We start from the raw sequence: 72,089 nt of genomic DNA, 5'->3' as shown, positions 1-72,089 counted from the left end.
GAGGGGAGGACCGAGCCGGCCTGGAGGATAGGGGACATAGAGAGTCAAAGGATGCAGAAAGGGAGGAGAGGAGGGTTGAGGAGGCAGAATCAGGAGATAGGTTGGAGAAGGTTTGAGCAGAGGGAAGAGATGATAGGATGGAAGAGGAGAGAGTAGCGGGGGAGAGAGAGCGAAGGTTGGGACGGCGCGATACCATCCGAGTAGGGGCAGTGTGGGAAGTGTTGGATGAGAGCGAGAGGGAAAAGGATACAAGGTAGTGGTCGGAGACTTGGAGGGGAGTTGCAATGAGATTAGTGGAAGAACAGCATCTAGTAAAGATGAGGTCAAGCGTATTGCCTGACTTGTGAGTAGGGGGGGAAGGTGAGAGGGTGAGGTCAAAAGAGGAGAGGAGTGGAAAGAAGGAGGCAGAGAGGAATGAGTCAAAGGTAGACGTGGGGAGGTTAAAATCACCCAGAACTGTGAGAGGTGAGTCATCCTCAGGAAAGGAACTTATCAGGGCGTCAAGCTCATTGATGAACTCTCCAAGGGAACCTGGAGGGCGATAAATGATAAGGATGTTAAGCTTGAAAGGGCTGGTAACTGTGACAGCATGGAATTCAAAGGAGGCGATAGACAGATGGGTCAGGGGAGAAAGAGAGAATGTCCACTTGGGAGAGATGAGGATCCCAGTGCCACCACCCCGCTGACCAGAAGCTCTCGGGGTGTGCGAGAACACGTGGGCAGACGAGGAGAGAGCAGTAGGAGTAGCAGTGTTATCAGTGGTAATCCATGTTTCCGTCAGTGCCAAGAAGTCGAGGGACTGGAGGGAAGCATAGGCTGAGATGAACTCTGCCTTGTTGGCCGCAGATCGGCAGTTCCAGAGGCTGCCTGAGACCTGGAACTCCACGTGGGTCGTGCGCGCTGGGACCACCAGGTTAGAGTAGCAGCGGCCACGCGGTGTGAAGCGTTTGTATGGTCTGTGCAGAGAGGAGAGAACAGAGATAGACAGACACATAGTTGACAGGCTACAGAAGAGGCTACGCTAATGCAAAGGAGATTGGAATGACAAGTGGACTACACGTCTCGAATGTTCAGAAAGTTAAGCTTACGTTGCAAAAAATCTTATTGACTAAAATGATATAGTACTGCTGGCTGGTGAAATAGGCTAGATAGCAGTGGCTGCGTTGTTGACTTTGTTTGAAAGTGTAGCTGGCTAGGTAACCTCTAACTGGCTAGGTAACCTCGACAATTACTCTAGACTACACAATTATCTTGGATACAAAGACGGCTATGTAGCCAGCTAAGATCAAACAAATCAAACTGTTGTACTGTAATGAAATGAAATGTAATACTACCTGTAATACTACCTGTGGAGCAAAGCGGAATGCAACTACTCGCTCCAAACCAAACCGGAAGTGCGTATCGTAGAGGGAGAGGCAATAGAAGTGTTGTTTCTTGTATTATTGTCTTTTGTGTCTTTAGAGGACTGCTTCACCTTAATGTCCCCTTTCCCTTTTCTTCTGTCCTTATTTTGTCCCACTTTGTCCCTTCTTTGTCCCTTCTTCTCTTCTGCCAACTAGACACTCCTTGTTAGCTAGCTAGCTTCTTTCAGGAATGTCCCTAGCAACTGCCTAGCAACAGGTAAACAACTTAGCTAGCTAAGAAAACGGTATAATTTTATGAAAAATTGTTACTTTTTCAAAAGCCTTTCTTCTTTGTTTGCTGCTTGTTTGGTCTCCTATTCAGTTTGCAGTTTTCTTTTGATTTTTTTCGATGTACTTTACTCTAAAAAAACATTTAAATTTCAATATTTGTAGGAGCTCATCTTTTCAGCTGCTGCTGCTTAATTTGGAACTCCGGAACAAAGAGGGAGTTTAGTTTGGAGTGCCATTAGCTGTCTGTTGCTGCCTCTGAGAGTGTACGCAGTGAGAGGGAGAAATGTGCTCTGACTTAGGGCCTTGGTCTGATTGTTACCACCATGTGGGGTTTTTGCAAAGTTAATTCAAATCTGCCAGTGAATATTTGTCCATCCTATCTAGATTATAGTAGTTTAGTTTGTTTGAATATTTATAACCAGGTTAACAACAAAAAACAACAACATTGCTATGCGACTGTCGATTGTCATTAAATCTAGTGTTATTGTTATGCAAAAAAGTGTCCTACCACAGTATGTACCAAGTATGATCAATTTCCATAATCTCACATAAACGCCATGTCAAATTTATGTTGAGAGTGAATGACATTCTGTTGGAATATATGATTGCTAGTCTACGACTTCCCTTCCGTTGATTACTTTTTGCAAATCCAATCAGTTTTCCATGTTATTTTAATGTCATCACATTTTTGGGATTTTTATGACATTGAAACAATGTTGATTCTTGTAGTAGATTGCTACATAAAGATTAGCCTCCTTCAACAAATTCACATCCCTCCTAATGCAAATAGAGGATAAAGTATAAATAGGTTGTTAGGTAGGTTAAAGAGGGCCCTTCGAGCTTAATCAACGAAGCTCTTGTCTTGAGGATCAGTGAGTGGCCCCTAATGGCCACACATGCTCTAACTTAAAAGGGCTGTCTCCTGAAAAAGATTAGCAACTCTGTTTGTACCCAAGTTTCAATATGTTTCTAGAATTATTCTCCCATCAAGAGAGAGAGGGTTCTATTTGTAGACCAACCATGCAGACACTTTTGTGACACTTTCTCTCCTTCCTTTCCCAGAATTTAGAATCCAATTCCAATAGAACTCTGTTACAGTAAATGGGAGTAAAATGCAATTTTATGTACTTAAGATGCTGTGTTTTCTATTCACACATAAAGCGAGAACAAAAGTCCTTCAATAAACAGTGAATATTGATATTGATTAATTGATGTGCATTTTCATTTATCAGCTAATTTATCAATATGATTTTATCAATGAAACACAGCCAGGAATAGAATAAAAACACCTTTCAAAACCATAAGTATGAAAAGGAAAGAGCAGCTTCCAACTTGAGGAATAACTAATGGGAATTTTTAGATATCCCTCTGGAATGCAGAGAGCTGCTTGCTATTCGTGTGGATGCCTTTGATACTGTGGCCCCTTCCATATCTCCTCTACGTACCCTGTGATCTGTGCTCATCTTCACTGATTTATACAAATACTGTATATGTGCGTTATCTTTGCCATTGTTGTACTGACATAAAATATCAATAGCATTAGTGCTATTTTGACTGGACTGTTAAGACTAAAAAGACATTTTACAGTACCATTTTCTGGTTTTGTTTGACAACATCTCTGTATTATCAGAAGAGAGAATGTTCTCTATAAACTAAATGTAAATGAAGAGAATAACTGATTCTGACGAAACTTTTCTCTTGTATCATCAAATGAATGCATATTTCTGACTAAATAGTAAAAGTCTCAGACTTTGTACTGAGGCCTACAAGGTTATCTTTGCAAAAACATCCTAAAAGATGGTCCATGGTGAACATGTCAATTATTTGTCTTAGGATTGGTCTATGTGTAAAGTCCATCTTCCAATCGATTGGAGAAAGATGTTAGCACATTCAGTGTTTTCTGTTTGATGGAGAGCCCTGATCTGTTCAGCCACAAAATTGTATTTGCTCAGTGATCTTGAACAAGTTCAAAAGTTGAAGAAGCACCTCAAATGGCACTGATGTGGTCAGTCCACACACACCAAACCATGTTCATATTGATTTGTTCCCGTTTTACCCATTTACCGTGTACTCCAGTACACAATCACAACACAAGACACGGACATCAGCCTGCTCAAACACACAGATTAACTTTAAAATGATGGAGAGTATTTGCTGCTTCTCAAAGGGAATTTTTACTGCTGCTATATTTCACTATAAATGTCAATTAATATGTTATCAACATATAGTATGCTCACAACTGAATTGTGATAACACAACACGTAAAGAATTGGTCCAATATTTCATGAGCTGAAATAAAAGATCATAGACTTTTTTTACACACAAACAAAAAGCGCATTTCTCTCAAATTTTGTGTACAAATTTGTTTACATCCCTGTTAGTGAGCATTTCTCCTTTGCCAAGATATTCCCGCCAGCTGACAGGTGCGGCATATCAAGAAGCTGATTAAACAGCATGATCATTACACAGGTGCACCTTGTGCCGGGGACAAATAAAGGCCACTCTACAATGTGCAGTTTTGTCACACAACATAATGCTACAGATGTCTCAAGTTTTGAGGGAGCATGGAATTGGCATGCTGACTGCAGGATTGTCCACCAGAGCTGTTGACAGAAAATGTAATGTTAATTTCTCTGCCATAAGCCGCTTCCAACGTTGTTTTAGAGAATTTGGCAGTACGTCCAACCGACCTCATAACCGTAGACCACATGTAGCCACGCCAGCCAGGACCTCCACATCCAGCTTCTTCACCTGCAGGATCGTCTGAGACCAGCCACCCGGACAGCTGATGAAACATTCTGACTGACTGGGCCTGGCTCCTATGCCCTCCCAGGCCCACCCATGGCTGCGCCCCTGCCAATTCATGTGAAATCCATAGATTAGGGCTGAATGAATTTATTTCAATTGACTGATTTCCTTATATGAACTGCTGAGTAAAATTATTGAAATTGTTGCATGTTGCGTTTATATTTTTGTTCAGTATATATAATAATGTTTTATATAATATTTTTTTACAAGTGTGCTGACAAGTGACTAAATGTTTCCAGCTGCATCAGAAACTAATAAAGTGTTGACTTCAACTTCTTGATCAATTCATTGTGATAGTCATGAAATGTATTGTCACACCCTGGCCTTTGTTATATATATTTTCTTGATTAGTTTAGTTAGGTCAGGGTGTGACATGGGGGATGTTTGTGTGTTTTGTCTAGTTTAGGGTGTGTGTATTGTTTAGGGGTTTTTGTAGTATGTATGGGGTTGTGTTCAGTGTAGGTGTTTAGAAAAGTCTATGGTTGCCTGATTTGGTTCTCAATCAGAGACAGCTGGTTATTGTTGTCTCTGATTGGGAGCCATATTTAAGGCAGCCATAGGCTTTAGGTGTTTGTGGGTAATTGTCTATGTGTAGTGTTTGTGTCAGCACTATTTGTATTTATAGCTTCACGGTCGTCAGTTTTGTTATTTTGTTAGTTTGTGAGTAGTGTTCGTTTCGTGTTTTCTCTCTTCAAAGAATAAAAGAAGATGTATTATTCACACGATGCGCCTTGGTCCAATCTCTCACCGCAAGACGATCGTGACAGAATTACCCACCAACAAGGGATCAAGCAGCGTGTCAAGTGGCAACAGGAGCAAGGAATAAAGGATTCATGGACATGGGAGGAAATATTGGATGGTAAGGGACCTTGGGCACAACCGGGAGAATATCGCCTCCCTCGTGAAGAGCTGGAGGCAGCGAAAGCCGAGAGGAGGCGATATGAGGAGGCAGCACGGAGGCAAGGCTGGAAGCCCGCAAGTACAACCCAAAAATTTCTTGGGAGGGGGCTAAGAGGTAGTGGGCCGAGGGCAGGTAGGAGACCTGCGCCCACTTCCCAGGCTAACCGTGGAGAGCGGGAGTACGGGCAGACACCGTGTTACGCAGTAGAGCGCACGGTGTCTCCTGTACGTGTTCATAGCCCGGTGCGGGTTATTCCACCTCCCAGCACTGGTAGGGCTAGATTGGGCATTGAGCCAGGTGCCATGAAGCCGGCTCAACGCGTCTGGTCTCCAGTGCGTCTCCTCGGGCCGGCATACATGGCACCAGCCTTACGCATGGTGTCCCCGGTTCGCCTACATAGCCCGGTGCGGGTTATTCCACCTCCCCGCACTGGTCGGGCGACGGGGAGCATTCAACCAGGTAAGGTTGGGCAGGCTCGGTGCTCAAGGGAGCCAGTATGCCTGCACGGTCCGGTATTTCCGGCGCCACCTCCCCGCCCCAGTCCAGTTCCACCAGTGCCTACACCACGCACCAGGCTTCCAGTGTGTCTCCAGAGCCCTGTTCCTCCTCCACGCACTCGCCCTATGGTGCGTGTCTCCAGCCCGGTACCACCAATTCCGGCACCACGCACCAAGCCTCCTGTGCGTCTCCAGAGTCCTGTGCATCCTGTTGCTGCTCCCCGCACTAGCCCTGAGATGCGTTTCCCCAGCCCGGTACCACCAGTTCCGGCACCATGCACTAGGCCTAATGTGCGTCTCCAGGGTCCAGTATGCCCTGTTCTTTCTCCACGCACTAGCCTTCAGATGCGTGTCCCCAGCCCGGTACCACCAGTTCCGGCACCACGCACCAGGCCTACAGTGCGCCTCAGCCGGCCAGAGCTGCCCGTCTGCCAAGCACCGTCAGAGCTGCCCGTCTGCCAAGCACCGTCAGAGCTGCCCGTCTGCCAAGCACCGTCAGAGCTGCCCGTCTGCCAAGCACCGTCTGAGCTGCCCGTCTGCCAAGCACCGTCTGAGCTGCCCGTCTGCCAAGCACCGTCTGAGCTGCCCGTCTGCCAAGCACCGTCTGAGCTGCCCGTCTGTCCCGAGCCGTCAGAGCTGCCCGTCTGTCCCGAGCCGTCAGAGCTGCCCGTCTGTCCCGAGCCGTCAGAGCTGCCCGTCTGTCCCGAGCCGTCAGAGCTGCCCGTCTGTCCCGAGCCGTCAGAGCTGCCCGTCTGTTCCGAGCCGTCAGAGCTGCCCGTCTGTCCCGAGCCGTCAGAGCTGCCCGTCTGTCCCGAGCCGCTAGAGCCGTCCGCCAGACAGGATCGGCCAGAGCCGTCCGCCAGACAGGATCGGCCCGAGCCGTCCGCCAGACAGGATCGGCCCGAGCCGTCCGCCAGACAGGATCGGCCCGAGCCGTCCGCCAGACAGGATCGGCCCGAGCCGTCCGCCAGACAGGATCTGCCAGAGCCGCCAGTCAGACAGGATCAGCCAGAGCCGCCAGTCAGACAGGATCAGCCAGAGCCGCACGCCAGCCATGAGCAGCCAGAGCCGCCCGCCAGCCATGAGCAGCCAGAGCCGCCCGCCAGCCATGAGCAGCCAGAGTCTCCCGCCAGCCATGAGCAGCCAGAGTCGCCCGCCAGCCATGAGCAGCCAGAGTCGCCCGCCAGCCATGAGCAGCCAGAGTCGCCCGCCAGCCAGGATCCGCCAGAGCCAGTCAGCCAGGATCCGCCAGAGCCATCTGCCAGTCATGAGCTGCCCCTCAGTCCGGAGCTGCCCCTCAGTCCAGTGGCGCCCTATGGGATGGTATTCAGTCCGGGACTCGCCGTTCCAGAGGCGCCACCAAAGCTGGTAGTGTCTATGGTGGAGGGGGGTCCACGTCCCGCACCCGAGCCGCCACCATAGGAAGGCCCACCCGGACCCTCCCCTTCTGTGTCAGGTTTTGCGGCCGGAGTCCGCACCTTTGGGGGGGGGGGTACTGCCTTTGTTATATATATTTTCTTGATTAGTTTAGTTAGGTCAGGGTGTGACATGGGGGATGTTTGTGTGTTTTGTCTAGTTTAGGGTGTGTGTATTGTTTAGGGGGTTTTGTAGTATGTATGGGGTTGTGTTCAGTGTAGGTGTTTAGAAAAGTCTATGGTTGCCTGATTTGGTTCTCAATCAGAGACAGCTGGTTATTGTTGTCTCTGATTGGGAGCCATATTTAAGGCAGCCATAGGCTTTAGGTGTTTGTGGGTAATTGTCTATGTGTAGTGTTTGTGTCAGCACTATTTGTATTTATAGCTTCACGGTCGTCAGTTTTGTTATTTTGTTAGTTTGTGATTAGTGTTCGTTTCGTGTTTTCTCTCTTCAAAGAATAAAAGAAGATGTATTATTCACACGCTGCGCCTTGGTCCAATCTCTCACCGCAAGACGATCGTGACATGTATTTGGATAAAATAGCTTCAGTCTTACTGCTAAAACAAATGATTCAGGGAGTTGGTTTATCATACTTCAATTTGTTTGCAAGTAAACATATTTTAATTAAACAGCAGATGAGTCTGTCAATATAGTAAGTAAGTAGACATGGCTTATATTCATGAAAAATATTATTTGCTGTGGAGACAGAGATGAGTTTACACAGCAGTATGCAGGAACAGTTATGGCAATGTATGACATATATACAGTAGAAGAAAAACATACTACTGACACTTATAATAAATACTACAGTTCAACAAAAGGGAATACTTGCATATGGTGTGTTTGGGTGGTGCTGTGAGGTGTTCGGGGTCATTGATACAAATGTATATTGTTGTTTATTATCTACGCATAGTCACATTACCCCTACCTACATGTACAAATTACCTCAACTAACCTGTACCCCCGCACATTGACTCGGTACCGGTACCCCCTGTATATAGACTTATTATTGTTATTTTATTGTGTTACTTTTATTTTTTACTTTCGTTTATTTAGTAAATCTTTTCTGAACTCTATTTTCTTAAAACTGCATTGTTGGTTAAGGGCTTGTAAGTAAGCATTTCACGGTAAGGTCGTATTCGGCGCATGTGACAAATACAATTTGATTTGATTTGGTTATGGGACCTTTCATATCCTCTCTTGAGAGTCATCTTAAGTCATCTTTGTATCCAAGCGGTATTGTCTGTGAAAGAAAGATGAAAACGCTATTACACATTCATGGGCAATCGTTGTGTACTGTCTGTTTTTCTACTGTAGCAGCATGGTGTAGAATATGAGACAGCTCACAGACACACGCTAGCTAGCTAGCTAGCTACAGTGCATTCAGAAAGTATTCAGACTCCTTCCCTTTTTTCCACTTTTTGTTACGTTACAGCCTTATTCTAAAATGGATATAATAAATAAAAATTCTCATAAATCTACACACAATACCCCATAATGACAAAGTGAAAACAGGTTTTTAGAAATGTTTGCACATTTATAAAAATAACTACTGAAAAAATGTATTTACATAAGTATTCAGACCTTGTTTCCATTGACCATCCTTGAGACGTTTCTACAACTTGATTGGTCCCACAGTTGACATTGCATGTCAGAGCAAAAAACAAGCCATGAGGTAGAAGGAATTGTCTGTAGCGATTCGAGACAGGATTGTGTCGAGGTAAAGATCTGGGGAAGGGTACATCTAGATCATCTCTTGACTCTCGGGCAAGGCCCTGGTGTGGGCAATGGCAGTGTGGGAACAGCAGCCACCATCCTGCAGCTCCATATTAGCCTTCAATGCCGAGCTGCAACGAGTCTTCAACCACCCAGTCAGCGGACAAAAAGCATCAAGAGCGACTTTTCAACCTCTGCCAAGGGACCAGACCAGTGGCTGACTTAGCCATTGAGTTCCGTACCCTCACTGCCGAGAGTGGGTGGAATACTGAGGCACTGGTCACCGCTTTCCACCAGGGTCTGTCTGACTCCATCAAGGATGAACTGGCCACTCGGGAACGGGGAGTGGACCTCGAGTCCTTGATACCCTGTCCATCAGGGTTGACAACCGCATCTGAGAATGTGTGAGGCAGGGCCTTTTTGACACCACCCCCGTTTCCCGGTTTCCGGAGCTCCACAAGCCCCCTGAGCCCAGCATTGAGTAGCCCAGGCAGCTGGGACGTCTGAGCCAACAGGAATGTGACGGGCGCATTCGCGACGGCTGCTGCCTCTACTAAGGAGGTCTCGGCCATCTCTGTTCTACATACCCAGAGTTGACTGGAAATGGCAGGGCTCGTCAGGACAAGGGGAGACCTTGACGAGCTTTGTAGTTGCACCCCAGCTACCCGGTTACCGTCTGACACAACCCGCAACCACACATTGGGTTGCATTCAAGTCTTCGTGGACTCCAAGGCTGCAGATCATTTCATTGACCAAGACTTTGCCAGAGAATTAAAAATCTCCTGTGTGAAATGTCCCATCCGTCTGCAGATTCAAGCCATCGATGGATGCCCCATCGGCTCCGGCCAGTTGGAATATCAGACCAAGCCCATTCTATTGCAGGTTGAGGTGAACCACTCAAAGACCCTTGGCTTTCTTTTGATCACTGCTCCCGAGAACCCCCTTATCCTAGGGTACCCCTGGCTAGTGCTACATAACCCACTATTCTCCTGGTCCACGGGACACCTACTAGATTGGGGTAAGAACTGCCAGACCAATTGCCTAAGACCCCCCACCAAGAGCCTCGCCGTGTTCCCCAATATCCAATACTTTTCTCTCTCCCGAGTACTTCGTCCTCCGGGAGGTCTTCAGTAAGAGGCAATTCTCCACCCTCCCTCCTCATACAACTTCACCTTAGAACTCCTACCAGGCTCCATCCCTCCCTTGGGCTGTCTGTACTCCCTCTCAACCCCTGAAACAGCAGTCAGTTACATCCGGGAGTCGCTGGGGGAGGTTTAATTTCCCTGCATCGATTACAGAGGGCTGCATCCAAATGGACCCCGTAAAAGGTGAGGGCGGTCACCGACTGGCCCCGTCCCGCCTCACTCAAACAAGTCCAGCGGTTCTTCAGGTTTGCCATTTTCTACAGGTGTTTTAAACAGAACTTTGGTGCAGTGGCAGCGCCTCTCACGGCCATAACCGCAAGGCCCGGAACCGTTTTTGCTGGACCCCCGAGGCTGACGGGCATTTGGGGAGTTCAAGGGACGTTTCACCTCTGAACCCATCCTCATTCATCCTGATCCTACCTGTCCCTTCATGGTAGAGATGGGCGCCTCGGACACCGGAGCAGGGACAGTTCTTTCACAGCGGAACTATGGGGACAAGAAACTGCATCCATGTGCCTTTCTCTCCAAGTGGTTCTTACCAGCGGAATGCAACAACAATGTCGGTAACCGGGAGTTCTTGGCAGTTAAGTGGGTCCTTGAAGAGACACTGGTTGGAGGGGGCACCTCATTCTTTCGTGTTCTGGACGGACCATAAGAACTTGGTCTCCATTCAAGAAGCCACGAGGTTGAACGCTCACCAGGCTAGGTGGGCTCTGTTCTTTAACAGGTTCAACTTCACACTAACCTATCACCAATAATCCAATAATCAGAAAGCAGATGCCCTGTCCCACCAACACGATGTCTCTAATGAGGAGAGGGACTCCGGGCTCATCATCCCCAACTCCTGCATTGTGGCCCCCGTGATATGGAGTATTGAGACCACGGTCCGACAAGCCCAGACCTGAGAACCTGACCCCGGCGGGAGATCCACTAACATACTTTATGTTCCGTGATCAGTCCGTTCCAAAGTACCAAAATGGGGACACTCCTCTAAATTAACTGGGCATCAAGGGGTTTTAATTGGACACTGGCATTCCTGAGGCAGAAATTCTGGTGGCCCAAAATTATTGAGGATGTGCTCCACCTGTGCCCAAAGCAAGTCCTAATGACAGCGACCGGCTGGGTTGATCCAACCTCTGCCCATCCCCAACCAGCCCTTGTCCCACCTGTCTGTAGACTTTATCACAGGGCTACCCCCATCCCAAGGGCTTATCACTATCCTGGTGGTCGTCGATCGGTTTTCGAAGGAAGCCCATTTCATTGTCTTACCCAAGTTGCCCTCATCGAAGGAGACCACTGATCTCATGATTACTCATGTCTTTCGACTACACAGACTTCGCCAGGACATCATCTCGGATCGTGGGCCCCAGTTCGTCGCACGGTATTGGAGAGCCTTCTGCTCCCTATTTGGTGCGTTGAGTCTCTCCTTGAGGTTCCACCCACAGTCGAATGGGCAAACGGAGCGGGCCAACCAGGAGCTGGAGAAGTTCCTCCGCTGTTTCGTGTCCACCCAAGCCAGCAATTGGAGCAAGTTCCTCAATCGGGGCAGAGTACGCTCACAACACACTGCCGAACTCGTCCACTGGACTGTCGCTGTTCGAGTGTCAGTTCGGGTTCGCCCCGTTTCCTGAGTCTGAAGCGGGGGTGCCATCAGCCGAGGCGTTCATTAGACGATGTCGCCGCACCTGGAGCAGAGCGCGATCCTCCTCGCTCTGCTCATCTGACCGACACCAACACCAGGCAAGCCGGCATCAAAGGCCTATTCGGCTCCTCCGACCGGATCAATGGGTGTGGCTGGGAGACTAGTCAGGATTGAAGGAAAGATGAACGGAGAAAAGTACAGAGAGATCCTTGATGAAAACCTTCTCCGGAGCGCTCAGGACCTCAGACTGTGGCGAGCGTTACACTTCCAACAGGACAACAACCCTATGCACACAGCCAAGACAATGCAGGAGTCTCTGGGTTGGTGTCCCGCTAGCGGGACAACTTCTGATGAAACTGAAGGGCGCGTAATTCAAATAAATTCTAATAGTTATTATGGATTTTAAACATTTAGATACATATAAGTGTCTTATATCGGCTGATAGCTTAAATTCTTGTTAATCTAACTACACTGCACTATAGCAAAAACATGCCATGCGATTGTTTGAGGACGGCGCCCCACATCAAAATATTTTTCCACCGGCACAGGTTTCATACATTCACACATTAAGATTAAATATTCACTTACTTTTTGAAAATCTTCCTACTGATTTGTCATCCAAAGGGTCCCAGCTATAACATCTAGTTTAGTTTTGTTAGATAAAATCCTTTTTTATATCCCAAAAAGTTTGTTTAGTTGGCACCATCGATTTGAGTAATCCACTCGTTCAACTTGCAGAGAAAGGAACCCGAAAATCTACCCCTAAACTTTGTTTCAACAAGTCAAAATATGTTTCTATTTACTCCTCAGACACCCTAAAATGTAATCACACTATAATATTTATTTCGGAAAGAAGTATGTTCAATAGGAAACCGATTTTAGCAGGTGCGCTGCTTCGTCATGGCGCGCCAAAACACGGATTTCCAAGACTGTGTCCTCATACAAAAACTGTTATTTCTTATTCGTTTTTGAAGTAGCCTGAAACCTTGAACATAGACTGGTGAAACGCTGTGGAAGCTATTTTATGATATGACATTTCTCTTGCATTCCTAAGAGGATGGTCTCTCTCAAAAGAAATTCTGGTTGGTTTTTCTTTGGATATTCTCCTACCATATCTATTGTGTTATGTTCTCCTACATTATTTTTACATTTCTACAAACTTCAAAGTGTTTTCTTTCCATTGGTACCAATTATGTGCAATCCCTGGCTTCAGGGCCTGAGCTACAGGCAGTATACTTTGGGCACGTCATTCAGGCGGAAATTGAGAAAAAAGGGGCCTAGCCCTAAGAAGTTTTAAGTGGCCCAGCCAGAGCCCAGACTTGAACCCTATCTAACATCTCTGGAGAGACGTGAAAATAGCTGTGCAGCGACGCTCCCCATCCAACCTTACAGAGCTTGAGAGGATATGCATAGAAGAATGGGAGAAACTCCCCAAATACAGGTGTGGCAAGATTGTAGTGTCATACAAAAGAAGACTCAAGGCTGTGATCGCTGCCAAAGTTGCTTCAACAAAGTACTGAGTAAAGGGTCTGAATACTTATGCAAATGTGATATTTCAGTTTTATTTTTTTGCAATTAAAAAAACAAAACTGTTTTTGCTAAGTCATTATGGGGTATTGGGTGTAGATTGATAAGGGGAAAAAAGTTGAAACTATTTTAGAATAAGGCTGTAACGTAATAAAATGTGTAAAAAGTCAAGGGGTCTGAATACTTTCCGAATGCACTATACAACACACAGGTATAGTTGCTCCAAGACTAATATTTGCCATCAAGCCAAAGTCATTCTCTTACTCTCCTCCATCATCATCAAAACATTTCTCCAGTTTGCTCCCAATGAGAAGCACTGAGGCTAGTTAGGCTAGTTAGATAGCTATAACGTTAGACTAGAGTACATTTTAGGTATAGCAAACAGAGCTAACTAGCTAAACTTGGCTAGTTTGGCTTGTAGTGGTACTAGCAGGCCCGTTACTGCCAAATCTATCACCGAATTGTACTGTACTGAACAACATTGCCTTGTGTAAAAAGAGAGCTTATATTGCTAGCTATCTACCAACAGCGAAACAACTTACTAATTTGTAATTTACTCTTTTGAGTCCTGGTCCAGCTGGTCTAGGCTGTCGCCGCTGCTTGCTGGTGTCACAATTATTTTTCTCGCTGTCTCAACTCCTATTCAGTGTATTCCGGCTCAAATAAATAGGGCTGTATGTTCCTATGTAAAAGAGCATCTACTACAAACATGCCATGTTCAGCAGGTAATCATCATCCAGCTCTTCATCCAGCGGCAGGTACCCTAGTGGTTAGAGCATTGGGGCAGTATTCGGTTACTAATGATGATTACCTGCTGAACATGGCATGTTTGTAGTAGATGCTCTTTTACATAGGAACATACAGCCCTATTCAAACCAGGTTGCTGGATTGAATCCCTGAGCTGACAAGGTAAAAAGCTGTCGTTCTTCCCCTGTTAAAGGCAGTTTCCTGGCAGGCTGTCATTGTAAATAAGAATTTGTTCTTAACTGACTTGCCTAGTTAAATATAGGTTACATTCTTGGAAAGTGGAATCATCCGAAGAAGCCATTGTAGCTAATCATTTAGCAATCTCGGATAGTGCACGGTAACATAGCTCCTGTCAACTTGTAAACTAGTACTGCCCCAGGTATTGAAAGGCTTGCCTTCGAGGGTGGAAACAAGGAACTATGGCTCCCGTCAGGCTGTAGTTATCACGCCTGCTCCCACTCCCCATCTCTGGCGCCAGGCTACCCTTCTTTACACGCACCTGTCACCATCATTACGCGCAGCAGCGCTTATTGGTGTCACGTTCTGACCCTAGTTATTGTGTTAATCCTTTGTTTTGTTGGTCAGGACGTGAGCTGGGTGGGCATTCTATGTGTTGTGTTTCTATGTTGGGTTTAATGTGCCTGATATGGTTCTCAATTAGAGGCAGGTGTTTGACGTTCCTCTGATTGAGAACCATATTTAAGGTAGGCTGTTCTCACTGTTTGTTTGTGGGTGATTGTCGCTGTGTCTGTGTTTATTTGCACCACACGGTACTGTCTCGTCTCGTTCGTTCGTTCTTTCCTGTTCATGCGTGCTTCGTTATATGTAGTTTGCATGTTCAGGTCAGTCTACGTTGTTTGTTTGTTATTTTGTAAATATTCAAGTATAGTTCGTGTCAGTGTTCGTCGTGTCTAATAAATTCATTATGTCTACATACCTCGCTGCACATTGGTCATCTGATCCCTCTCTCCTCTCTTCGTCTGAGGAGGAGGACGAAGTAGACACTCGTTACAATTGGACACAACTGGACTCCTTCACGTTGTTGATTACCCTCTGTATATCTGTCTGTTCCTCAGTGGTGTTCCCTGTGTCTGTATAAATTGTTGTTATGTGTTCCTGTCCAGACGTTGTTCCTGTTCCGTTTCATGTCCGTCAGCTATTAAACCTTCACATCCTGTACCTGCTTCTCATCTCCTGCGTCAATCCTTACAGTAGTCTTTACAAAGCCAGGGAAAACAAGTCAACCTAGATATCCTGCAATGTCCTGGCAGATAGGAACGTTGTTGAGACAAGTCCAATGGCTTTACTGAACAAGGACAACCATATCTACTCGCTGCTAGCGTGATCACGCAATCGGCAAAACAAATGCCACAGTAATTGCTACAAAACATGACTCTATTCATTTTTAGATCAGACAGCAGGCTCAATCAACCAATGACGTCATGCTACAACCCTTGTCCCACATGATGTTGAGCGCCTGAAGACATACATCCAACCCTGGCTCATATTTGGGAGTTGATTATCTTATTCCACATAGACTTGGGTCCCAGAAACCCTAATCCACCTTCCCTATGATTGACTTTATGTCAATGTTTGACAGTCTAAATGTCAAGAAGATAAGATTTTACCATGGCTCTAGCCTAGTCTATTTGGAACTAAATCAGTATGTTATGTTTGCCAAAAACACAAGGGACATTCATCCAAAGCTGTTTTGTATACAGATCTTAATTTGAGCCAGTTTGCTACAGTTGGAAAATAGTCCTGCAGCAACAGGAAATTTGCATTTTTATGTGGATTATAATTAATGGAAATGTTTTCATTAGGGCAAATTAAGTAAAACATTTTAAAGTGGAAATTACAAACGTTAGAATACTTTTTAAACCTCGAATACACTACAAGTTAGCATTTCCTGCTGTGCAATAAACCTCTCATCAACAATGGAGTGATACAATTAAGGTCATACATCTCTAAATAAAGTAGCCTACTGTTTGGTTTTTAATGGTGGCTGATGACAAAATATCTTTCATAACTACTTTAAATGTTTCGAGAAATTCAGTAACACTTTTGGAGACCCAATCCTTTATCAAACGTGACATGTCATCCCTTTCTTCAATTTGGTGTAATTACCAAACCTTACTGGCTTCATTTCATCAGAATGCATGGACAAATTTGATTTAATCTAATTTCAAAGCTGAGTGAAATAAAAAGCTCTGTGAAGTTCAGGAAAAAGAGTGTTGAGACAGTGGTGTTTTAGAGAAAGAAAGGCATAAGCAATATTAATTAAAATAATCCATCAAATGTAGCAAACATGACAGTGCCTAACCATCCCTCTCTTTTTATGAGCTTCCATCCATAAGTTCCTGGTGAGTGATAACTGTGTTAGTCATAGAATTTAAATGATCGACTCTCCTCTCCTCTCCCTGTCCTATTTCTATTTATCTTTGCAAAGTCACATCATTACTTTGCAGCTGAGACAATACAATGCATAATGATTTTCATTGTGAGTTGTTTAAAAGCTAAACTAGTCACGTGTGGCTTAGTCTGAGGCCTCAATTGGATGAGACTGAACACCAAAACATCTGCAGCTTTCTTTGGCCCGCTCAGCCTGTCAATTGAATGTAAACTAGACGTGTTATGAATGCAAAACAGAACTCTGCTTTTTTTAAATGGCTGTCTCCTTAACAAAGCCAAAATATTAACATGGCATTTAGTATTTAATTAGGATCCCCATTAGTTGCTGCCAAAGCAGCCGCTACTCTTCCTGTGGTCCGAACAGTAACAATACATCACAACAAAACAATAGTCATAAATAGAACAATTCACACAAGACAGTGTGCACTATAAAAATGTACAATATAAAATGTACAATATTACAACAATGCAATATTACAATGTGTGGGTGTGTGTAAAGTGTGTGTGTTAGAGTGTATGCGTGTGTTAGAGATTATGTGTGTGTGTACAGTATGTGTCTCTTCACAGTCTGTGTTGTGCCGTGAGGAGTTGTTTGATGTTTTTTATCTGTTCGAGCAGACAGTTTGGTGCTTTAAACACGTCAATACCTCTCACAAAGACAAGTAGTGATGCATTCAATCTCTCCTATACTTTGAGCCAGGAGAGATTGACATGCATGTTTTTGATATAACCCCCCCATGTACATTTAAGGGCCAGCCGTGCTGCTCTGTTCTAGGCCAATTGTAATTTGCCTATGTCTTTCTTTGCCGCACTTGACCATATAACTGAGCAGCAGTCCAGGTGGGATAAAAGTAGGGCCTGTAGGACTTGTTTGGTTGATCGTGATGTCAAGAAAGCGGAGCATCGCTTGATCATGAACAGACCTCTCCCCGTCTTAGCAACCATTGCATCAGTATGTTTTGACCATGTTAATCTAGGGTTACAACAAGCAGTTTAGTTTCCTCAACTTGCTCAATTGCCACAGGTAAGAGGTAATGGCGGCCGATGAATGGCACAACAACGGGGCTCAGGAACTTGTCACAGTATCTCTGTGCATTCAAATTGTCATTGATAAAATGCAATTGTGTTCGACATAGTATGGGCAGGCATAACCTACAACCCCACTGCCACCATGGGGCACTCTGTTCACAACATTGACATCAGCAAACCGCACGCCCACACAATGCCATACACGGTTGTGAGGCTGGTTGGATGTACTGTGACATTCTCTAAAACGATGTAGGAGGCGGGTTATGGTAGATAAATTAACATTCAATCAGCTGGCAACAGCTTTGGTTGACATTCCTGTAGTCAGCATGCCAATTGCATGCTCCCTCAAAACTTGAAACATGTGGCATTGTGTTGTGTGACAAAACTGCTTTTTTACCTCTGTAATGATCATGCTGTTTATTCAGGGGTGAAAATAGATTTAATTTCTTACCGGTACGGGACACACAAGTGCGCACACAAACACAATTGTTTTAATACTACAAAAATGACAGGGTAGCCTACTCTGCTGACACTGACAAACAGATCAATAAAATCATGTTGTCTGATCCATATAATCGGCCTACGAAAAGGAGAGACACAAGTAGTATCTAACCTGGAGGAGGAAAACAAAACAAACAAAAGTGGCACTGACACAATTATAAATAAAGTGAATATGCACACTCACCGCTGTGATCTGCTGGTGCCAATAGGCCACTGTTTGCTCAATTAAGTTTTAATAACGAAAAGACAGATTGGAGTTTTTTCTGTCACGCGGAGCCGTAACGGGTGAACCGAAGAGCAGACTCAGACGAGGAGACTGGGATGAGGTAACCAAGGTATTTATTGAAACACGGGGGGAAGATTGAGTGCAGGACAGGGGAAGCTCGGGCGGGTTGCCGGAAACCAGGTGCGGGGGCTGAGGCTGGAGTGAGAGGTGTTGGGACAGGGTAAGCCGGTTCGGAGGGGAATCCAAGGGAGCGTAGAGTGGGGAATCCAGGATAGAGTAGCAGGACTGACGAGAAGTCGGACTGGAGACAGGGACCAGAGTCAGAGCGGGCAGAACTGTAGCGGAGAGGAAAACAGCGTCAGGCAAGGGAAAACAGGCACAACAGGACAACAGGAACAAATGGCTAGAAACATGGACTGAGCAGAGATTACGATCTGGCAGTGTGGAAATGGCAGGACTGAGTATTTGTAAAGGCCTTGATTATGGAACAGGTTGCAGCTGGTGGGAATCTGCTCTGACTCCAGTATACCTGTCTCTGCACACACAATCACACACACACACACACACACGCACACGCACACGCACACGTACACGCACACGCACACGCACACACACACACACACACACACACACACACACACACACACACACACACACACACACACACACACACAGAAAGAGAGGGAGAGAGCACTGGGGGAAGGGCGGCAGGTCAAGGAGACACAGGATGAGCACTAGACGGCGTGGCAGGAGCAGATGTGACACTTTTCTTTACAGCAATAGCCATTTGCTTTCCAAACACTTTTTCCACGATTGTACTTGTAATATTACAATATGCCTGGAATGGGTCGCTCTGCTTTTCACTGACAGTCGCAACAAAACAATCATATATTTGGTATTTTCAGCTCGCTCCACAAATTGTGGGACGTTCTGACTGTAGGGTATGCGATTTAAAACAATCCAGCTTTTTTTTAAAGAAGCTAATGATCCTCTGTGGCCAAATCATGCTTTCTGGTGTAGTAGCCTATTTTGAGTGATGTTTATTAACTTCTGTATAGACAGGAGTAAGCTAATAAGGCTATATAACAAATAAGGCTATTTAACAAGCACTTAACAAAGGCAGTCTTGTTGGCTACCCGCGCACATTTGTTCACTTACAAAATAATTTCAGCATCCAAACCACCCGCAATTTGATGAATGGAAAGAGAGAAAACAAAACACCAATGTTTAGTGTAATGAAATTCTGCGATTGTCATCAGGTCTACACTTGCAGCCTGAATTGATGCATCCACTGTTGTCCACACGCGCCTCGGTCTCTGCCACCAATCTCTGCTTTGTCCATGAGCATCTCGGCCACTTATCTCTGCCTTAACAACATGTAAGTGTTCACATCAAACCACAAGGCAATTTGGAGCATATCCTTTCAGTGATACCCATCCGGGATCCGGGATCCTCCTCCTCAAAAAAGCTGACTAGCATAGCCTAGCCTAACGGGACAGGGATATCATATAATATAATTTTCATGAAATCACAAGTCCAATACAGCAAATGAAAGATAAACATCTTGTGAATCCAGCCATCATTTCCGATTTTTAAAATGTTTTACAGCGAAAACACAATATGTATTTATATTAGCTAACCACAATAGCCAAAGCCTCAACCGCATATTTTCACCATGTTTCTACCGCATAGGTAGCTATCACAAAACCGACCAAATAGAGATAAAATTAGTCACTAACCAAGAAACAACTTCATCAGATGACAGTCTTATAATATGTTATACAATACATTTATGTTTTGTTCGAAAATGTGCATATTTGAGGTATAAATCATAGTTTTACATTGCAGCTACCATCAAAAATATCACCAAAGCAGCCAGAATAATTACAGAGAGCAACGTGAAATACCTAAATACTCATCATAAAACATTTATGAAAAATACATGGTGTACAGCAAATGAAAGATAAACATCTTGTGAATCCAGCCAATATTTCCAATTTTTTAAGTGTTTTACAGCGAAAACACAATATAGAATTATATTAGCTTACCACAATAGCCAAACACACAAACGCATTTATTCACCGCAAAAGGTAGCTTTCGGAAAAACCAGCAAAAGATATAAAATTAATCACTAACCTTGAACAAATTCATCAGATGACAGTCTTATAACATCATGTTATACAATACAATTATGTTTTGTTCGAAAATGTGCATATTTAGAGCTACAAATCCTGATTATACATTGTGAATACGTAGCATCGATTCACCAGAATCTCCAGAGATATTTTGGACACTCACCTAATCTGACCAAAGAACTCATCATAAACTTTACATAAAAATACTTGTTGTATGGCAAATGAAAGATACACTGGTTCTTAATGCAACCGCTGTGTTAGATTTTTTAAAATAACTTTACCATAACATACAGCTTGCGTTATTGTGAGACAGCACTCACCAAAACGGCGGAGAATAGGACTCAACAATTTACACAGAAATACGAAATAACATCATAAATGTTTTCTTACTTTTGTTGAGCTTCCATCAGAATGTTGTACAAGGAGTCCTTGGTCCAGAATAAATCGTTGTTTGGTTTTAGAATGTCCATTTCTTCTGTCGAATTCGCGCCACAATGCTAGCCAATGTTACTAACATTCCCACCCTCTCTTGGCGTAAAGAACGGAAAACTCCAAAAGTCCCAATAAACGTTGAGTAAACTGATGAAACTCGGTTGAAAAAAACTACTTTATGATGTTTTTCTAATATGTATCAAATAAAATCAGAGCCGGAGATATTCGCCGTGTAAACCGAACGCTTTTCAGAAGGCAATGTCGAGGTCCTTCTCGCGCCTTGGAAAACTGACAAAATGGCTGACCTGCCACTCCAAAAGCTCTTGTTCGACCTCAGATCAAGCTAAACACCCCATTCCACCTTCCACTGCCTGTTGACATCTAGTGGAAGGCGTATGAAGTGCATGTATATCGATAAATATAAGCCAGTTGAATAGGCAGGCCCTGACACAGAGCCCCATTTTCAGAATTTTCACTTCCTGTCTGGAAGTTTGCTGCCAAATGAGTTCTGTTTTACTCACAGATATAATTCAAACAGTTTTAGAAACTTGAGAGTGTTTTCTATCCAATAGTAATAATAATATGCATATTGTATGATCTAGAATAGAGTACGAGGCCGTTTAAATTGGGCACGATTTCTTCCAAAGTGAAAACAGCGCCCCCCTATTGACAAGAAGATATACCACCAGGTTCCCAGTCAATTCGCACATTTTTCTGGTGGTTGACATGCAGTAATGTTAAATAATAGTGTAATAACCTTTTGATTTTGGGCATGTTGTATTAGTTGTGATAGGCTCACATGTTACTGGACCATACCGCTTTACTTTCACCCCTGGATATGCCACACTTGTCAGGTGGATGGATTATCTTGGCGAAGGAGAAATGCTCACTAACAGGAATGTAAACAAATTTGTGCACAACACTTGAGAGAAATAAGCTTTTTGTGCGGATGGAACATTTCTGGGATCTTTTATTTCAGCTCATGAAACATGGGACCCAAACTTTACATGTTGTGTTTATATTTCCGTTCAGTGTATTTAGGACTAGCTTATTACTAGCCACCAGTGGTGATTTTAGCATGTACATCTTGGTGGGGCAAACACAGCCAATTTGTATAGATGCATGCCAGCAAAGCCACTACACAACATTTTATTATTTCATTATGCCTATGTGGTCCAAAATGGAAGGAAAATACAATCATGAGGATCCACTTTTATAGACAATATACCGAACGCCCCTCGCAATATTAGCTGGAATTACATGGGTCTATTACTGAACTTTTTGTTGAAAAAAACTATTTGAATGGGAAGAGACTATCACTGGCAAACATGGTTACAAACCCAACAACGTCATATAGTATCCCCTCCTCGTGAAGAAAAGCACGAGTAAATTATAATACACAAATTAAGCAAAACAAGGAAATCATTCCAACATTGCCTTCCATGACGAATAAGATACGAGTAAGATAGACCTACTGTATATAAGCAATATAACAATTGAGATGTACAAACTATCACGTAAGGGAACGATGAGCGGATAAGAGGCAAGCCGTAATTTAAGACATTAATGAGCGAGTAGTCGATATAACCATATCTTCAGCACTTTTGAAATGCACAGCGACAGAATTCAGAACATGGGCCGTTCCTATCTTCTTCTTAATAGAGGGCGCTATTTTCACTTTGGGAAAAAATAGTGCCCAAATTAAACGGCCTCGTACTCTGTTCTAGATCATATGATATGCATATTATTATTACTATTGGATAGAAAACACTCTGAAGTTTCTAAAACTGTTTGAATTATATCTGTGAGTAAAACAGAACTCATTTGGCAGGCAAAGTTCCAAACAGGAAGTGAAAATTCTGAAATGGGTCTCTCTGACAGGCCTCGCCTATTCAATTGCCTTGTATTTATGGATATGTATGCACTTCATACGCCTTCCACTAGATGTCAACAGGCAGTAGAACGTTGAAGGAGGTGTCTAGCCTGATGTGGAACCGAATGAGAGCTTTTGGAGTGACAGGTCAGCCATATTGGCAGTATTTTGCTGCGCACCTGGGTGCACCATATCGTTGTCTGCAATGCCTTAGGTAGAAACGAAGAAATGCTCCGTCTGGGACGTTATTGGATACATACGAGAAAAACATCCTAAAGATGGATTCTCAACTGAGTTTGACCAGTTTATTCGACTTTTATTATGACTTTTTGAATTTTTCGTTCCATGCGTCAAACTTTCATGGACACGTGAGCTCCACTATGCTAGCCAAAGTTGTTAATTCGACAGAAGAAATGGACATTCTAAAACAAAACAACGATTTATTGTGGAACTAGGACTCCTTGCACTGCATTCTGATGAAAGATCATCAAAGGTAAGGGAATATTTATGATGGTATTTCGTATTTTTGTGGACTCTTTGGACTCCAACATGGCGGAGAATGGCTGAGCACTGTCTCAGATTATTGTATGCTGTGCTTTTTACTAAAGTTATTTTTTTTAAATCTAACACAGCGGTTGCAATAAGAACCAGTGTATCTTTAATTATATGTCCAACATGTATTTTTGAGCAAAGTTTATGATGAGTTTTTCTGTTAGATTACGTGACTCTCTAAAATTTCTCCGGACAATTTGGAGCATTTTTGCGCCATGTTCACAATGTAAAACCAGGATTTGTAGCTATAAATATGCACATTTTCGAACAAAACATAAATGTATTGTATAACATGAGGTTATAAGACTGTCATCTGATGAAGTTGTTCAAAGGTTAGTGATTATTTTTTATCTCTATTTGTGGGTTTTGTGAAAGCTATCTTTGCTGTGAAAAAATTGCTGTGTTTTTTTGGATATGGTGGTGAGCTAACATAAATATATGTTGTGTTTTCGCTGTAAAACTTTAAAAAAAATGTTGGCTGGATTCACAAGATGTTTATCTTTCATTTGCTGTATTGGACTTGTGATTTCATGAAATGATATTATATGATATCCCTGTGGCGCAAGGCTAGTCAGCTTTTCTGATGAGGAGGATCCCGGATCCGGGAGGGTGATTAAGTAGAGGTTATAGCATTCTCCCTGTACACCAAGTCAGAAACGTAGGATACAGTTGAAGTCTGAAGTTTACATATACTTAGGTTGGAGTCATTAAAACTTGTTTTTCAACCACTCCACAAATTTCATGTTAACAAACTATAGTTTTGGCAAGTCGGTTAGGACATCTACTTTGTGCATGACACAAGTCATTTTTCCAACAATTGTTTACAGACAGATTATTTCACTTATAATTCACTGTATCACAATTCCAGTGGGTCAGAAGTTTACATACACTAAGTTGACTGTGCCTTTAAAACTTCTCTAGGATAGGGGGCAGCATTTTCACGTTTGGATGAAAAGCATACCCAAATTCAACTGCCAGCTACCCAGAAGATAAGATATGCATATTATTAGTAGATTTGGACAGACAACACTCTGAAGTTTCTAAAACTATTTGAATCATGTCTGTGAGTATAACAGAACTTATTTAGCAGGCGAAACCCCAAGAACAAACCATTCAGATTCTTTTTTTTTGAGGTCACTCTCTTTTCAATGGAGTTTCATTGGGAATCAGGATTTATAATTGACCTTCTTGCAGTTCCTACCGCTTCCACTGGATGTCAACAGTCTTTAGAAATTGGTTGAGGTTTTTTCCTTTGTGTAATGAAGAAGTACAGCCATCCAGAACGAGGGTCACTTAAAGTGTACTGTTTGTGAGAGGCGCGTGACCAGATGTCACGCCCTGACCTCCTTTTTTATGTCTCTATTTTGGTTTGGTCACATTCTTAAAATAAAGTGGTGATCCTAACTGACCTAAAACAGGGCATTTTTACTAGGATTAAATGTCAGGAATTGTGAAAAACTGAGTTTAAATGTATTTGGCTAAGGTGTATGTAAACTTCAGACTTCAACTGTAGGTGTTCCTTTTGTACAGGTGGGAAAAGGCAGCGTGGAGTGCGATTGAGATTGCATCATCTGTGGATCTGTTTGGGCAGTATGCTGTGAGACATGCCCAGCCTTTCAAAGCACTTCATGGCTACCGATGTGAGTGCTACAGGGCTGTAGTCATTTAGGCAGGTTACCTTCGCTTTCTTGGACACAGGGACTGTCATCTGAGGGCATAGCGGGATTTCTCATAAGCTCCGGATTAGGTTTCCGCTCCTTGAAAGCGGCAGCTCTAGCCTTTAGTTCGGTAAGGATGTTGCCTGCAACCCATGGCTTCTGGTTGGGATATGTACGTACTGTCACCGTGGGGACTTACTGATGAAGCTGGTGAGTGAGGTGGTAAACTCCTCAATGCCATTGGATGAATCCTGGAACATATTCTATTCTGTGCTAGCAAAACAGTCCTGTAGTGTAGCATCCGTGTCATCTGATCACTTCTGTATTGAGCGAGTCACTGGTACTTCCGCTTTAGTTTTTGCCTGTAAGCAAGAATCAAGAGGATAGAATTATGGTCAGATTTGCCAAATGGAGGGCGAGGGAGAGCTTTGTATGCGTCTCTGTGCGTGGAGTGAAGGTGGTCTAGTTTTTTTCCTCTGGTTGCACACGTGACATGCTGGTAGAAATTAGGTAAAACAGATTTAGGTTTGCCTGCATTTAAGTTCCCGGCCACTAGGAGAAATATATTTAAAAATAATAGATGAACACTCTCTTGGTAGATAGTGTGGTCTACAGCTTGTCATGAGGTACTCTACCACAGGCGAGCAATACCTCGAGACTTCCTTAATAATAGACATTGTGCACCAGCTATTAATGACAAATATTTTGTCCGCAAATAAGTATATGGCATTAATTGCATCTATAGATATCTAGTCGTTGAAATAAAAACAACATAGCCAAGGTGATTCTCTACATAAAAAAAGAGGTATAGAGCTATAATGCCAGTGAGATTAAATGCATTCAGGTCACAAATCAGGCATGAGAGAGAGAGAGGGAGGGCTGTTCAGCCTCACATGACAGTCCCATTAAAGATTAACAGAGAAGAAATGTCTAGGCCTAATGGAAGCTGGCCTGGCCTGGAGAGTTACGTCTCTTAGCACTCATGCTGCTGCTGATGTGATATGTTGGCAAGAGTTTATGTTTTTTTGGCCAGCTCATTGTGTTGCATGGTATTTAGCTGGTGGAAACTCATGTGTCTCTCCTTTTAGTTCCTGGTAGGTGTTGCAAATGCCTGGAGCTTCTATCGACTTGTAGGGAAGGGGGTTTAAAACATGTTCATTAAAGCATCACACAACATGTATGACGACAACGGTTGGCTTCTTTGTAGAATTGCTGATGCCATTGACCTGTCATGTTATCTCCAACTGTTCTGTCATTTTGGTGAAAAACCAAATGAATGACAACAAACAACAATGATTAAAACATGAGCAGCTAGGCTAAATGTTAATATAAGGTTCTTGGTTGAATACAAGTATCCTTTAATCCCTTGGGATGTTTTCAACAATGGAACTGGGTGGCTAACTTCCACAGGTACCATTTTCAGCATTGGCTGCTCATCTACGATTGTATGAGGCAAACTTAGCCACCACCATCAGATGAGATGCTAGCACACATACTTACAGATGGGGAGAGAGAGGCCTGGTACGAGTCAATTAGCAAAGGCATTGTCTTAAATGTCACCATCTGCCTAACATCTGATCTGCTAAACCAATATCAACTTAGAAATGAATCCCCTCTCTCTAAATCAGGTTTCCAGTCCTGAGAGATCTCCAGATCTCAATCACAGATTGTCCTAATTAGGTAATGCTGGGAGAGAACCAGAGTGAGTCATGTGGCATGCGTACAGTAAAGTAGGCTATTGGTACTGAAATGTAGCCAGTCTGAGAAAGATGTCAGTGACCAGTTTGTGTGATGCTACAGTAGTATTGTAGCTGAGTTGATTAAATTAGACGCAATGGGAAAGGAACACTGCGACTACCTAGCTCTCCAACCAAGTTGGATGAGTTGAGGAGCAAACTACATCGAAGAAATTCAGCAGGTCTTGGATGACCAGAAGCAGTTTTTTTAATGAACTTCCACTGTCCTCCAAGAGTTGCTGAATTTCAAATGTAATTCGATGAGCATTTCTTTTGTGGTTTACTGGAAAAGTTTATTATGGTAAAATTTGACAATTGTTAATACATCATAGTATGACATGTACTGTAGCCTGTAGTGTCCACATTTAGTTGTACAACTCCAAAAGACATCAAAAACAGCGATATTGGTTGGATGCTTGTGTTTCAACAATATTAATTCGGCATGTGTCCTATATATTTTTGGTACAAAGAAAATCACAACATAAAAAGCAAAGTAGTACATCATGAACATCAGCTATGCTCCCAAATCACTGCCACAAAGCACAGTTTCAACCACAGTATATACCATTATTTAGTCAAACAATTTTACAGAGAAAAGTTTGATGTCAAATCAGAATGATGTACCCAAATACCCAACACATCATTATCCACAAACACTTTCAAAGTCGAAGCGCAGATCAGTTGTAATTGATCCTTTGGATCCCGTCTCAACTTCTTTAATTATAAAGTTGTTTTGGAGTGATTGCTTATGTTCGCTTAGCTACTAAGTATGATATGAGTTCAGAGAGTGAAAAGCATTATCATCCAATGTTGTCAGAGAGAGAACAGAACAATTAGCAAACACATGGCTGAATGAAATATTTACTTCAGATGCTTTCTATAGTTTTGGTTCATTTCAAGGATGTTAGGTAATTCTTCATGTAAATGCTTTCTCTCTGTAAAGTATAAGCTGTACTTTGAACATGGAGAGTTAAAATGTCTGTTTTTCTAAGCCAATCTCCTTCTCTGGTGGTATGCTCATTCACCTTGTAGGCTTTTTGTGCAGAATTGATGTAAGTAAGACATATGTGTATATATATATCGCTGCGCCCATAAACATGTCTAATATGACCATTATTGATTTGTGATGGATTATGTCGATGTTGTCAGGTGTTGCTGAAATTGGCTGTAAATCTTAGAGCATCAAACCTCATCTCCATCCATTTCTTCATTCATCATCAGGTGCAGAGATACACACATACAGTCCTTGTATCAAATCATGTCTTCAGAGAGTTCCTCTTGGATACAATTCCAAAAAATGGACGGATCACATAATAAATTGTTGGCGAAATAAACAAACAACTTCTAATTGGAATAGTGAACTTTCTGTGCATCAGAAGGCTTGATAGGGGAATGGAGTAAGTACAGAGTGGCTGCCCAAGTTCCGTAAACTTTCACGAAGCAATGTTTTATTTTGGTCCTGGGCTTTCCTGCCATTTAAAGTATTTGGCCATTTTAAAATAAGGTACGAAGAATTACCTAAAGAGTTGTTCAATTCCAGTTCCTTGTTCCTGGAAAAGCAAAGTTCAATTTCACTAAAACACTCAAATATACAAAGTACAACATACTGCACTTCAGTAACAGTACAGAGAAACTATAGGAGATATCTCTCAAGAATACACAGAAATATTCAGAGAAATGTGTAATCCCTTCCAATGCAGCATATAGATACAGATGTAACCAGAAAATAAAAATAAATGTATATATTTATAGTTTATTTTGACATTGAACTCAGGATCATTAACTGAAGTTCACCTTCTCTGGAAAAGTTGGCCTTGCACTAAAATAGTAAAAAAAAGAATCCACACAGCTGCACAGTCTCTATCTGGTCTGGCCATCAGAAAGAGCTATGGCCTATAGTTGCGTTGGAAGAAATAAAAGGGCACTTTGTAAAAAACTCGGGCTGCAACATTTGTCCTCATTTTTTGAGAAGAGAGATTACAGTCAGTTATAGCTCATAGTTCATCCTCCTAGCTCCGGCCCCAGAAACAGGTCAGGTAGTGTGTTAGGAGTCACAGTCGCTGTCCTCAGCCCCGTACATGTCAGCCAGTTTCCTGAAGCGGGGCCCCCAGTCACTGAGGTAGTTGTAGTCCTGGTCCCCTTCAGAGGAAGCTGACCCCAGGGAGCTGAGAGACTCAGCCACTGAACCGGTTCCCTCGTAGGCATATGTGGCCAGAGAGTCATAAGGGGGGGCGGTGGGGTTATTGTCGTTATCCTGCACCCGTTGGTTTATGAAGTCCCGGACATCGGCGTTGTCCCGCGATGGAATGGCTGTCCGTCTGAGAGGGGGGTACAGAGTGTCCGAGGGGATGATGTCCCGCCTCTGCTTGCTCTCCTCGATGGCCTCGGGGTTACGCAGAGCCCCGATGTCGAAGGCTTGGGTGTCCTCCTCTCCGCCCCCCTCGTCGTTATAGCTGACCACGTTGTCTCGCACGTCCTCTTTAGAGATGATCAGAGGCTCCTTTTTCTTCTGCTTCTTCAGTGCCGCAAACAGAACTACGATCACTGAGAAACAGAGAGGGAGAGAGAGACAGAGAGAGGGAGGAAGGGAGAGAGCGACGGAGATAGAGACAGATAGGGAGAGAGTGACAGAAGTAGACACAGAGAGAGAGACACAGAGAGATGGAGAGAGAGAGCGAGGCAGCGTTAGCAAGAGGTTTGCTGTTCAGGGCTGGTTGATTTCATCTTATCTCGCTGCTCATGCTGCAGTGAACACAGCATTAGAACAAGGGCTGCTTCATGCAGCCCAGTACTACAGCGCAGTAACAATTTAGAAACGACTGCAGTTGAGATGCTGAAAAATGTTTTAATTTTAACATCGCAATGAGATTGCAACTAGTAACTTATAAATAACCAGGAAATGGTACCACATTAAATAAATACCTTTCCAATATATGTAGTTAATGGTGCTGAAGTAATATATTGGGGTAATCGCATGACATTATTTTTCATTAAAGTAACTCCTGGTGTATCAGGGGTTATTTTTACTGCCTGTCTACTATCCTGCCTACAATCTGAATCCCGTTGGACTTGTTGTGATCCTCCATAAATAACACGTTTACATTGCACAGCCAAGAGTGAAATAGGCTGGGGAATTTAGGGCATTCTTAGAGGTGCCTGTGTGTGTGTGCGTACTCATATGTGTACACATTCAGGTGATATACAGAGGGGTCAAATTGAACATCTAAAATATAGCAACTACACTAGAACCTGTGGAATTTCTTATTAAAGAGAGAAATTTTACATACTGTACATTAATGTGAATGATTAAATTGGAGATGGAGATGGTCAGAGCCAGACAGACGAATAAGACGGCTATAGTCAATGAGGACTCAAACAATATACTGTACTCACACAGCCAGCCAGAAAGACAAAAACAGACAGCTATACTCACTGAGGAGGATGATGACACACAGCAGGATAGCCACCAGGGCCCCGGTGCTGAGTCCAGCTGAGCTGGTCTGGGCCTCGGCGTTGCACAGCTCCATGTTGCCCTCGCGGTCGCAGGTGCACACGCGCACCGTCAGCGTCCCCGTGCTGCTCTGCATGGGGAAGTCCCCGTCTGTGATCACCACAGGAACCAGGTAGACGCTCTTGTGCAGTCGGCTGTAGCTGGAGCGCCGGGTTAGGACGCCAGCTGTGTTATCTAGAGGGAAACAACATACATTTAACACACATGTTAAAGACTGATGTAACAGCCACATTATAGTGTGTTATATGGCTATGAAGGGTGACTGATAGCACATAGACTGCAGAATTGCCTTCCAGCCTGGTTCATTGGATTCATTGGAATAACCATAAGGTGCCATAATCATGTATGCAATTAGGCATTATAATATATTTACAATAATGTCAAATCAAATTGTATTTTCACATGCTTCGTAGATCACAGGTGTAGACTAACAGTGAAATGCTTACTTACAGGTCCATTTCCAACAATGCGGAGTGAAAGATAAGATAAAACATTTAATAGAAAATATAAATAGTATAAAAAATATAAATAATCAGGTGTTGACTGTGTATGATAGAGACCCAAACATAATATCAGGTGTTGACTGTGTATGATAGACACCCAAACATAATATCAGGTGTTGACTGTGTATGATAGAGACCCAAACATAATATCAGGTGTTGACTGTGTATGATAGACACCCAAACATAATATCAGGTGTTGACTGTGTATGATAGAGACCTAAGCATAATAGCAGGTGTTGACTGTGTATGATAGAGACCCAAACATAATATCAGGTGTTGACTGTGTATGATAGAGACCTAAGCATAATATCAGGTGTTGACTGTGTATGATAGAGACCCAAACATAATATCAGGTGTTGACTGTGTATGATAGAGACCCAAACATAATATCAGGTGTTGACTGTGTATGATAGAGACCCAAACATAATATCAGGTGTTGACTGTGTATGATAGAGACCCAAACATAATATCAGGTGTTGACTGTGTATGATAGAGACCCAAACATAATATCAGGTGTTGACTGTAAATGATAGAGACCCAAATATAATATCAGGTGTTGACTGTGTATGATAGAGACCTAAGCATAATATCAGGAGTTGACTGAGTATGATAAAGACCCAATCATAATATCAGGTGTTGACTGTGTATGATAGACACCCAAACATAATATCAGGTGTTGACTGTGTATGATAGACACCCAAACATAATATCAGGTGTTGACTGTGTATGATAGAGACCCAAACATAATATCAGGTGTTGACTGTGTATGATAGACATCCAAACATAATATCAGGTGTTGACTGTGTATGATAGAGACCCAAACATAATACCAGGTGTTGACTGTATATGATAGAGACCCAAACATAATAGCAGGTGTTGACTGTGTATGATAGAGACCTAAGCATAATATCAGGGGTTGACTGTGTATGATAGAGACCTAAGCATAATATCAGGTGTTGACTGTGTATGATAGACACCCAAACATAATATCAGGTGTTGACTGTGTGTGATAGAGACCCAAACATAATATCAGGTGTTGACTGTGTATGATAGAGACCTAAGCATAATATCAGGTGTTGACTGTGTACGATAGAGACCTAAGCATAATATCAGGTGTTGACTGTGTATGATAGACACCCAAACATAATATCAGGTGTTGACTGTGTATGATAGAGACCTAAGCATAATATCAGGTGTTGACTGTGTATGATAGACACCCAAACATAATATCAGGTGTTGACTGTGTATGACAGAGACCCAAACATAATATCAGGTGTTGACTGTGTATGACAGAGACCCAAACATAATATCAGGTGTTAACTGTGTATGATAGACACCCAACGAGATCCTACAGTACAGTACTCACCTCCATTGTCTCTGACTGTGAAGTTGCCTCTGTAAGCTAACTCCGTAGCTAGACTGAAGAAGAACTTGTGTCCACCTGCAGGGTCATCTGCATCCACCGCACTCACCGTCTGGATCTTCTGTTTACAGGATAAACAAAAACGGATTCATATTTAAAAAATAATATGTGTGCTGTCAGATAGCAATTCATATAGTAAGGTATTCTTTGGTTTTCCAGGCTTGCGATATTGACGAAAATTGGAGGCTAAACTTGTGGGCTAGAGACCATGCATATAGACATAATAGATTGATATGTTTATTTAATTAATGACAAAAATAAATAACCATTTTGGAAAATCCATTGTAGATGATTGTATTGACTTCTCTCATGGGACATTGCATGGTAAACAGGAGGGCAGCAAACACAAACACAGAAGAACCAAGGATGGGCCTCTGAATTAATTATGAATAATGACAGAGGGATGAAGGAGGGATAAAAGGAGAAGGAGTAGAGGAATAGACATGTGGTGGGCACCTATTGAAACATGTCCTTGATGTGTGACAGCTACTGTCACCTGCCATGACAGATCATCTCATCAGCTGCCACAGAAAGTAGACCCTGGAGACCAATCACTTCCCCAGAGGAATACAGCACTCATCACAATGCTTTATCCTCATTTGTGGTATTCTTGGGCATATAGCCTATTGTAGAACCTCTAGTTGTCACAATGATATCGAGTAATTATAGCAATGAGAATAATGAATTCATGTCAAACACTATCTATCATGGGACCTAAGTGGAGGATCTGCGTTCCGTACCTGTCCAGCCTTGGTCTTTTCACAAACAAATGTCTCGTAGAAAGAGGCAAATGTTGGTGCGTTGTCGTTGACATCTAGAAGACGGATATAAACAGGCCCCCGACTGGTCTGCAGAGGTTTGTCTGTAAAGGAAACATACACATAAAAAACTATTATGAATAATAACAGTAATAAATAATTATATGATATTTGTGTTTTTATGTTTCAAAACAGGGCAGAATATAATAATTGAACTCCATAGCCTTTTTAGAATTGTTTGTATTGTGAATTCATGTGCATGATAAAGTTGCCTGAGAAAGACTTACTGAACTCAGTTGCGATAACAGAAATGTTGTGCCAGGCAGCTTCTTCTCGGTCGAGAGGTCTTGTGATGAATATAGACCCATTCCCAGAATGCACGTTAAAAATCCGGTCCAGATCTGTGCGACGATCAATGGAGTACCTGTACGATAGATACACAAAATTTAAGACAATGATTGAAAGCATGGAGGTTTGTCAAATATTAGAGAGGGTTTACTACAGGCTTTTAAAACAATACACTTCTATTTTCTACCACTCACCAACATCTCCTACTGTACTTGACACCCCCTTTTCACTCAATAAGTTGAATACTTTTTCAGTCCACTCATTCTCTGCCCTCTCTGTATGATAACAGCAGTTGATTCTGAATACTGCACGCCCGGAGGATCTGCCCTGAACAGACTTATATCACTCTATTTTAATACCTGTACTGATGAGGGAACAGCTCTGAACAGTGGCACCGACCAGACCAGCCCTAACAGTTTCATCATCCAGCAGATTACGCAATGATCCTGTTATTTGTTCAAACTAGATGCCCTTTCAGTGTATTTCCATGAGGAGTGGTAATTAAGGGACTTTGGACATTGAGAAGAACTCACTAAAAAGATTGTGTGTGGAGATGGTGCAGAACACACACCTTGTGCTTTGCTTATTATGGACACGACTTCTTCTAGACTCCCAAATTAATGAGATGACCTATTCAACTCTAATCATTCTACAGTTTCAAAACTACTGTAACATAACCTTTAACATCCATCAAATTACCCATGATACAAATGACTATAACCAAGCTCTCCATTACCTGTGGGTGGTAGGTAGAAATGAGTGGGCGGGCTGGAGGGAAAGCAAAGCAGTGCTCTAACTAACCTGACAGGGCTGTTGTATCCATCCGGGTCCATGGCCCTGACAGACCCTACTGCACTACCCACGGCTGCATCCTCCTTCACCTCCATCACGTAGCTGGCTCTCTCAAACAGAGGAGGCTCATCCACATCCTCTATGCCGATCCTGACTGTGGCCATGTCCTTGGTGGGTAGGTACCCCAGGAAACGAGTGTCCAAGATCTGAGTGTTCTGTACCTGGATCTCCAGTGTGTAGGATCGGGTCTTTTCATAGTCCAATGGCTGCAAGGACAGGGATACAGTGACAATAGAACATGGTAGGGGAGTCATATTCTGCACTGATGCAGTACGGTTATGTTTTGAAGTATGTACTTATCATACAATAACAGATACAGTAATAGAGTTTCTGATGGTCTGATGACCTTAGGTCTAACAAAGCAGGCACTATAGTTATGGGTGACTATACAGTAGATGTAATTTACAGGAGTAATGGCTGTTACCTTTCCAACAGTAATGATGCCTTCCTGTGAGTCTTTGTCTGTGATGACATCGAACATGTCCAATCCGTCCCCGCCGACAACGTTGTAGAACATCTCTGCATTCTTCCCAAGGTCTTTATCCACTGCTTTGATTCTGCCAACAGGAGTTCCAGCTTTCATGGATTCTGGAACGCTGAACTGATATATGCCTGGAACACGAACATAAACAGACACACGTGTAAATCAAGAATGTTCTGTATGAACCTGAGATCTACAGAACTTCACATTGGAATATCGGCAACATTCACCACGATTTCACACCACTCAAAATGGCTCCGTAATTATGTTGGTGAGAAGAAGAAAAGTGTGTTAACGAAACAGAACCAGAATGGCCTGGAACCATGAGACAGAATTGCATAAGCTTGTCAGAAACAGAAGAGATTGTTGGTCTTCCTCTGGTATGGAGACTGAGTGATTTACTGTGCCAGCTCCTCATCCACACATCTATGTTTCTGACACTAACACATTTGCCTTCAGAAAGTATTCACACCCCCTGATTTTTTCCATATTTTGTTGAGTTGAAATTTAAATTGATTTAATTGTCATTTGATTGTCAACGATCTACACAAAATACTCTGTAAAATCAAAGTAAAAAATTATTGGAAGTCAAATATTAATGAAAAGAAGAACAAAAAATTGATTTGAAAAGTATTTAACCCACTGAGTCAATACATGTTAGAATCACCTTTGGCAGCGATTGTGTATTTTTCTGGGTAAGTCTTTAAGAGCTTTTTGCAAACATGGATTGTATAATATTTGCCCATTATTCTTTTTGAAATTCTTCAAGCTCTGTCAAGTTGGTTGTTGATTATTGCTAGACAGCCATTTTCAGGTCTTGCCATATAGTGCATTCGGAAAGTATTCAGACTTATTGACTTTTTCCACATTTTGTTACGTTACAGCCTTATTCTAAAATTGATAAAACAATTTTTTCCCCTCATCAATCTACACACAATACCACATAACGACAAAGCAAAAACAGGTTTTTAGAAATTTTTGCAAAATGATTAACAATAAGAAACAGAAATACCTGATTTACATAAGTATTCAGACCCTTTGCCATGAGACTCAAAATTGAGCTCAGGTGCACCCTGTTTCCATTGATCATCCTTGAGATGTTTCTACAACTTGATTGGAGTCCACCTGTGGTAATTTCAATTGATTGGACATTATTTGGAAAGGCACACACCTGTCTTCTTAGAGCTTGCCGTCCAGCCAAACTGAGCAATCGGGGGAGAAGGGCCATGGTCAGGGAAGTGACCAAGAACCCAATGGTCACTCTGACAGAGCTCTAGAGTTCCTCTGTAGAGATGGGAGAATCTTCCAGAAGGACAACCATCTCTGCAGCACTCCACCAATCAGGCTTTTATGTTAGAGTGGCCAGAAGGAAGCCACTCCTCAGTAAAAGGCATATGACAGCCCGCTTGGAGTTTTCCAAAATAGGACCTAAAGGACTCTGACCTGGAGAAACAAGATTCTCTGGTCTGATGAAACCAAGATTGAACTCTTCGGCCTGAATGCCAAGCGTCACATCTGGAGGAAACCTGGCACCATCCCTACGGTGAAGCATGGTGTTGGCAGCATCATGCTGTGGGGATGTTTTTCAGGAGTCTAGTCTGGAAGTCTGGGAGTCTAGTCAGGATTGAGGGAAAGGTGAAAGGAGCAAAGTACACAGAGATCCTTGATGAGATGCCTGCTCCAGAGCACTCAGGACCTCAGACTGGGGTGAAGGTTCACCTGTTATGAAGTCACCATTGGCCTCATGGTGAAATCCCTGAGCATTTTCGTTCCTCTCCTTCAACTGAGTTTGGAAGGACGCCTATATCTTTGTAGTGACTGGGTGTATTGATACACCATCCAAAGTGTAATTAAGAACTTCACCATGCTCAAAAGGATATTCAATGTCTCTTTTCTTTTACCAATAGCTGCCCTTCTTTGCGAGGCATTGGAAAACCCCCCTGGTCTTTGTGGTTGAATCTGTGCTTGAAATTCACTGCTTGACTGAGGGACCTTACAGATAATTGTATGTGTGGGGTACAGAGTTTTGGTAGTCATTCAAAAAACATGTTAAACACCATTAGTGCATTTTTACTCCAGAACATAATTTGTTTTTTTTAAATGGAGAAATACTACACCAAACATCTTAGTCAGATGTAAAATTGAGCAACTAAGATCTACTCTGCAAAAGTGTCAAAATGAATGACAGATTTCTTGAGTTATCTTAGATTAATTCTATTTTGAGGAAGCGTATACTGGCTACGGCGTCTCAAAATTGACAAACAGTACTATTGACGCTTTTTTCTCGTTTTTCAAGCAAAGGTCTTTTAAGTGAGTATGCGAGCACACTGGTTCGGTTCGGCTAGCAGAGTTCAGCAAGGCGCCAGCCGAACTGTATGAGTGTATGAGTGCTGACGCCACTCATACACACAGCACAATGACACGGTTAAAAAAATTATTCTTGTTACCAACATGTTACTCACTGACACTACCACTAATACTAGGACTACTATGAATGCCATTACTAATTACTACTTCAAGCACCAGTATAATACCAGTCACAGTACTCAGTACTCACTCTGGGAGAAGCGTGGGGGGTTGTCGTTGACGTCTGTCAGGGTGATATTGACCGTGGTGGTCCCGGTTAAGCCGCCCCTCTGGCCCGCCATGTCCTTGGCCTCAATCACTACCTGGTAGTGTTCCCGCTTCTCCCGGTCCATCTCTCCAGGCCCCAGGGCTGTCCGGATTATGCCTGAGGACAAACCAGAGGAACACAATATTAATGTGTCATATAATATAATGAGATGTATTGTTAATTAGCTAGCTAAGCACGTTTCTCCTTCTCTGGTCCTGTAGGTCTGTAGGGATTGCTCATGGAGCCACCATGTCAAACAGATTTAAGTGATACGGTATAGTTTGAGAATGATCTAATATATGTAGGTGTCCTTGATTTAACTAATGTTTCAGCAAATATTATAGTTATAATTACCAATGGGAGTAATGTAACTAATGTTTATGACTGGTATAAGAGAGAAGCACCTCCTGCAAAGAAATGGTCACCACATCAGAAAATAAAACAGTTTCACATTGCTAAGACCTCATGGTAGGATTTAACAAGAAACATTTACTACTGTATGTACAGTTGAAGTTGGAAGTTTGCATATACCTTAGCCAAATACATTTAAACTCAGATTTTCACAATTCCTGACATTTAATCCTAGTAAAAATTCCCTATCTTAGGTCAGATAGGATCACCACTTTATTTTAAGAATGTGAAATGTCAGAATAATAGTAGAGAGAATGATTTATTTCAGTTTTCATTTCTTTCATCACATTCCCAGTGGGTCAGAAGTTTACATACACTCAATTAGTATTTGGTAGCATTGCCTTTAAATTGTTTAACTTGGGTCAAACGTTTCGGGTAGCCTTCCACAAGCTTCCCACAATAAGTTGGCTGAATTTTGGCCCATTCCTCCTGACAGAGCTGGTGTAACTGAGTCAGGTTTGTAGGCCTCCTTGCTCGTACACACTTTTTCAGTTGTGCCTACTCATTTTCTATGGGACTGAGGTCAGGGCTTTGTGATGGCCACTTGAATACCTTGACTTTGTCAATATAAGTCATTTTGCCAGAACTTTGGAAGTATGCTTGGGGTCATTTAAACTTCCTGACTGATGTCTTGAGATGTTGCTTCAATATATCCACATAATTTTCCTCCCTCATGATGCCATCTATTTTGTGAGGTGCACCAGTCCCTCCTGCAGCAAATCACCCACACAACATGATGCTGCCACCCCCGTGCTTCACGGTTGGGATGGTGTTCTTCGGCTTGCAAGCATCCCCCTTTTTCCTCCAAACATAACGATGGTCATTATGGCCAAACAGTTCAATTTTTGTTTCATGAAACCAGAGGACATTTCTCCAAAAAGTACGATCTTTGTCCCCATGTGCAGTTACAAACAGTAGTCTGGCTTTTTTATAGCGGTTTTGGAGCAGTGTCTTCTTCCTTGCTGAGCGGCCTTTCAGGTTATGTCGATATAGGACTCGTTTTACTGTGGATATAGATGCTTTTGTACGTGTTTCCTCCAGCACCTTCACAAGGTCCTTTGCTGTTGTTCTGGGATTGATTTGCACTTTTCGCACCAAACTACGTTCATCTCTAGGAGACAGAACGTGTCTCCTTCCTGAGCGATATGACGGCTGCGTGGTCCCATGGTGTTTATACTTGCGTACTATTGTTTGTACAGATGAACGTGGTACCTTCAGGCGTTTGGAAATTGGTCCCAAGGATGAACCAGACTTGTGGAGGTCTACAATTGTTTTCTGAGGAGGTCTTGGGTGATTTCTTTAGATTTTCCCATGATGTCAAGGAAAGAGGCACTGAGTTTGAAGGTAGGCATTGAAATACATCCACATGTACACCTCCAATTGACTCAAATTATGGCAATTAGCCTATCAGAAGCTTCTAAAGCCATGACATCATTTTCTGGAATTTTCCAAGCTGTTTAAGGCACAGTCAACTTAGTGTATGTAAACGTCTGACCCTCTGGAATTGTGATACAGTGAATTATAAGTGAAATAATCTGTCTGTAAACAATTGTTGGAAAAATTACTTGTGTCATGCACAAAGTAGATGTCCTAACTTATTTGCCAAAACTATAGTTTGTTAACAAGAACTTTGTGAAGTGGTTGAAAAACGAGTTTTAATGACTCCAACCTAAGTGGATGTAAACTTCTGACTTCAGCTGGAACCTAATTATTTTTATGAGACAGTGAAAATGGCAACTGACCCAACATCCATCCTAAACAATACTGTCTGGCCTGGCCTGGCCTGGCTTGGCTTGTTTGAATGGGTTCTATAATCTATGATATGACTGTTTTCAGATTAACCCTTAGAAACATCTATTTTTTCCAAAGTTCGTAGGATTTCATGTCCTCTGGTGTGACGGGGACATCATCGTCCATGTCACATCAGGGATAAACCATATCGCTGTTAAGCCACACAATAATCTGCCAGTTGGAGGCTTTTTTGTTTCCATTTCCCTTTTGTTTAAACACAGAACCAGCAATGGGAGATGTTCCAGAGTGCACATTAGAAATGATTAAATGTTTCAGTCTACTTTGTAAAATGCACAGGGGGCTGAGAGAATAGTAATTGCTCTGGAAGTCTGACTCTGAACATTACATTGCATTACAGTCTCTCTCTTCATTGTAATAATAATTGCTTTGAGGGATTAAACAGCATTGCTGCTGTTTCAGACAGACAGACAGACATCACACAGAAAGACAAAGGCAGGCAGGCAGGCAGGCAGACAGACGGACGGACCTGTGTCGGGTTCCACTGAGAAGTACGGGTGCCCCTGGCTGATGCTGTATCGTAGTTTAGCGCTGTTCCCGTACATGCTGTCGTCTGCGTCCGTGGCTGTCACCTGGGTGACTGAAGTACCTGAGAATGGAAGATAAAAAAGGCTTTGTTAATCGCTGATGATGAATACGAACTCACATCCACATGATCAAAACCATACATGGTAATTTACACTTTAAGTTCCCATTGACCTTGAAACCGTGCTGATCTTTTATCATCAAAGAGAGTTAAATTGATGGGTCATGACGTTGAAATGTCGAAAGTCAAATTAAAGTTAAAGAGCACATACCCATATTGGACCTCTCTGGTACACTGACAGTGTAAAGCTCCTTAGTGAATATTGGCTCGTTGTCGTTGATGTCATGGAGTTTAACAATAAACTCTGTCTCCGGCTCCAGTTTCATGCCTGTGTTCTTGTTGACCACGGTGGCTCGGAGGGTATAGAAGGCCTTATCCTCTCTGTCCAGTCTCTTATTGGCATGGAGGTCACCATTGTTTTCATCAATGGTAAATATGTCTCCAGCCCCGTCCCCACTTAGAATGTATTTCAGGGTTCCATCCCCCCTGTCCATATCGGATTGGAGCTGTCATAGAAAATCAAAAAAATAGTTAACATATTTGTCTCCTGTGAGAAATGGGGCCTTCAGAGAGATGACAGCAAGGCAAATACTGGATGTATACTGCACTATACAGTATATACAAAAGTATGTGGACACCCCTTCAAATGAGTGGATTCGGGAATTTCAGCCACACCAGTTGTTAACAGGCGTATAAAATCGAGCACACAGCAATGCAATCTCCATAGACAAACATTGGCAGTAGAATGGCCTTACTGAAGATCTCATTGACTTTCAACATGGCACCATTATAGGATTCCACAAGTCAGTTTGTCAACTTTCTGCCCTGCTAGAGGTGCTCCGGTCAACTGTAAGTGGTTATTGTGAAGTGGAAACTTCTAGGAGCAACAACAGCTCAGCCGCGAAGTGGTAGGCCACACAAGCTCACAGAACGGGACCGCCGAGTGCTGAAGCGCGTAACGCATAAAAATTGTCTGTCCTTGGTTACAACACTCACTATCGAGTTTCAAACTGCCTCTGGAAGCAACGTCAGCACGAGAACTGTTCGTTGGGAGCTTAATGAAATGGGTTTCCATGCCCGAGCAACCGTACACCACCCTAAGATCACCATGCGCAATGCCAACCGTCGGCTGGAGTGGTGTAAAGCTCGCAGCCATTGGACTCTGGAGCAATGGAAACGCATTCTCTGGAATGATGAATCACGCTTAACCATCTCACAGTCGGATGGACGAATGTGGGTTTGGCGGATGCCAGGAGAACGCTACCTCCCCGAATGCATAGTGCCAACTGTAAAGTTTGGTGGAGGAGGACTAATGGTCGGGGGCTGTTTTTCCTTGTTCGGGCTAGGCCCTTTAGTTCCAGTGAAGGGAAAAATTAATGCTACAGCATACAATGACATTCTAGACGATTCTGTGCCTCCAACTTCGTGGCAAGAGTTTGAGGAAAGCCTTTTCCTGTTTCAGAATGACAATGCCCCCCTGCACAAAGTGAGATCCATACAGAAATGTTTTGTCGAGATCGGTGTGGAAGAACTTGACTAGCCTGCAGAGAGCCCTGACCTCAACCCCATCTAACACCTTTGGGTTGAATTGAAATGCCGTCTGCAGGTCAGGCCTAGTCTCTCAACTTCAGTGTCCAACCTCACTAATGCTCTTGTGGCTGAATGGAAGCAAGTCCCTGCAGCAATGTTCCAACATCTAGTGGAAAGCCTTCCCAGAAGAGTGGAGGAAGTTATAGCAGCGAAGGGGGGACCAACTCCATATTAATGCCCATGATTTTGGAATTAGATGTTCAACAAGCAGGTGTCCATATACTTTTGGTCATGTAGTGTATCTACGATACAATAACTGCGTTAAACAGTCCATTTAGGGATTGGACTAGTATTCCAATGGGGAAATTCCTTATGGGCAATTCCTCAGTTACGCAATTGTACTGAGACCCATTGAACTCAAAGTTTAACAAACCATACAACTAACTATATGCACAAGGATTACTTTTAACAATTTACACAAACAATTTTACAAAAACACATTTACTGGATGAACTGTGCAGATGCAAAAGTTTGGGTACAGAATGTAGGTAAAATCTCCCTCCTGTTATATGTCCACGTTTCCCAAAAACTCTGTTTAATATCTGCTCTGAATTAAGATTCAAGATGTCTGCAGAAAGAATGGTGTCAGCTATGACATGACACATTAACTTTGAAAACATGCCTTTTGGTTTGTGAACTACACTAAGTGAAGTGGATTTATACCTGGCGGAACGGAATTTCATCATGGGTCCCTGATCTGTACTACACAGAAATACATAATTATAGATATTAATGTAATTCTCTTCATGGTGATGTATCCTAAATAGGTAGTCAACGGTATAAATAGGCAATATCCTACTTTTCATATTTGGGTATTATTCTACACACTGGCTATTATTTTAGTGAGCTCTGCCCCCAAACAAGACCAAATGTGGTTGGTCCGGAACGGATCAAATCTGAACCAATCATAGATGTCTATGTTTCAGAAGTTTGGACATCAAAGCACAGCACAGTAGAGCTCAGTAAAGTACAACACAGAACAGTAGAAGAGGAGAGTTCAGTACAGTAGAGTAGAGTACACTTCAGTATAGTACAGTAGAGCACATGCGAGTACTGTAGAGTACAGTAATGTAGAGTTCAGTACCGTACAGTAAAATACAGTACATTATAGTGTACTCAACTGTAGTGTGCTCTACTGTGCACTGTACTGAACTCTACTCTTCTCTACTCTTCTCTACTGTACTGAACTATACTCTACTGTTCTTTACTGTACTGTACTCTACTGTGCTATACTGCACTGTGCTGTCCAAACTTGTGAACCCAACTGTAGTTTGTGACTACTATGATTTCCCATTTCCCAAATCAATTGCAGAAATTCCGTTACCAATTTTGTGACAACATTTAGATTTTTAATTACTTAATAATTAATACACAACCTTTATATGAGTAAAAACACTGGAACTAATTGATAGGTCTACCTTTACTTGTTACTTCTGTGTACCTTTAATATCCTCCTCCTTATGAGGGAGAGTGTGGGCGTTTGGTAACAGAATATCAAGGCACAAGGCAATGTTTCTTCAACTTACAGAAGGCAGAAAAATGTATCCAACATGAAATATAAGTGTTGATATTAGTTGGTAGGGGCCTTGAGCTAATTCCAAATGTTTTAGATGGAAATGGTTGAAAAATATATAAATGCTCCTATTTTTCAAAATAAAAATAGACTCTTTCAACTTTCATTTTACCTCCAATTTGACATGCTCATGAACATCACAAGTTGGTGCTCATGGGTCCTTTTACATGGAAAGTACCTTATCTAATTTAACTGAGAGGAATGAAAATGGAATTGACCCCTGCTAGCGAAACATACTATTTACAGTTTGCATTAGATGGGCTGTGAGGTAGAGTGCGAGTGACAGGTACAGTTGAAGTTGGAAGTTTACGTACACTTAGGTTGGAGTCATTAAAACTCATTTTTCAACCACTCTACAAATTTCTTGTTAACAAACTATAGTTTTGGCAAGTCGGTTAGGCCATCTACTTTGTGCATGACACAAGTCTGTCTCCTAGAGATGAACGAAAAGTGCAAATCAATCTCAGAACAACAGCAAAGGACCTTGTGAAGATGCTGGAGGAAACAGGTACAAAAGCATCTATATCCACAGTAAAACGAGTCCTATATCGACATAACCTGAAAGGCCGCTCAGTAAGGAAGAAGCCACTGCTCCAAAACCACCATAAAAAAGCCAGACTACGGTTTTTGCACATGGGGACAAAGATCATGGGGACAAAGATCATACTTTTTGGAGAAATGTCCTCTGGTCTGATGAAACAAAAATGGAACTGTTTGGCCATAATGACCATCGTTATGTTTGGAGGAAAAAGGGGGAGGCTTGTAAGCCGAAGAACACTATCCCAACCGTGAAGCACACCATCCCAACCGTGAAGCACGGGGGGTGGCAGCATCATGTTGTGGGAGTGATTTGCTGCAGGAGGGACTGGTGCACTTCACAAAATAGATGGCATCATGAGGGAGGGAAATGATGTGGATATTTTGAAGCAACATCTCAAGACATCAGTCAGGAAGTTAAAGCTTGGTCGCAAATGGGTCTTCCAAATGGACAATGACCCCAAGCATACTTCCAAAGTTGTGGCAAAATGGCTTAAGGACAACAAAGGTATTGGCGTGGCCATCACAAAGCCCTGACCTCAATCCCATAGAAAATTTGTGGGCAGAACTGAAAAAGCATGTGGGAGCAAGAAGGCCTACAAACCTGAATCAGTTACACCAGCTCTGTCAGGAGGAATGGGCCAAAATTCACCCAACTTATTGTGGGAAGCTTGTGGAAGGCTACCCGAAACGTTTGACACAAGTTAAACAATTTAAATGCAATGCTACCAAATACTAATTGAGTGTATGTAAACTTCTGACCCACTGGGAATGTGATAAAGTGATAAAGTGGTGATCCTAACTGACCTAAGACAGGGAATTTTTACTAGGATTAAATGTCAGGAATTGTGAAAAACTGAGTTTAAATGTATTTGGCTAAAATGTATGTAAACTTCTGACTTCAAATGTAGGGGAGGTGACGGGCAGGGTACTGATGGTCTCTGAGTGGTAAGTGACTCATTCCGTCTTTCCTTAATATGGTCTTGCTTTGCTGACAACGCCTTGATTTGTAAATGGAGTAAAAAATCATACCACATGGTTTGTAAAGGTTATGGTATTTAGTACAACATACCAATTAATCTGTCAAACAGTATATCTACCTCTCCAAGTACTTTTGTCTATATAGATACACTGCTACAAACAGAGATCCACTGAATGAATCAATTAACATCAGAGTGCACTCTCAATGCCCTCTGATCACTGTCATTGAGAACACACAGTAAGCCCTTTCTAGTTAAATGTCAAAGCACAAGACAGTCTCAGAACATGCACACATGAATGAAACGGGAGTTCACAATGATCTAGGGAAAGAAAGGAGCCAGTCTTTGAAAAAGAAGAAAGCCAAGATGGTATAAAGCCTTGACATGATCAACAATGAATGATTGTAGCCTCCCACAGATGTCTCAATCATCTAAATCCAACATGTAACACATAATACCTGCAATTCCCCTTTCAGCACATATGTTCCTGCCTCATCTCATCTCTTATTCCCATGCCTCTAAGTAGCCATTATGCAACTCTGAGCAATGGGCATAGAATTGGGTTTTATCCTCTACCATGCTCAGTGTGTCCCATCTTCACGACAGCAGACTTATATGCATTTCAACAGTGCTGTTGGTGGTAAACAATGTCCACCTAAACATCTATAACACACAACAAGGCTGTTCAGTCCCACCAGAGAGGACAGAACAGCGAAAAGCACATGTGACAGATAACATCTCATTATATGCATGGCAACACAGAGGCAGGCTTGGTAGAGAAAAAAAGAGGGACCTGACAAGGTGAATTATTTTCTACAAGGCATATGGAAATAATCCACTGCACAGCGCTGCTTCACTCCCCAGGGCTCGACAGAGTAACCTAATGCAAGACTGATGGTGGTGGCTCCAGAATGCCTTTCTCTCCCTCTGTCTCTACCACCCCCCCCCCCCCCCCGCCACCCCCACCCCTCTCTCTCTTTGACCCTTTTTCTCTCAATCTTTGATTATCTCCCTGCTTCTCTGTGAAGCCGGGTCTCGCTGTGAGAGCCTGGAGGGTTACAGGGTATTACAGGGTACAGGGCTTCAGTAGCTTTCCTCTCTCCAGCCTCTAAAACATGCAATGTATGCTGTTGTGTTACATCAGAAAATCCCAATCCTGGTGGGGGGATATGATGTGGTCCCACTAGCCAGTGACATTGACATTTGATGCTCTGGGAGATTTCTCAATATTTATATTGTCATTGTGTTAAGGCCAGAATTCAACAATAGCAGAGTGGGGTTTTCCCCACACTGCTCTTTCAGAAGTGCACGGCTGCAATAAGACAAAAGGATATACCTTGCCAATGTACTGCTTGTCAATCCCAGTGTACTCCTCCTGTAGAAAGAACTGGTTCCACATCCATCCTCGTTTGAAACGCTTCAGTAGCTTCCCTCCCTTTCCTCCATCTCTGTCCTCCTCCTCCTCTCCTTCCATCTCTCCCATCTCCACCACAATCCTTCTGGTAATAGACATGGCATCCACGTAGTGGGACAGGGACGCCCATAGCAGGACCAGCAAGCAAGTCCTCATAGTGGAACTGTGGTGTTTGCACAAAACGCCAAGCCTCTATCTCCCCTGATATTTACGTCCTATAAGGGAGCTGGGCTTCACCCTCATTGTCCTATTCCTTGATGGCTGTGTTGGAACCTGTCAGGGGGAAGAGGAGGAACGATTAGAGGGACACATTTCCATCTTTTTTTTTAAAGTAATGTGTATCATGATCTGAATACAGATAAAACAAACAATACACAAAAACAGACAGACAATTGAATAATGACATGCTATCAACCTTAATTTATCTTCATTTAGATAAAAGGAAGAAGAAGACAAACGTTGGTGTTCAATTAGCCTTTAACTAAAAAAAGGCTAAAAAGGATTTGCACTTAAAACACCAATCAATCAATCAATAGTCCAAATCCACATGAACTGCTCTATTTTAGAGAGCACAAAACTTACGGAGCAATTTGCTCACTTACGGCAATACCCCTTTCCCCATCTAGGATACTCTCAGTCTCTTACAATATACAGCACATTGGTGTTATACAGCCTAATAACATGCCATGCATGTCCTGACCAGATGATGTATAAACCACACACAGACAGAAGCATCAGGCCACCACGTCATTTCCAGCAATCACCAGCTTCCCTGCTTCACACAACAAGCCATGCCTCGGCCCCTTTACTACTTATCAAGGAAATTGCCAATGTGATTGCAGTGGAAAGGGGAGGGGTAGTGCACATGTATTTTCTGCATTTCTTTCCCCACTCTACAATTTGCGATTTACAGCATCTGTGCTGACATTAAGTGCATGTGTATCTACTCATCAGCATAGAAAGCTAAGGGTCAACACTGCTTCACTGATGGTGAGAGGGACGGATGCAGGGGCCATGAATCAGTTAAAAGACATAATTACGATGGGCGAATTGACTCCTGCAATCACACCGTTGTTTTTCTACTGCTGCCATCTGACCTCTCAACATGTCCTCCATTAGGGCCATTATGCCTGCTTTATGAAATGGACTAATTGAATAAGGTAACAGATACCAAAGCGTATTGATTTGCTGTCAGAATCAGTCAGGTTAAAAGGAACACAGGGGGCTGGGGGCTCTTTGCCTCTTACTATATTTTCAGTTGAGGGGACTAATTCCTGTGTATATCAGTGTGGAAGTGAGGCTTCCCTAGAAGGCAGCAGAGCAGAATGGGGGCTAGCCTAGTGAAACACATTAGTCAAGGCCCCAGCCTAGCCGGGAGCCATTTCCCTCAGCTCTGTGACCTGTTAAATCCCCTGACAGAGTCTTGCTGGGGGAAGTCACCTGGATCTAGAGTGGTTTTGTTACATACTATGTCAGAGAACACAGACAGCTTCCCATCCATTCCCACTACAAAATGTTTGCTAATTTATTCACAGGTCCTGCTGAGAGACTGGGGTTCATGTAGTGCAGACTGAATACCAACATGTGTGAGACGAATAGGGCTGTTGCGGTGACCGTATTACCGCCACACCGGCGGTCACGAGTCATGAAGGCAGTCAAATTCCACGTGACCGTTTAGTCACGGTAACTAGGCTTCTCCAAACTCTGATGCTGCTCATGATCATTAGTAGCCTACCAACCTTACTAACTGCCTGGTACTCAGCACTCTACTGTCCCTCTAATTACTCTGACATCAATGCAAACGCAATCGAAAATCGAGTCAAACACTTCATGAGAGCCCATGAGCTCATGTTGCGCAACATTTCTGTAGGCTATGCAATTGCGTGACAAAACAGAGTGATAGCCTCTACTAAAAAGAGGAGGGTCCATCAGCTTTCTGTAGGCTAGACCTACTATATTTATTTCCTAATATTAAGCACATTGCTTATCTTTACAAGAGGAGTATAGCCTACCTGGCTGGCATGAAAATGAATCATGGGAAAAGCATCCTCCATTCGCTATTTAAGTGCATAGATGTATTTTTCCCGCTACCCCTGTTTTGAGACAGGTGCATGATAATGGTCCATTCTAAATCAAAACAAATTTCACAAATATTTGATTTAGTATATGTAAAGACAAGATTAAATCAAGAATAGTCTGTGGGTGACAATATTAGCCTATCACTTATATATTATTATTAATATATATTATATATTATCACTCTTAAATGATGCCCAGCATAAGAAACAGCCTTTTTTTGCGACTTTTTCTAATCATGATGCAGTATTTCTAAATGACTAAATGTGCATGAAAACGAGTCGTCTCTCATTGAATGACAACAAAGACTTTACTGAAGAATCCCTACTGTTGACCAATCACTGACGAAGCGAGGTAGATTTCGGGTTACCAACTTCGGCTTACCTTAAGAAACATTTTTTGTGTGCCCGAACAACCGAAAAAACCCTTCCCGAAGTCCAAAACAAACAAAAACTTCACAAAATGTCATCATAATATATGCACAAACTCTTCCAAACTGTTTCGACTGGGAAGCATAAGGACGTCTTTAGGGTGTTGAAGAGTAGTGGGGGCCTCCCTGCAGACAGCCTCAGCCTTAGCCTCAGCGGGCCTGATGAGTCCCACAGGAGCAATTAGAGGTGAAGAAAGGAGAATGTCAGCCCTGGGCTGCTTCCGTGTGAGGAGGGAGAGAGAGAAGGCGGTCGACAGGTACAAGACCTGCTACAACAACAGGGCAGAGCAGCCTCATAAAGGCACCTAATGCCTGCCTGTGTCACAGACACATACACACTGTCTGCAGACTTCTAATGAATAAGGCATGGAGGTGGAACTATCACCTGTTGACTTTAACTTTGGAACAGTTTTAATATGGTTCCATGTACTGTATTACAAAAATGTATGCGTTTGGTATATTAAAGCAGCAGAGGCTGATATAAAATAATAAACTCAACATTTTGCATTTATAAGAACACTACAAGTACCCAAGTGCATGTTTTTTCTGTATCTATACTGTAGTATAGATACTACGGGTGGCGCAGTGGTCTAGGGCACTGCATCACAGTGCTAGCTGCGCCACCAGAGTCTCTGGGTTCATGCCCAGGCTCTGTCGCAGCCGGCCGCAACCGGGAGGTCCGTGGGGCGACGCACAATTGGCATAGCGTCGTCCGGGTTAGGGAGGGTTTGGCCGGTAGGGATATCCTTGTCTCAGTATGTAAAAATGTAATAAAAATGTATGCACTCTACTGTAAGTCGCTCTGGATAAGAGCGTCTGCTAAATGACTAAAATGTAAAATGTAAAAAATGTTTTCAACTCTCTCCCCAAAAAGGGCAAGTCTGGAAGGTAAATTGCGTTTAAGTGGTGGATGGCCTGCAATCAGGATGCCGCCACCCAGAGCGATAGGCAGCCAAACAGTTGACTGTCATTCCCCAGGGACCAATGGGCCGTCGATACCTATTGATCTGTCTGTTTAGGGGGGGGGGGGGGGGGGTCTGTCTAGATGCCATAGTGTCTATCACCTTGCTTGGCTCTGTTTGCAACACTCTTTGACTTGTCTGCTCTAGGTGATAAAGATCTAATTTCATGTAACATCTGTTCTTTCTTTGTTTTGTACCATTGAAAACAGAAAAATGTGTGAAATCAAATGATTAATGATAATCTGACATATCTTATTAAATAAAGACAGACCTCTCCTCTGTATGATCTTACAAAACAATGACTTGAAAACATGCACACTACATTTGCATTGACCAGTCTGATTTGAGCTTGTACAACCATTATAGTGCCAATTCTTTGAGTAGAAAAGACTGTCACACAACATGAATGGTAATCCTCCTCTCCTCTCCTCTCCTCTCCTCTCCTCTCCTCTCCTCTCCTCTCCTCTCCTCTCCTCTCCTCTCCTCTCCTCTCCTCTCCTCTCCTCTCCTCTCCTCTCCTCTCCTCTCCTCTCCTCTCCTCTCCCTTCAATTACAAGGGTCCCAGTCCCCCCCTCCACTCCAGCTATAATCTCCCCAGCAACATTTGTGCACTAATCTTAACAGGAAGAGATAATAGATGTTGAGTCCCCTGAATGGGACTGACATGTGCACCAACACAATTACTGTCAGGGAGCGTCGCTGGCGCGCTCATACCAGATGGGACCTCTTAATTACGTAACCGGAAGAGGGGCATAATGTGATTTGGAGGCAATGTACGTTACGTTGTGTCACATCCGATTCAGTATCTATCTGTCCTGTATTGCCCTGTTTCCAGAATTGTTTTCAAATGGCTGGACACATGTCAGTTCCATACCTACAGAAGCTCTTCTGACGTGATTGCATTTTGAGTACAAATAAATTCCTCAAACTTGAAAGATGTCGGCGAACAGTTTTCCAGATTAATACGTGTGTGTGTGTTTGTGCTGTTTAGAACCCCCAAAGCTGTTTTGGATCCTCAATGATCCATGCCTGGTTCATTGCTTTAGGTGTTGGATACTAAAGAAGACGACAACCCATTAAACTGTGTGTGTCTTTCATTTATGGCGTCTTCGTCAATGAGGCTGCCTGTGTAACCCAGTGTCTCATAGTGTGTGTGTATTGTGGGTGGTTGATTGGGATTCCTCCTTGGAGGAGGAGAACGTGTGAGAATGGCAGCTTTATGGTCTGCTTGTGCAAAGACCTAGCAGGAGTGTTCAGGTCAGAGCTTCCTCTCCACCATTGTGTCCAAGCACTGGAATGTGGCTGCCTCACTATTACAATGCAAATGTGCCAGCGTCTGATGGAGCTACTCTTTATGTGTGAGAGAGAAAGAGAGAGAGAGATAGAGAGCGAAAGAGAGAGAGAGGGGGGGGGGGGAGACAATTAGTCATTAGCCTACATCCCACATATGACAGTGGCTGTAGGGCAGAATTGATTGTATTTCTCTCCCTTTTTAGCCATAATGCAGTTCAGGATCTGACCAGCTCGTCTAGTCATTAGTCTATACCTGGCCTTGTTCTATGGTCTTCTTGCACCTCAGATAATGAACCATAAAGGAATCATGACACTGATTCATCCGTGAACAGCACACTTCTCCAGCGAAGGTGAGCATTTGCACACTGAAGTCGGTTGATGCCGAACTGCAGACAGGCCAAGACCCTGGTGAGGATGACAGGCAAGTTGATTATCTTCCCAGTTTGTACATAAATTCTTCGGTTGTGCAAACCCACAGTTTCATCAGCTGTCCGGGTGACTGGTCTCAGACGAACCCGCAGGTGAAGAAGCCAGATGTGGAGGTCCTGGCTGGCGTGGTTAGGCCGGTTGGACATACTGCCAAATTCTCTAAAACGACGTTGGAGGCGGCTTACGGTAGACAAATGAACATGCAATTATCTGGAAACAGCTCTGGTGGACATTCCTGCAGTCAGCATGCCAATTGCACGCTCCCTCAAAACTTGAGACATCTGTGGCATTGTGTTGTGTTTCAGAACTGCACATTTTTGAGTTGTCTTTTATTGTCCCCAACACAAGGTGCACCAGTGTACTGATCATGCTGTTAAGTCAGCTTCTTGATATGTCACACCTGTCAGGTGGATGGATTATCTCTAACAGGGATGTAAACACATTTGTGCACAATCACTTAGAGAAATAAGCTTTTTATGCATATGGAAAGTTTCTGGGATATTTTATTTCAGCCCATGAAACATGGGACCAACCACTTTACATGTTGCTTTTCTATTTTTGTTCAGTATAACATAATTATAATTATATGGCCAAAACCACTGTCCATTTTCAACTGACTCCTACTGTCCTCTCCTACTGTCCTCATTTCATATTTCACGTCTAAAATGTTTGACCTTCCACTCCCTGTTCCATGTTCCCACACATTAAACACCCACACGTCAGAGGGAGCAGCATTCAGGCAAATCCCCTTGGCAGAGAGCAGTGTAGTGGGAGGAGGGCAGGGTCAAGCACTGGATGACCCTCAGAGGTCAACATGTGTCATCATGTTCAAGATGTGGAAGAAGCACTGGTGATCTTGAGTTACGCCACAGGCTTGGTCAATAAACTGCTTGGTGTTAATGTTATAGAGAGCCTAATATCATCAAATGGTCAATAGGAGAGCAACCTTTGAGCATTACATCATTAGATACTGAAAACAAATAGGCCTTTGCGTCAGCTTACAAAATACAGCTGAATGATACAAGGGTAAAACCATACACAGCACAAAGGAAAACGTTAAAAGTTGCCTTTCATATCTACCAACATATTCCCATTATTTTCCACACTTGTTAATAGAGCGACTGGTGCTATTAGCAAATCTGTTTTAAACTAGCTTTCCTACTGTACACCAATGCCCTCTTTTCAAATCAATTCAATTAAGCGTGACAAAGCTTGAGAATGAACCAAACCAATAAAGCTAGTATTTGTGTGTGGGTATCACACCAGGGTGTGTGTTAGCCTCTGGGTGGGGGGAAAGAGCTCTCTCTTTTTCACACCCCAAACTCGTATTTACAGCCAATCCTCCAATGATACAAGATAAAGCCTGTGATAAATTACAAATAACACTTGTACTAGAGGTTGCAACTTTCTCAATCAACAACAACAAATCGATGGGTCTGTTTTCATAGCTGCTAGGACATCATCAGAATAATACATCCAATACAGCCTTCACTGATCTTTGCAGACTATTACATTTTGGGGTGTTAAATGTACAGTGGTTTTTTTCAGCCCATTAACCTAAGGTCTAATTTAAACTAAAGATATCAGTTTTTTTGCATTGGATGCGTCTCAATCCACCACATACACCTATGTACTGCAACACTTCCGCTTCTGCAGGGAAAGGTGAAAAAGCTAGAGCGGTGTTTGTCAGACCATGAGACATCCCGAAAATCGGTCTGTCCGAGCGGTTTGGCCTACAAACTATTATGACCCGCCTATGGAAAGATGAGACTCTCACCAACACGTATATGTCGGTTGTTTTGCCTCACAAGACTCGTTTGAAGGTCCCCCGGTACCAGTTGAAAACATGTATGGAAGTATATATGGAGACTGTTTAGATGCCAAAAAATAAGGGGATAAATACAAAGAAATACTAATGTTTCCTGATCTTTCTTATATCTCTCTGATAAAGCACACACACTTCAGAACAAACTTCATTTAGATTCTGGAGGGAGGGACTATCTGTTATTCAATGCATTTGTATGGGCTAATAGCAGTATGTGAATGTAAATTGTTATTTAGGCAATTTTTCCTTGTTATTCCAGGTATAGTAGCATTAAAAAACAGAGAGAGATTGAATGACAACATTAGGCCTTGTTCTAGACCTGCTGACTGCAAATGAGGCTCCCTCTATAATCTATAATTGCCATGGCTGTCAAACAGTGCAAGACATTTTTTGAAAAGGGGCATAAGTTGTCTTCAAAAGACAATGTAATACTTATGCTCCAGACAGGAGAACAGATTGGTTGCCAAAATGAATTGTTCACTTGAGGATATAAATTCTGCAATTCATTGTACTCTGCCTATGCTATTCAATGGCTTCGATATAGTGCATTGTTCTCTCAGAAGACCAATATTTGTGGTGTGATCCAAAATGTCAGGAGTTTGATCTATAAAAACACCTGTATAGGTAACTGATGACACACCTGTGCTAGTCAATGCAATCCAACCCCTCGCTAGCTTGACAAACACACGGGACAATGGCCCATTGTCAAATGAGGTGACAGAGCACACAAGCACATTTACATTCAAAACTATTTACAAACTCTAGATACATTTACATACAGACCCCATATAATTCCATTTGATAATGATCTGTTTGTCAAATGTGAGTGCCTACGATTACGTCATGGTGAATAAAACTGCTGATGGATGATATGCTATGAATAAAGAATAGGTCTTTTGAGAATACAGTGGATGGTACGTACTAGTCACACTCACTCTCAATGACACTTTTAGGCATGTTAGATGAATGTAGTAAAGAAAAAATGTTTAAGAGACACATGAGAGTGTAAAACGTCACTATGTGAATCAATATACCCATTTAAGAACATCCATTCCTGTGTGCATGTTCCACTGTGACCACATGAGGGCACAATTATAGAAGCTGTTTGAATTTTCCAAATGAGAATCAATCGGAATACCCCATATAGTTGACATAGAAATTAATCTTAATTCCCTATAGTGAAGGGTCACATCATTCTTAATCAAGTTTTAAGACAGCAGGATAATCAATCCTCTTCTACTGGAGTAGGCTAATCAGTGGAAAGCAGTTTGTTCCAAAGGTCACAGTGACCTGGTTGTGTAGTGGGGAACTGGGAGCACTGGGAGTACTGGGAATACTGGGAATACTGAAGACACTCAGAATTTTCGGGATATTTACAACATCCATACAACAGACATTTCTAAGATAATATTATCATCATCAACCAACAGTATTTCAGGCTTTTAACATTCAGATAAATTGTTTTACACCCATTGCCTCTCTTGGTACAGTATGCACTATTATGTGCCCAAGAAGGTGTGGAAATAATCGCTTATGATTTACAACAAATACTTTTCCTTACTCATGCATAGGGCACACACCACAAAAATATTTGAATAATTTGAACAGGCTAATTGGTCTTTAAAGGGGAATGGAAGCACTTTAGGAAGTAAAGCTAAGCAAAGAGATGTATTCCATCCACTAATACTAAACATGTGCATATCACATAGAAACCTCTACATTTTTGGGATTTTGATATTGAACAACTTTTTTTTTTAGAGGTATAGGTAGTGCCAACTTGAATTGCCATAGAAACGGCTGACGCCAATGCGTCATTGACAGGGTTGAGCAAATTGTTCGTTTTGTCTGGGGACTGAAAGCGAATATTGTCACCGGGAGGCGCCTTGCCTCCACTGGCTTTGAAAGGGTTCTCACAACTTTTTCAGCTTTGCAATTGAGATCAGGACAACAATATTAAGGTAAGAAACTGTATACAGTTCGTTTTTATTTTTTCCAATTGATAAAATGAGTCTGTCAGCTTAAAAAAGGCAAGGTACAGTAACTAGCTAGATCTAGATCTTGTCTTGCCTTTTTTATGTTAATGTCACCTTTGACAACTATACATTTAAAAAAAATTATCATATTGTTCATTTGAAGAGCATTTGTCATTGGTATGAGCTAAGAGCTCAAATTAACTGGCTGGTGTCTGATTCTAGAGTAGCTAGCTAGCTAGCTAGCCAGCCACAAGAGAGGGCTCCTGCAGGATTGCTATTTTACCAGTAAAATGTATGATACCCATATCATTATTAGTTAGCTATCTAGATAACGAGCTACATAGCTAGATATCTCATTAGGTATCTGTTTATCTATGATTCCTAAAAACTAGTAAGCCTGCTGGGTGTTGATTGCAAGAATGAATGTAGCCTAAGCCAGAAGCCTAATCCTTATGACTAGCTATAGCTATGATTTCTGAAAGCTCAGGCTGGTAGTCCGTTTGGTAACTATCCTAAATCATCCTGGTCTACCTGGTAACTGTCAATGGTGTATTATTGTTATGTACTATTAGCCAATATATACTGTATATCCAGCCTATGTTTAAAAAAAATACTCTCTCTCTCTCTGTCTGTAGGACACTGATGGACTGAGGAGGATGACACTATAGACATGTCACCTGTGCACCAGGAAGTCAGTAGAAGCTGTCCCTAAGGTGTCAAGGACAGACAGGGGCTGGAGAGACTGGACAACATGCTGTTGAGGCTACAGACAGGGCTGAGGGACAATCACACCCTCACCCTCACAGCCTAGTGTTGAGCCTAAGTGAAATTCAACGTACTGTAGGATTACTCTAGAAATTGTTGGCTTTGGTACAGGAAGGATAGAAAATAGGATATGACGTGGATGTTTGTGTTGCACCAGAATGCAAGACCAAGCAGTTATGCATCATAGGGGACCAACGTTTTAGATTGTGGTACTCCAGTAAATGTGACTCATTGCAGACATAGGCACTAGTAAAGCGACTCTTAGCTCAGTTTGTCACTGGTCATTTAGCCTCCCATGTATTATTTTAATTTGTTCTCATTCTGACTCTTTGTGTATAAGGCTATAGGCCTAATGTAATGTATGTACAGAAGAAATTGCCGTTGTAAACGACAATTATTGTTATTATATGCCTTATTCGTAATATTTTGTCATTCAAATTTTTTATGTAACTTGCACTTTGTTTTCAGGTTTGAATGAGATAATGTATTCCTCTCAATAAAGTTATTTCAATAAAGTTATTGATTTATTAATATTATGTTACTTGTCTATGTTTTTCCTTATCATATGTAAGACTAGATGCCATTAGTAATATGTTTTGGTGCAGATATGTAGTTAATATACAATCCAGATAAGAAAGTGTCTGATGACAGAACATTCCATAGAATTCTACAAAAATACCACCGTTCACTAAAACGGATGTAACTCATTCACAGTAAAAGGTATTACTATTCTGATTTTAGATTTTAAAACCTTACAAAATAAGGAGGACTTAACATGCTCTAAATTTGTCTCTATCTTCATTAGGAAGTTGTGTAAATTAAAGTAGTTTGGGAAATAAGCTTTGATTTTCGTCGAAGATACACATTTTCACAGGTGTTTTTACTTGACTGATTACCATTTGATTGATGTGGTGCAATTGTATGTCATATCCTTCGAAAGGACTGTTTCTCAGCTTTCAAAATATGAATAATGTTTTCATAAATGGTTTGACACCAGCAAATTTTAAAGCAATTGCACACGAGAGGGCGTGCTAAACAACTTTTTTAGCTGTGGTCATAAGCCGAGTACTGTAGATCAGCACAGCCATGCTAAAAAAGTCCTTTCGCACAACTTTGAGTGTACAATTGCTTTTCTACAACTGGTTACCAATTAAATAAAACATGTTATTTATATAAATGTATTCATAGGCAACTATTTCATCCCTCAACAAAAATATAGGCCTAGTCCTGACACGTCTTTGGTTGCTAGCCAAGCCGGTTGGCCGTTCATTCTGTCGGTTAGGTTGCCAGAGACACGACATCTTTTTGTTCTATATCTATGGATGCAACCCAGTCGTTCATTCTAAATGTTCTGTTGCCATGCTGGCTGGCAATGCTCTTATTCCTTGCTTGCTTGCTAGCTGGCCAACTACGGCTAACACAGTCAGGTCAAACGGTGCAGCTAGAATAACAGCAAAGTAGCTGCATTTGCGTTTGTTTAAGCTGTTTTGGATACATTCATGATGTGTGATTTTTCCTGGCATAGAAAATGTGCTCTGTAGTCAGGACACTGTTCAGAGGAGCTAGACACCTACACAGCTAACACAATCACTTCAAACTGAAGCTGGTAAGACAGCAAACTAGCTGCATTTCATGTTGTTTTACCTGTCCTTTCATTCTATTGATTAGTTTGCACGAGACGCAACCCAGTTGTGAAGTCTTTTTGTTCTATATCTATGGACGCGACCCAGTCGTTCGCTCTAAATGTTCCGTTGCCATGCTTGCTCTTATCCCTTGCTTGCTAGCTAGCCAACTATGGCTAACACAGTATCGTCAGATGGAACAGAAAACAAGATTCCCATTTTTGCGTCATAGGCTTACCTATGCTAAACAGGTTTTTTAGTTTGGCGTAGAACGCGTCACAACCAATCACAATGCTTGTTTTGACCAACCCGCTGTAAAATGCTCGTTAATGCACGCAGAGTTCATGGTCTTTCAGACAATTTTGGGATTCAGCCATTTTTGGGATGCAACAATGGCAATATGGTGATTTACAGTTAGATGGTGTTCTAAAGCCTAGTGTTTCCATTCTCCTTTAACACAGAATTTATACAATGAAAAAGGTTACATTTTCAGTCATTAAAAACGCTATTTGCCCTTACAAAAAATGTGCAGTCAGAGTGCAGTATAACTGCAGTACACTGCAGTATAACTGCAGTATGCTGCAAATACTGTGTCCAAAATAACACTGTTTTTTTCTGCAGTAATTTGCAGTTATTCTGCAATTACTGGGTCCAAAATACCACAGTCGACTGCAGTTGCTGCACTTTAACTGCAGTTTTCGAACTGCAATCTTTTTTTGTAAAGGTGACAACCACCTGAAATGCATGGGTTAAATAGAAGACACTTGATGCTGTGGAAAATAAATGTCAATGTTTTGCCTGTATTGTCTTTTTGGACATAATTACTCATTCACAAACTCCTGGGGCATGCTCTGCACATATGGGCATAGCAGACTGGGAATGGTAAAATACAGGTGACTTGCCTCAGCACTGCACTAACGGGTAGATTTGCATTTAGGGTAGCACCTACATCCACATTAGAGTGCATGTACACTCCACAGCAATAGAGTGCCAGTGTCTATACAATAAATAAAACAATAGACCTACACCAAGTATTTCTAATAAGACACAAAAAGTGTACACTGTTGGCTATGAGTGCTTTATCAATAACAATGTCAATAACAACAGCAACCTACAGTAGCCTACTATATCACGAGACCTTCCATGACCATTCAACAAACAACATGGTCCTCATAATCCATTTTTATCTCAAAAACAAGGACTGTTTACAGGGTAGCCTTGATTCAATCCTCTGACATGTCGCATTGAAACGGGGACACACACCTTAAGCCACACAGTGCCAAACAACACTACCGCTAAAGACATGACTGCCACTAGACTCTGAAAATAACAAACATTAAAACTTTAAGCCGGGTCAATTAAATGAAGTTATAATTATAATTTAGGACCTCTAATTGAATCATGATATACTATTCAGGGAACATGAAAATATGCAGCTTTTTACACACACAACCATATTGCAGTCAGCCTAGGCTACCGGTACATGTCAAATCCAGCAATTCGGGAAGTGTATTATTATATTCTAGAAAACATTGGTTATTTCCTTTAAATGAAGTTGTAGGCTGATGAGACCGACTATGACGAATTCATGAGATCGTCCTACATTAAATTATCCAATGAAAGCAACTTTGATGAAGTTATAAGCTATTTATCACAAAATCGAACATCATCCTACAGCTATAAAAATAAAAGGAACCCTTTAAAGTGCGTGTGTTTTTAAATACTGTAAAACGACTATATCATGAGCGCTATTTGAACAAATACAGCTAAATAAAACATCACTTACCAATGTTTGACGTAGCTGAAAGTTCAATCAATGCGCGCCTGTGTGAATCCGTTGAAAGCAACTGACTCACTGAACGCGGGCTGGTGCCTGCCTTCTCTTGCTCTCTCTTTCTCTCTCTTTAGTTCATGATGAGCATCCCTTGCTCTCTCACTCTGGAAGTTGAGTCGGACTCTACCCGTTCCTGATTGGGTGTCAGCCGCTGGTTCACGATTAAAGGGACAGGCTGAGTTGAAAATGACTAATTTATCACCAATATTTATGAGGGGTTTTTCCAAGCGATTTGCAACAGGGACACATCATTTTTCTCATGAGCCATTCTTACAAGATAATATTGTTCTCCTGCCTTTCAAAGCTAATTAGCATCTTAAAAGAATTGCATATTCAACAAACACTGAAACAATTAAAGCTACAAAGATAGTTTGTGACAATGCCTTGACAATGAGAGCATTTCAATAATGACATTTGTTATTGCCTTGGTTTGGCTAGGTGACACTTTTGTGTCCTTCAAATGTTCCTTATGTAGCCTATAGCCATAGGCCTACAACAGTTACCACTGAGTTTGGACATATAAATGTCACATTGGCCTATCCCAAAATGGACACTATTTTCCACCTGCCCTAAATCAAGCTGTCTTGATCCACATTCACAGAGGTTGTTGGTTGTGAAAACCTGCAGGATGCATTTTGTAATGAGAGGAAAATGTCAGTGTTTCTGACAGACTGGGTGGGTGGTTGAGGAAGGCACCTGAGCACTGTCACTGTCTGACGGTTAAAATGGCTAAAGGGTCATAGGGATGTGCTTCTCACTTTGACAGCGTGATGTCCTGAAGTCTCATCAGTGTGCTGTGTGAGCTCTGGGGCTCTGGGCTTTGACAGCCATTGTTTCAGAGAGGGGTATCACTTGTTTCAAGCAGAGGTATCACACTCTGTAACTCTGTTCATATTTGACAACAGGAAGGATTCCCCCTGGTGACCTAGGTACACATTCCTATTTTTACATGAACATTTCCTCTGAAGTATTTGACTAATATATCATTATACACACACCAAACAATCAACAACTAGGTAATATGATGTTACTTATCTTTTTAGAGTGTTACTACACAGGTATGAGAATGTAATGTAGTGTTACCTGAGAGAAAATGTAAAAAGTATGACATCTGAGGTGGATGCAGAGATAGAAGGTGCAGCCTCACAGTGACCATGCCCGGATAACTTTTAATAATAAGTTTCATTGCTCAGTTAATGCAGGTGGTTCAACAACAGAGACATGTATCTAATGATCATGTAGCAGATTGATTATACACATAACCCAGTTGATATAGCAATTCCCTTCCAGCTAGCTGACCGAATGTCTGAGTCCCAAATGGCACCATATTCCCTATATAGTTCACTGCTTATGACCAGAGGCAATGGGCTCTGGTCAAAAATAGTGCACTCTATAGATAATGGGGTGTGATTTGGGAGGCAGCCAATGTCTTTCTAATTAGGATGCCCACCACAGGCTCCAGCAAACCCAGGCTCATATATTACAATGTTGAATGGACAGTCTGAAGTCAGAGCACACCCCTACTGATCCTCCCCCTAGGCCCACTGACTGGCTCTTCAAAACAGTTATTGCCATAACAGGGAATGGCAGTGGCAGTAAACTAAACATAGTAGATTTAATGTATGTTATTTAATCTTGACATTACCTAAATGTATTATTTGACATGCCTGATGCACATTCCACTCGACTGCTGCTGGCGACGTTGAATTTCTTAAATCTAAGAAGTCATTGTGACGGGTGAGTTCTGTAAAAACAAGCTGCATGTACCCCCCCACACAAATATAACAGTTGGGCTAGTGGATATTTAATAGATGGATCATACACTACCAAATGTATATAAATTAATTCACAAAACAGCATATTACTGTCTCGATTAAGCCATCAGCCAGTATTATCCTGACTAATTAAGGATATACACATTATACAGATAATTATTAGGTAATGGCCTAAGTATCTTGAAGTGACCACCATGTCGACCTACTTATTACTACCAAAGCCTGATGGTTTTAAAGTAGATTACAGTGCTGATGGGGAGATAATGGTAAATGTGGTAACGGATAAGTGTTTGATAGTACACATACAGTGCTTTCAGTGTATTCATACCCCTTGACTTATTCCACATTTTGTTGTGTTACAGCCTGAATTCAAAATTGATTAAATATATGTTTTTACTCACCCATTTACACACAATACCCCATAATGACAAAGTGAAATACATGTTAGAATCACCTTTGGCAGCGATTACAGCTGTGAGTCTTTTGGGGTAAGTCTATAAGAGCTTTGCACACCTGAATTGTACCATTTTGCACATTATTCTTTAAAAAATTCTCCAAACTCTGTTAAGTTGTTTGTTGATCATTGCTAGATGACATTTTCATGTTTTTCCATAGATTTTCAAGCCAATTTAAGTCAAAACTGTAACCAGGCCACTCAGGAACATTCAATGTTGTCTTGGTAAGCAACTCCAGTGTATATTTGGCCTTGTGTTTTAGGTTATTGTCCTGCTGAAAGGTGAATTTGTCTCCCAGTGTCTGTTGGAAAGCAGACAGAACCAGGTTCTCTTCTACATTTACATTTAAGTCATTTAGCAGACGCTCTTATCCAGAGCGACTTACAAATCTTCTAGGATTTAGCCTGTGTATTTAGCTCTATTACGTTTTTTTTTTTTAGTAACGAAAACTCCATAGTCCTTGCCGATGACAAGCATACAGTATCCATAACATGAAGCAGCCACCACCATGCTTGAAAATATGAAGAGTGGTACTCAGTGATCGTTGTGTTGGATTTGGCCCAACATAACGCTTTGTATTGAGGATATAGAGTTAATTTCATGCCTTATTGCAAACAGGATGCATTTAAAAAATATATTTTTTTATTCTGTGCAGGCTTCTTTCTCTGTCAATTAGGTTAGTATTGCTAAGCAACTACAATGTTGTTGATCCATTATCCATATATATATTTTTTTTTACACCCAACAGTAACTGTACAAGTCTTTATTAGACTGACACTGAGAATTTCCTTGTTAAAACATGCAAGAATATGTTTTACACCTAAATTAATAAATTAAAACATTAATGAAATCACGGTAATGATGAGTGAAGTGGGTGTAGTACCTAATAAGATGCACAAACCACTGTGTGCTCACAGAGATATTGCATAATGTGGTCAAAATGACTGTTGTTCCTTTTCTCAAACCAAAGGTCTGTCTCCGTGAATATTTTAGAGGATTCTCCCTAAGCTTAGGACAGCAAACCATAATCCGCCTTGAATCAGTAACAGCATATTGGCCAGGGCTTATGCTCTCTACCACCCAAGACAAGTCAAGGAGCATATCGTGTGAAAAGGCTGAATAAGTAGCACAGATCTTGACAGGCACTTTATTTGTGTAACATCATGTTATACTATATATTTTATGTTCGTCAATGCTTCCTATATCCTACATCGTATGTAGGTCAATGGAAACCTATACTCATATATCAGTAAACAGATTACACCACCATTTGACCAACTCCCATGGCTATAACCAAATACTTTTCCCTGTTTTTTACGACTGTGTGTATCCCCTCCAGAATCCCCCAGCTAGTCGACATAGAGGAAAAAGAGGCAGTGACAAGGGGGACTCAGTGACGAGGGGGACTCAGTGACGAGGGGGTCTCAGTGACGAGGGGGACTCAGTGACGAGGGGGATTCAGTGACGAGGGGGATTCAGTGACGAGGGGGACTCAGTGACGAGGGGGATTCAGTGACAAGAGGGACTTGCTGAGCGTGGATAATCGCTGGAACTGACCCGGCAGCCGGCTCCTCAGATAGAAACGGATTTCCATTCTCAGCAAGAGAGCAGTGGCCAGCAGCGACCCGGGGCGACATCACCACAGCAGGGGGAGAAATGTATTAGACATGCATCTCAATTCACTTTGTCATGTTGCATTCACTAAGAGAATGTACGGGTAAAACAGGGTAAAAGGAAGTACCTTCTACAAAGGTTAAGTAAACCTTGTTTTGGGATGTGACAGGACTTTTTGGGACAAAAACTGAGTCTGAGTCCAGCCATCCCAGCTGTGAGTCTGTTTTGAACCAAAGTAATATCCATTTGATGAGAAATTCAAGACAGTTTATTTTCTTTTAAAGTAGATGCTCATTCCACTTGCCCAAAATTGTGACATGCTCATGTTTTTTAAAGACAGAGGCTGTCCAGGAGTTACTAAAACATACTCCTGTAGCCATCAAACAAACCATTAGTGCATTATGAAACTCCATTCTTTTCTCTCCTCATACTGAACAGATAGGGATTACTAGACCCCCCTCCGCTGCCACAGATGGACTTTGCCATGCCAGCCGACTGTTATTAAATCCTCACAATGTCTTTCTGTACTAGTCATCAACAAGTCTCCAAGCCTCTGTCTGTGAGAACTCACACTAGAACTTACAATGGAACCCACACACAATCAAGAGGGGGTGTACTGTAGCTGTGGGCCTGTGGCACATCCAGCACTGTATACCACATTAGTAGGGTCTTTGACTTTGCCCTCTGATGATAATTCTGAAATCTGGGGTTTTGCCATTAATCTAGCTGCAATACTCTGCCAAGGGGATTATTGAGTGACAATTTCAAGAGGAACGAAAGATGTAATTCTCCTCCTAAACCACGAGTCTATTAAAAGCCAAACAGTTCTGTCACTTAACACATAGGCCTTACTGCACAGTTGCCAAGTATTTCATAAATAAGTTGATGATGAATTTTCCTTAGAGAAAACAAGAACATTTTACCACCCGCCCCCGTCAGAAAATCCCCTTTCACAATGCTGTGGTTTGGGGATTTGATGACGTACAGGAAGTAAGAACCATGACCTGATATAAAATCAACACATGTCAACACATCCAAAAAATCTAATAAGACAGTACATCTTGTCAAAAGAAAATAGCAAGAGGGAAAACCCTATTAAATAGAATGTCTTTTTTTGGGGCACATCCTCCTGTTAGACCTAGTGTTTTTAGGTCCCTTAAGGTGTTGGTAGGGTGTAAAAGCTAATCCATGGCATTTAATCCCTTAACAGACCACCCCAACGGCCCCCTCACTAAGCAGGCAATAATAGGCTACAATATGAGGCATGGCAAAGGACCACAGAAGTTACCAACCATGAGAGGGACAAGAACTGGGAGAAAGCCTCTAAATACAACGTTATGAGTTCAATTGATGGTCTAAGGTTAGGGGGATGTAAAGCCAACAACTACCTTTTAAATATAAATACGTACGAGTATAAGGGCGCATATAAAGGCATACTCTGTAGTATCTAGAACGTACTGACAAGCGGCGAGCTCAAGATTTATTAACTTGAATAAAACTTTTTTTTTATAATGATTGAGCTCGGCTTGACAGAATGCATGGTACCGTGCAAAGATAACATGAATATTATAAACTAGACAAAAAAATAGTTTATAACACCAAAAGTTCAAATATGTGAACGTTTGGAATGTAAGATAAATTCATATCTCCACAGAATGTAATTACAGTGATAGCATTCACCCAGTGTTGAAGCAATATCAGACAAAACATCTGTAGCCTACCTATACAATACCATCCTCCACTCTACAACTGACTCAATGCTAACTCACTGCTCCTTGGTCTGACACTAGGCCATTACTTCTTCCTGTCTTTCTCTTCTCTTCCTGTCTGACTCAAGCCTGCCATTCATCCTTCCGGAATCTTCTACCTTTCCCAGCCAAAACAAAGATGGGTTACTGACAACTTTGAGTACTACTATATCATAACTCCATTCCGTTCCAGCAGCTTTCTAAGGCAATGTTTACAAGAGTAACCAAAGACATTAGCAGACATTACACCCTCTACTGGTTTTTGTGACAGTCAAGTAATTGACTATCAAATGTCTTTGAAAGAAAGACACCATCTCAACTTCAATTGCCTGTAACCAAAATATAAATGAGAATATTTCCATGGGAACATGTCAGAGGCAAGCTCAATCCACTGTAGTCCAATGTGCTGCGGGACAGAGTCAATCAAATCATTTGATCATTTCTTTAATTAATTAATTAATTAATAACTTTAAATAATTAATTAACTGAATAAGATCCAACAGAATATGTATACAGTACACAATCAATAGAACTGCCTTGAACATCTCTCCTTCTTCTTAATCATCACTATTATTACAGAAACAGACTAGTATCTCCAGGCTCTGCATTTCCAAAATAGGTTATCCCTGGTCTGTCATTCAGGGGCAGAGGAGGAGATACTGTAGGGGTTATGGGAAAGAGAAGCCTGGTGAAGACACCCAGTCTGAAGTGTGTGACATTATCAGCAGAGGTCCACCGATCGACCATGTACCTTTTAGTGACCCACCACTGATTAGCATTGTTCCTCTTATCTTGTCAACTCAATGACAGAACAATGAGAGCCCAGCCTTTCAAAAAAAAAACATTGCCATAAAGTTGGTTTTATTCAACACAATCAGAAAGTAAATATAAAAGGATCTGCATCTAACTGCTCTGCATCTAACTGCAAATTGACTCTGGTTAATATGTAACTCGCTATAATTGAGGTTGCACAATCACTCTTCAAACAGGAACATCGATTCCTAATGATGCTCTGAAGAGTGTGAGAGAGCTCCTAGGTTTGGTCTTCAGCCACTTATTCATGATGCATCAGTGAATTATCACTGGAGTTGGTTCAGAATCCAACATTGTTTCTTAGAGGTTCCTATTTTCTAGTTCTGTGGTCCTAATGAGCTATCTTGATTTAGTGTTCTTTGACTCAGCCAAGACTTTATGATAAACCTTTTTATTTCTACGTCACAAATTGCAACCTATTCCCTACATAGTGTATCATATGAGCCCTGGTTAAAAGTAATGTACTATACAGGGAATAGGGTGCCATTTGTCACGAAACCCTTCTCTTCATTCTTTATTCAGTCTTTTGACAGAGCAAGTGAGCTGGTAGGTAGTGCATGTCTGAAGTGTCAGCCATAATGACTGGAACACCATGAATAATAGCAGGGATGTTTTGGCTAGATTTACTGATTTATCAAGATCTGCTGAGCTGGCCCATCTCTGAAAACATATGGAATGAACCGTGGACCTTCATGCGACTTCAAAAATAAATTCAAAAGAGAATTCACTGAAATTACTTACCCATCTGTCCTAAAACACTGTTTGTCAGACGAGAACCTTGATTGACGTTAATTTGATATTTTATATGTTTTACATTAGTCTCATAATTAATTGTTTTAAAAGTTCACAGCTCTGGACAATGGGCATCATAATGATCAATGGACCCAATATTAAAAACATTGAAGTAATTGGTAATGTCATTATACCTTTTATTGAAAATGCATCAAGGGAAAGAACATCAGATCAGACAAGCAAAAACTACATTCAAAAACTATATAAACTATAACAGTGATAAAAGTGTTATAAAAGCCAGCACTCTCCACCCTCTAATAATTCCTGGAGCACAGTGGCAAGCCAAGTCACTAGATTCCAGTGAGAGTTATGATGCGACTTGGAACTGTTGGAACTACCATGGCTCATTAATGCAAGCATCTTATTTACCTTTGACTTTTAAATGTCACAATTAAATTGGAGCTACAGTGAGACACAGAGTTCCATTCACCCTGGTGGCTTAGCAGGAGATTATATAATCATGTGTCTTTCCCCTCGTTGTCTCTAACTACCGCCATGACAAAACTGACAAGAGATAGATTAATTTACCTGTCTGAGAACACAAGTTATTATATCATGGTTAACAACATATGATGCAAGGCTGATCAACGTTGTCTAAATCATCTATCGTCATACTGATAATTTATGTAACATTATCAAAACAAGGCGTTTGTCGGAGCATGAATTTGACCCTGTTTTGAATGGTGTTTTGTGTCAGCCATGACATTTATCCATGTTCCCCATCTCTATCTTGGCCCAATGGTATATTCACAAGCCAGTGACAAACTGGGTGACTTCACCCATGAAATAAGAACGGTGGCACAAGAAACAGATAACAGATGACACCTTAAAATGCATTTCACAGGGGGACAATGGATCAAAGAGCGTAATGTGCTCCAGACACCACGCCACCGTCCCTGTCAGATATGACAGCACCTACCTACCTCTTTCGTTCTCTTCTTAACTAGGTCAGGCCCAGACTACCTCTCAATGCTCACATTGGCTTCTCTTAAGATTCTCTCACTCACTATTGTGCTCACTCCTTTTCAGTGGACACCCCCGGATAATCAAAAGATACTGCCACACAGACCATTGTAACCTAACTACATATTTGGATCACATTTTCAGTATTATGTCAAAGAAAATGGTTGTAAATGTTGTAAATGTGTCAAGCATATGGGAGGGCTGAGACCTGACTGGCATTTGGTGCAGTGTAGTAATATGTCAGTTAGGAGTATTGTGTATCTAGAGGTTTATCACGCTTCATGTGAGCTGCTTCTCCTGGCAAGGATAAACCAGCACAATCACTGTGTAGGGACAGTTCAATTTCACACTTGATTATGGAGTGAAGAGTTGTTTGTAGTCACTGAATGCCTATGACATTGTTTTTTTGTGTGTGTGTGTGTGTGTGTGTGTGTGTGTGTGTGTGTGTGTGTGTGTGTGTGTGTGTGTGTGTGTGTGTGTGTGTGTGTGTGTGTGTGTGTGTGTGTGTGTGTGTGTGTGTGTGTGTGTGTGTGCCTTAATATTGTTACAGTTTTTGATGATTGTGTTATCTAGACTGTGGAAAGGGAAAACCTGGTTCCGTAAGATGTGTGATAGAATCCAGATGACATTTGCATTGGCATTAATAACAATATTGCATGTTGTTGGCTGTGTTTTTGCTTATGTGTAAGTAGACATTATTCTGATAATATGCTGCTGTAGAAACGTTTGAAAAGTTGAGTAAGTTTGGAAAACAAGCATCAGCCACGATTCTCTGCAGGAAACATCTGGCATGTGATTCTAGATTTATCATGGGAGTGGTAATTTCATGCATCTCCGATTAGACATTATTGCACCACAAAACCAGGAAAAACAACACAACATGGCGAAGAGAATTTCCTAAACAGAAAGGGGCCATACTATGCTAAGGACGACTACATTTATATACGGTAACAGATTCCATATCAGCCAGTTCAAATCGTTGGCGTAGTTGGATGTGATCTAACACTTTTTCACAAAAGCGTCCTTACCAGAAGTCCACTGGCACGTTTTGATAAGCAAATTAAGTAAATCACAAGTGATAAAGTGACTGCATAAATCGCTCAGTGTAGAGTGCTGGGTGCCTGACAAGTGCTGCAACTTGTGGCGTAGGTTCGAATCCCCCACAGGATATTTTTTCCCCCTTTGAAATGTAGAATTACATTTTTTGTGTGTTGAGAAGGGAAGTGCAGTCAACACTTTGAAAATGAAGATTAAGTATGATTTATGTTTTAATAAAGAGCAACGTCTTTCTTCAGCCTTGTCTGTTTGAAAGGGAATCTGTTTGAAAAGGTAAGCAACAATGTAGAATTTGCAATGTCAAGGAAGCATCATGCAATATATATTGTCAATATATAGCTGGTCGTCCTCAGCATAGTGGCTAATTGACCCTTTGCTAAGCCCCGCCCCATACTTTTGGACAACCAATCGCAGCACTCCAATGGATAGCAATGTCGAGTCTGACACCTCGGAAAAGCTTATGTTTAAATAGCATGAAAGCCAGTGAGGATAAAAACATAGTTTTTCTTCAAAAAAATAAATGTTTAATTAAATCTGCTAAATAATTGAACAGTGCGCCCAGAGCACCTGCTACTGTGTAGGGTGTCCACCCACTCTGCCCAGAGTGGGTGAAAACGTGCTTTGGTGATGAAATTTCACTTCCTTAAGTTAATAAATACATTTTACCAAGACAAATATATTTTTTCATGATCTGAATTATTGAAGGGGGTCTTTCTATAACATATCCTTAACATTATATCCAAAAAGTCGGATTTGATAACCTAATACATCCGATAATAAGCACCAAGCTCTGTTGACACTTTTGAGTTACGTGAAACTTTTGAGGATTTTACATTTTGTGGTCGTCGTCTTCAAAGTTGTTTCAACGCATGACACAAACGGAATTCAATGGAAAAGGCTAAATAAATATTGCGGTACATACGCTCAGTGCTCCGTCGACATTTCACAGAGATATGCTTGTTTTTGTGAGAAATCTTTGAAAAAGAACAGGAATTTCAAATCAATATGAAAAGTGTATTTTAAAATATGAAAATACTGTCAAGTCTAAAATTCGATATGCATCTTCCCTCTATATTGTTTTAAGTCCTGCAGATTCGAGAAGAAAAATGACAAGTTCAACGGCAAAGTGAGCCTGTCAGGTAGTCAGTAGCATTAATTCTTGCAAACGCAATACAATTTTCCAGATTTTTCACCACTTTAATTTCTCTGGCCTCCAATGATTTAGTATCAGCTCTTAGCTTCATTCACCGCAAAACTCTGCTAACGCTAGCTAGTTAGCTAGCCGCTTAGCAAATATAACAGATATTAAAATGTATGTTAGCTAATTGAGTTGGCAATGTAATGAATACAACTCTCATCTGCTGTCGACATCAGGATATGATTTGAGAGCGCTAGTTAGCTCCAAGTGGTTATAGCTTTGACTGCATGCTGACAGTGAATTCAGAGCCATTCAGGGGCTAGCTACATTACAAAACAAATTTTACCAGTTTCCCGTAAAACAATTGTAATGAATGTACACCACAACATACCCAATAGTTTCCTGATTAGCAAGGGGTAGTCTGTTTTTTTTATTTAATTCTGTATTAGAAACAGTTTGAGATCATTGTGCGGGGATTTTGCCAATGGTTGAATGGGGAATTCACATCTAATAGCCTATTTTTTTGCAGAATAAACACACAAACAAAAACATTTTGGGCTTGGAATGACTGAATCTGTGTTTTGTAACTTATCATCACAGGGATACTGAAGTATAGAGGCTCTAATCAATCCATATCGCGGAAGTTCAGCGTTACAGCATGATTGAAATTTAAAGGCAATGTTTCCACATTAGCGTAGACTGCATTCACGGTAAACATTTCATATGTTGGCTCAATGAGAAATTACCTTTACATTTCTATTGCGCAATCTGTAACACTTCAGATATACAGATTGAATAGAGCACTAAGAGGAGGAACATTTGGATGACTTTTTCAGATCGCTAACTGTGATCAAAAAGCAAAAAGATAATGTTTCAATACCCATCTATTAGGAAACTGAACATTCAAAAACAGTTGAAAGTTTAACATTTCATTCTGTTCTCTCTCTAAATCTAAACAGAGAAGCAGCTCTATGTGAAGGTTAGGTTACCATGGCGTCCATTTGAAAGGCAACCTGCTTAGAGAGGCAGCCTACTTTGCTTGCCTGGCCAGTGCCAAGTTTTCTCTCCCAGAGTAAAATAGTCAAAGGTCTGCAGTGGCAAAAAGATAATGATTACAGAGTACATTCAGATGACCATGAAATGTTGCCCAAAATGAAATGCCCTTTGAATAACCCTGCCAAGTGAATAACGATTATGTTTCTGCTTCTTCAGTTATGGATCATATCTATTCAAGACCTCACAGAGCCAATGGTAACTGTAATAATGCAAATCTGCCTTTCACAGCAATTCTAAAACCCACTTTACAATAGTAATATTTTCATAATCCTTGTGAGCAACTTCCTTTCCTATGAAAATATTATGTGGATATGTGAGTGGAAGTTCCATGCATACGCATTTGAAATATCTGATGCTGTGAATCTCATCAACATCGTGAAAAGGAAATGAAAGAATGGTCATAAACAGTGTTGACTTGTTATTGGAATTTGCAGCTATAGACCATAGCTATGAAACTAGCATGATTTCCCTACCCTTTAACCATCTATTAGAGAGGAGGTATATTAAGAAACAATAGCTTGAAATATCCTCACTAAAGCAATAGCATGTTAATTACTGTCAATTAAATGATGAAATAACATGACGATAACATTGGATAGTGATAGGAGGATGATATTGATAATTATATTACTGTAATTCTGGATTAAGATTAATTGACTGGCAGTTAAAGTAAACCCTTTGACAACTTTCACACAACAAAGCTATGGTTCTTTCTGTGAGGACTGGTGTTGAAAATCTCAAATACCAACACAAAGACTTGATCATGTGTGAATGCATAGAGATTGAAGAACTGTCAGCTGGATTGTGGAGGGGAAGGGAGAAAAAGAGAGGGAGAGATCAAGGGAGGGAGAGGAGAGTGAGGGGGGAGAGAGAGAGAGGAGAGAGAAGAGGGGGAGATAGAGGGATGAGAATAGAGAAATAGAGGGCGAGAGATGAGGATAGGAGAGAGAAACAGTGAGTGTGTGAGAGAATGACAGAAAAGGCTTGCCGAAAGAGAGGAAAAGAGAGAATTGAATAAAGAGAGACGGAAATGGGGGCTGGTGGAGTGAAGACCAGTGCCTCTGTAATTACAGCCTCTCCCAGCGGCAGGTCGTTTCGTCTCATTACCGTCACAGTGGGACGGCAGTACCGTGGGCTACCACCGGTGACCAGCATGACGCCCGCCACTCCTCACTCAGCAGTGACCAGCTCTGCACTGCACTGTTTCTCTTCCCTCCAAAGCTCCACTTCCTGAGACAGCCACAAATGCCCTCAAATTGCTACGTAAAATGCAGCTCATTCAGGGGAAAATAAGCTGTTTGTGTGAGGAGGTGCATTCAGGTTTAGGGATTCAGGGATTCAATAGGAATTCCCCATGCATGGAAGAAGAAGCTAACCCTGTCTGGTCACCAAAGTGATTCAGGTCATTATGTGTGATGCTACTCCGCTATAGACGCTACAGATGTGTGTTGTGTTGCTTTTGTCACAGTCTACCTGCCTACACTCTGCACATG

The 72,089-nt window shown here is 41.9% G+C and overlaps 1 protein-coding gene across 1 annotated transcript; it reads right to left on the bottom strand.

The window, feature by feature from the left end:
* Positions 1-26,854: 26,854 nt before the first annotated feature.
* LOC139550751 (cadherin-6-like) lies at positions 26,855-59,253 on the bottom strand. Its single transcript, XM_071361873.1, has 12 exons — positions 59,139-59,253; positions 45,900-46,250; positions 40,095-40,389; positions 39,767-39,886; positions 37,021-37,194; positions 34,407-34,594; positions 33,932-34,188; positions 33,070-33,206; positions 32,765-32,886; positions 31,968-32,085; positions 30,021-30,272; positions 26,855-29,131 (listed from the first exon to the last, which is right to left on the bottom strand). The coding sequence occupies exons 2-12, from the start codon at positions 46,131-46,133 to the stop codon at positions 28,632-28,634; spliced, it is 2,397 nt and encodes a 798-aa protein (XP_071217974.1). The 5' UTR covers positions 46,134-46,250; positions 59,139-59,253; the 3' UTR covers positions 26,855-28,631.
* Between the last annotated feature and the right edge of the window lie 12,836 nt (positions 59,254-72,089).

This window comes from Salvelinus alpinus, chromosome 23, assembly GCF_045679555.1.
Source record: "Salvelinus alpinus chromosome 23, SLU_Salpinus.1, whole genome shotgun sequence".
Taxonomy (NCBI): domain Eukaryota; kingdom Metazoa; phylum Chordata; class Actinopteri; order Salmoniformes; family Salmonidae; genus Salvelinus; species Salvelinus alpinus.
The sequence above is the reverse complement of the archived record's forward strand: the minus strand, read 5'-3'. Positions and strand labels throughout refer to the sequence as shown.

Bases quoted from the DNA above. Each gene is read 5' to 3' on its own strand.
- LOC139550751 (XM_071361873.1), bottom strand. From the start codon at position 46,133: ATGAGGACTTGCTTGCTGGTCCTGCTATGGGCGTCCCTGTCCCACTAC. The intron at 34,595-37,020 runs GTGAGTACTGAG...TTCGTGTTCCAG, and splicing joins CCCCCCACGCTTCTCCCAGA to GCATATATCAGTTCAGCGTT. The intron at 34,189-34,406 runs GTAACAGCCATT...CTGTCCTTGCAG, and splicing joins GCATCATTACTGTTGGAAAG to CCATTGGACTATGAAAAGAC.